This window comes from Leptodactylus fuscus, chromosome 2, assembly GCF_031893055.1.
Source record: "Leptodactylus fuscus isolate aLepFus1 chromosome 2, aLepFus1.hap2, whole genome shotgun sequence".
Classification (NCBI taxonomy): Eukaryota; Metazoa; Chordata; class Amphibia; order Anura; family Leptodactylidae; genus Leptodactylus; species Leptodactylus fuscus.
Window position 1 is genome coordinate 213,940,871 of NC_134266.1, and position 72,089 is coordinate 214,012,959.

The window sequence follows — 72,089 nt, forward strand, 5'->3', positions numbered from 1 at the left end:
CGCTCCCATTCAAATGAATGGGAGCGTGTACGGCACGCAAAGGGTCACGCGGTGTACACGTGCCACATCACACCGTGTGAACGAGCCCTTAAGGAGTTTTCTCGTCCCAGACATTATATAGAATAATCACAGGATATACTATTAATGTGTTATAGACACGAGTTCCAGTTCTGTAGCCTGCACCTATATTCAGGAAGAGGGTCAAGAACCCCAGTTCTACAAATAGAGAGGTGGCCACGCATGTACAGCTCTCCCCTTTAATCTCTTTGGCAGTTTTATAACAGTTATAAACACTTACAAGACTGCTTAGCCATGTTCCTGAGATGGGTAAAGGGGCCAAGAGGTGAAATCCGCATCTGTAAGACAGTTATTTATTTTTTGGTAGATTTTGAGCCTCTTATAGGCCTCACAGTGTACATTTTTTCCTATCAGTAGTATGTCTTTGGAGTATGGGAGGAAATCCATGCAAACACGGGGAGAACATATAAACTCCTTGCAGATGTTGTTCTTGGCAGGATTTGAACTCAGGACTCCAGCACGGCAAGGCAGCAGTGCTAGCCACTGAGCTACCGTGTTGCCCTTAGCTAATAAGACATTTATAGCATAACCTGTTGGATGTTGAAAAGGTTACAGATTCACTTTCTATGTGATTTCCGGCTCTTTAGGGACCTTTGAATGCTTATTGTCCTTAATGTAACCCTTATGTAGACTTTTTTAATGGTTGACAATATCTACAGCAATATACAAGGGTAATAAAACCTTTATACATGTTATAAAATATTTTTCTCTTTTAGGCATACTTTATATCTAAGCTTCCAGATTTGACACCTTTGTATAATTCTTTATTATACCTCAACCTTTCCTTTAATGAATTCTGGCAATTCCCTACAGAGGTAAGTTATGAATGTGTTAACTAATGTACGTTTCCTATACTAAACTGATGATACAGAAAAAGTTTATGGGGCTGAATTATCCAGACCAGTGGGCCCCGTACCCCTCTGGTCTAGTGTCATTTCATCATTGGTTATCCACACTATTTATAAAGTAGCGTGAAGGAAACAAGGATGACATATACATGAGTGTGAACCAATCTTTATTGTGTGGTTACTTGTACATAGATTGTAAGCTCTTGCGAGCAGGGCCCTCAGTTCCATTGTGTGAAATAACTTTCTTTGTAATGTATCTTTCTGTCTGTATTTGAACCCTACAAATTGTACAGCGCTGCGGAATATGTTGGAGCTATAGAAATAAAATGTATTATTATTATTATTATTATTATTATAGCAGGACTGTTATTCATATTAACATTCATTTAACTTCTGCATAAAGGAGGGAAAATCCTGCATATTGATACATTGTGGAATACACTGTGTCCTATGTACCTGATTATTTTTTAATATTAAATTGAATTATCTCTTCTATGTATTTCAGGTGTACAATCTTGAACATTTGGAATCACTTAAACTGAGAAACAACCCAATGAAGGAGATCCCATACGGCATCCACAAGATGAAGAAACTCAGAATTTTCATTGCATCATTTTGCTCGTTGTCTTCTCTTCCTGCTGGGTATGATTCTTACAACACTATAAAATGTTTCAATCACCTGTACATATTTAGAGCATGTATCGGTGGTCCATTCAGGACCTAATATTCTTTTAAGGGACCAAATGACAAGAAGCAGGAGTAGGCAGTGTCATTAATTGTAGGCCAATTTCGCCCTTAGAAGATCTCCATGATGGACATGACTAGCAATCTCTTTTTTTCAATTTACTTGAATTGGAAATACAAATATATTTTAATTTGGACAATCCTTGTTCATTAACTCAATAACATACACCCCACAGAGGAGAAGGACAGAGAATAGGGGGAAAATATACCTTTAAAGACTAAGTGCCTGTGTTTGGGGTTTTTTGCGATTGTGTCAGGGGTGTTTGTGCTCTAATGCCCTAACAATGCTAAGTTATTGCATTGCTAGTAGGAACATTACAGCCTGAAAAATTCCCACTAACAAAGCTCTAAGCTGTACAGATGTAGCATTTGCAAAAAGAGGTTTTATATTATGTAGAAAAGTGATTCTGGTGTCATACAAAAGCTCAGTTTTCATTTGCTACCAATATCAAAATGCTAGCTGTAAAAAATGAGAATATGAACTGCTGCATTTAAAGCTCAAATTCCTGAATCTGTTTTTAAAGAGGACCTTTCACCTCCTGGCAGGGGTGACATCAAGTTGACAGGACTGCAACAACCAAACAGCGTATAATGGTGTACTGCTAAGAGTGGTGCTTTCCTGCAATTGTCCCGTACACATGATGTCACCACTGCAGCCCCCCTGTATACAAACAAAGAAACAATGGTGATGGTTGCCCATCCCAGGAATGGAGGGGAGCATACAGATAAGTGTCAGTGCATGTTTATTGTATAACTCTTCACTGTTGCGTGCTTTAAAATGTATGATCTGTGGCAAACCCTTTAAATGAATAATGCCCCTTAATCAATAGTAACCCTGTATGCTCCCTTAAATCAATAATGTCCCAGCGCTCAACAGCAAAACCAGTACGTAATACCAATATTGCCCAATACCACAGGCCGTTGCCCTGTGACCTGACATCTGCGTTCCAGCGTAGGAGGTGCAATACCTTGAGACACTGATACTGTTGACCCATGTCTGGTTTTGGTTTACAAACCCTGATATATGAGTAAGGCCTAGTACTGGCATTTTTGTTGGCTAAAGACCTAAACATTCTTGTTTTACGCCACGTCACTCTCCTGTTGTAGGCTCAGAGTTTCACTTCTGTCTTTTTCACAAGCTTTATTTTTGCTTCTTCTGCAGGTTGTTTCTGCTGCCATATCTGCAGGTGCTGGATGTGTCCTACAATAACATTACTTCACTTCCAAGAGACATATCTAATCTCAGGTAATGATAAATGACTATTCTTCTGCGAATAACAACATAGCTGAGAGAAATGCTCCGACATTGTTATTTCATGGCATATGTTAGAAGTGGCGCCATATTCTAGATATCAACAATGTATATAATCTCTTTTACATATTTCACTTCACTGTGATTTCCAGTAAAGGGATATTCCAGAATTTTGATATTGATGACCTATAATATCATATTGGCAGGGTTCATGTTCCAGCGGCCCCTCCGATCAGCGGTTTCCAGGAGCCGTAGCACACAGACCCTAGCAAAGCTTTGAACCTTGTTTAATGACTGTGAATGGTACTACAAGCTCAGTCCCACTACACGGTGTACTGAGCTGTGCCACTTCTGATACATTGTGGCTTCTTCAAGCTGCTGAGCACCAGTGATGCTGTGATTCAGCCCCACTATTGATGATCATTATTAAGTATAGGCTATCAATATTAAAGTTCTCGAATACCCCATTAAGCCCAGTTGCAATTTTTTTCTAACCCTATATAGGACCATGCCATTGTCTGTATATCACATATATTTAGAGCAATGTTTTACTTGTTGTTTAACCTCTGACTACATGATTCACTTTTCTTTGGCCCAAGCCTAAGCCTGTACCTCTGGCTTTAATACTTCTAGTAGGCCGGTAATGGTTTTGCTGAACTGCACAGATAACATGCTGTGTTGCAAAATGTCAAAGCAAATAGTTTTTAGAGTAGAAAAAGAACATTGTGTGCCTGACTAATAAAGAGGTAAAAGGCAGACCGGAAACACATGGCATCTGTATCATCACTGATGCAAGTGAATTTTATGGTACCAGATGCACCAAATATTTTGTAAATCCAATGTCCAGCAAGAAGAGTCTCAAACTAGATTTCTTGCAGTAGAATTCTGCAGCAAAAACAATCCTAAATCAGTAAAATAGTTTTATTCTTTAAATCTCAGACACTGTACTAGCAATTTTTGGAAAGAATATTCTAATAAATTGGGAACCTGATGTTTACAATTTGCAAAGGAAGGAGATATCAGTACATTGGAGTCATCAAAAATCATAAGAGTCAGCAATGCTAAAGGAAAAGATGAATTGGCTATATTTCTGCAGCCCTATAAAGGGTCTATATGTGTTACCTATCCATAATATGGCAGTATTCCCTCACAGAAGCAGCATACAGTGTCACATGAAGTGACTACTATCCTAAATATTAAAGTGATTCAGTTTGGGTTGGTCCAGGGAATGTACTCAAAATGTATGGGGGAAGTCATACAATTCAGTAAGACTAATAGTCTAATGCTTGTTTCCAGCACGAAATGTAATATAATCTCCCCCCCCCCCTACACTTGTTACTCATTTGTATATATTTAATAAACTTCAGGGAAATGGCGCATCACCTGAACTATCTAATGGTATGATGGTGCTCAGCGTAACGTCCCCTACAATGCACTGAATCTGGTTTAATATTGAGTTTCCTGGTGACAGACTCCTTTAAAAAACAAAAAAAAGTCCAAAGTGTCTTATAAACAGTATAGAGACCAACGTTTTAACCTAATATGACAACGTGTTGCGGTATAATACAGTGGAATAGATATTGCAGAATCTACTTCTGTATCATTGAAATATATTGGATCATGATAAGGTAGCTAAAAAATGTTTGACCATAAATTGCTGGTTTTGTTTTTGGACCATTCTCAGCAGACCCAGATGCCTGACCATTTATCTCCAGTCACCTGACCATTTAAGGCTGGGTTCACACATCCCTAACAGATTCCTCTTCATTTTCCAACCTACCACCAAGAGATCAAGAAATAGAAGGCTCAAGTGTCTTAGACCTGGTATATGTCTGTAGAATGCAATTTACGTAACCCAATACATGTATAAGGTTATGAAGAACCCCCCCCCTCCAAAAAAAAAAAAAAGAATCTTTTGAAATAACATTTATGGAACTTGTAAGTGGAATAATGTGCATGTTTGTAGGTCGCTGGAGTTCTTGAATGTGGAAGGAAATAGCTTGCCTGCCTTACCCTGTGGCGTCCTGAAGCTGAAATTAAAATGCCTACGTGTGGGGAATAATCGGATGCACCCTCTGTTCTGGAGAGAAAACACCCACATTCAACCACAGCGTCTGCAGGACTTGGCAGCCATGTCCTTTGCCAAAAACAACATGTTTCACTATTTTACGGATATTCCTAGTGAGGTGAAACACATACTAGAGAAGTAAGTGCTTCCTTGTTCTGAGCTTAGAAATACAATTGCAATTTAGGGTATGCAAGCCTTCAATGTGTATTAACAATTAGAGATGAGCGAACAGCGTTCGATCGAGTACATGTTTGATCGGATAATCAGGCTGTTTGAGATGTTCGATTCGAGTCGAGCACCAGGTGGCAAACTCATTGAAAATTCGATTCCCCTCCCACCTTCCCTGGCGCTTTAGTTGCACCAATAACTGCACAGGTGGAGGTGGGACAGGAACTACGACAACGGAGGCATTGAAAAAAAATCGGAAAAAGTAATTGGCTGCCGAAATCAGGTGACCTCCAATTTATACGAACAGTGGATTTAATATCCGATTCATATGAGACTGTGAACTATGTGACTGTGAGACAGGGATAGATGTACAGCAGCAGGGTGAGCTAGGGATTACCTTTATTTAGGTGGGAATGTCACTCACACAGCTCTTTGGGGCCCTATCTGGTTGAGATCCCTGCACGAGCTGACTTTTTCCCATAGGAATGCATTGACCAGCGTTGATTGGCCGAATGCCATACAGAGTACAGCATTTGGCCAATCAACGCTGATTCTGCCGGAGGATCGTCTGTGAGGAGGCAGAGTCTAAGATCGGACCAGAATGGAGACTGCAGTGGACCGACCTTAGACTCCGCCAGCACTGCTACATCTTAGCATAGGAATGCATTGACCAGCGTTGATTGGCCGAATGCCCAGTGACTTGGGTATGTTAGATGCCCCCAGACATGCTTCCCCTGCTGTTCCAATTGCATTGCAGAGGTGTTGGCATCATTTCCTGGGGTGTCATAGTGGACTTGGTGACTCTCCTGAGTTGAATAGTGGTTTCCCCCTAAACGAGTATTTATTCCCCATAGACTATAATGGGGTTCGATATTCGATCAAACAGTCGAGTATTGAGCGGCTACTCGAATCGAACTTCGAACATTTCACTGTTCGCTCATCTCTATTAACTATGCTATGCGGTTAGGGTGTCACTTGCACCTACATACCTAAGCCTATTATGAGAAAATAACTCATGTAACATAAATGTTCACACATACAACCACATAATACCACGATATAGAAACAGGAAATTATTTTGCTGATCGGAGAGAAAATGAAATAATCCACTGGCAAAATAAATAAGCCTAATAAGTCCTTAAACAAGGTCTACAAATTTTCTACCTGTAAATCACTTAGCCTCTGTTCACACAACACTATTAATAATGCATCTTTATTTTACGTAAAACAAAGAGTGAATACAAAAAAAAAAAAAAAAAAAGGAAATTTTATATAAATCTGGCCATACATTAAAACAGTAGCTGCTGACTGCGTGCTTTTTCCTTGTGGCCAATCTATATGTCTATTTTTATTGAAAGAAGAGAATAGGGGTATGTTCATACTTGGGAAAATGAAGGGGAATTTGTAGTAGACATTCACCTTGGATTCCTCTTCATTTTCTGGACTTGGCTCCCCACGGACAGCGCATGGGCTTTCTGCTTATTTTTACCACATCTTGGTTCAATCTCTACCCAGTTAGTCAGAAAATTGATTTACAACTAGATAGAGCATTTTGTGGCAACAAAAATACGATGGTAAATGGGGGTCAATTAGTGGAGGCAATTTATGGTCAGCCATGCGGTGTAGCCATAGCCTGTGTCTTATATTTATACTTTCCTGCTTCTAAGATTTATTTCTGAATTTAAGTTTCTGCCCTACATGTCCGACTTTAAGTAAGTGCATCTTCACTTTTACAATGTCCAACAATATTTTCTTTTCTGTGCAGTTTGACGGTCTGTGACTGCTGTCGGAGTATCTTATCAGGAGAAGGTTTTCGCTTTATTCGACCTTGTGAGAAAATCTTTGGGATCCGCAAACTGCCATTTATGTTTCACGCCTGCTCACCTTTTTGCTACAAAAGTTTTATGTGCCAAACAGACACACTTACTCATCACCTCTATGAAAGTGAATCCATGTAAATGCAATACAATACATGTTGTATAATACAAGAGGATCATCTAGAAGTCATATAAATCATGGAGAAAGTTCTGCCCTGGAATCCACAGAATACATTAAGGATGAAAGCTGAGCAGAGGCTGCCACACGTGGCCTCTGACTATAGTCCTTCTAGACCAGAAGAGAAGTCTTAATCTAGTTACTGCAGAGGATGAGACTATCAGTTCATGTGTATTATTGCAGAAGGCCGGGAGATTCAGGCTGCTAAACCAGGCCTGTGGAGTTGGTAAGCCAAACATCTAACCATGAAGACTATTTTTCCCCACTCCAATTCCAACTCTGTGTCCTTTACAATATAATAAATTTACAGTAGTAAAGTGTAATAACTTATTTATATTACAGAATATTTTTATATTCATAATTGGGACGGAGTTGGTTTATTTTTACTCCACAGTCGTGGCCTGATCTATACTAAGCATTAAACACCAGCTCCTTCTTCACAAACAGCAGCAGAGAGAACCTCGAGTGGCTCCTTGAATGCTTCTCCTTACCCAGCTTGGATAGATTGACATTTCTTCCCTATTGTGTATAGTGAGACCTGTTAATCTAGGTAGTGATTCTTCTCCCTGGACACTACTTACATAATGCCCTGGAGGTTCCCAACACCAAACTGATTAGTTGGCAAAACGAGTTCACAATCAGCTGCCTGTTTTACACTCACAAACATGGGGAGCTAAAGAAAAAAAAAAAGTTACATTTGTGCCAGAATAAGGGGAGGTGTGCTGTGCCTATTAACAGATGCCAAGAACTGGAGTTGGTGAATGTAGTGAGAGGTCCTAACATCCTGCCCCATTCCTATTCATAGGGGCACATACTAGGGGTGTCCCCCGTTGTCTGCCTTATTTGATTTAAAAAAACAAAACTTGAGTCTTCAGTAGTTGATACCTTTTTTTAATGGCTAATAATGACGACAGATTACAAGTTTTTGGGATAACTCTGATCCCTTCCTCAGGTATAGTATAAAAACGATTTCTGAAGGATGCATATTTATGTACAAACAGGCACATACCTGAGGAAAGGATCAGTTATCCCGAAAGCTTGTAATCGGTCATTATTAGTTAGCCAAAAAAAAAAAAAAGTCAACTACTGAAGAAGACTCAACTTTTTTGTTTTTTATATTTCATACCCACTAGTTAACACGGTACAAAAACTTATTTAGTAATGAAACCTCTGGCCACATTCATTAGAAATAATCCAGAGATCAAGGAAATCATCAGATTTGAAAATGTATAAAACGAACTTGTTTGCCGATTCATTGGCAGTATATAGAGCCATACTAATGACAAGCGTAGGAGCCTTCCATGGGCTCCCGGCTGTTATGGCAACCGATTAAACATGACCGTGGCATCTAAAGCATGCAGGTGCCGTGGGCGATCGTGGTATCTAAAGTATTAACAGCTGTGATCAGTGTCTGCAGCTATCGCAGCTTTTAGCAGTGGGTGCTGGCTGTATTAAACATGGCATCCGCAGTGTATGGCTAAGGCTCAGCTTCCCCCAAAAGCCCAGTCACTAACATGTATGTGATTGTGTGTGAAGGAGTTAATGCCTCAAATGTGGTCAACCATGGCTACAACATTGAATAGTTACACAGAGGGATGGAGAAAGCTCCCACTTATCCTCTGATAAGCCCCCACGTCAGACAATAGGGTATAAGCAGATGTCATGGAGACCAAAACCAAGTGAAGGCCTGAATATCCCTCTGCGAATATTACACATTGACGCACTGAGCAATGCACAATACAGAAGTGCTACAGTGTATTGTATAGTCAGTTGATTACTCAAGTGAATTTCATGGACAAAACTAACAAAGGGTCCCATCACCATTGAGTTTTTGTTCTCTTTTAGCTGATCCTTTTGACAGATGCAAACTGCAAATCCAAACAGATTGTTATGTTTCTGCTTTACAGAGAGATCAATGTTAAAAAGAAAAAAAAACAACTTGTTTTCTTGTTTGTTTACATGTACAAGAAGCTACATTAGCCTAAATAAAATTTATTATTCTATTCTAATTTATCATATGGGTATAATAGGGACAGAGGAAACCACTGCAAATAAAAAAATAAATTATATATGAGCCGTGGGGCCTTATAACAAGGTCCTTACTTATACAGACTGTGAGCAATGAATGCAAAAGAAAACAAACAAAAACTGACAAGTGGCTCCCTCTTGTGGTGATCTAAGATACTACTTCCAACAGGTATCCAATGGCAAGGTTACCCTTCTCAGCCCTATAATATGCCATATTATGATAAGAAACCATGTAAACCGTCATACAGATGCGGCTATAAGAGTGTATTTCAGACATTGGGGTTATGCGATACCCTACCTGGTCTTTTATACTTGACTCTGCAATGATCTAAGGACATTTAAATTTTATTTAAATCTCATCCACATATTGCAGAACTGACAAGCTGCAGGAAATCAATTGGTCTGTATATTTCAAAAAGCATGTTACTTTAGCTGGGGAAAAAAAAAAAAAATTTATGTACTCTTCACCGTGGAAAAACATGGTAAAAGCAATGAATAATGCAAGTGCAGGGTATCTTTTAGGTCCACTTGTATGTATCAGAAATGTGTGTCTTAGTAATGTGAGTAACAAGCAGGTAATGAGACATTACATATTTGTTTTTTTTTGCCTTTTATTAAACAAGAATATCAATAAGTATTACATTTTATTAAAGATAAGGCTCATTTTAATACCTGAAGTGATGTAAACAGATGTAGGAACATTCCTGATAAAAAGGTTTTTGTTCAATTCACAGTAAAATTCAAGTTGTACTAGTAAAAAAAAAAAAAATAATTAAAAACACATAAAAACACAAACTCTAGAATTACAATAAAACTAATAAACTCTTTCATAACACTTTGGTAGGGGGGAAAAAAAAGTTTAAAAAAAAAAAAGTCACTTGCACAGAGCACCATATTTCTAATGTCAGTTACTAAAGTTACACAAAACACACACACACACACACCTTATGGAAGTATAAAAACAGCACTGCATTGGCACTTTTAGTAACATTTTCCCTTGCAAGTGGAGAGGCGAGCCCCTGCAGCCAGTGACCACCTCCCTAACAGAAGCCGCTGTGCCCTGCACTCTGACACAATATATACAGATATCCTTAAAAATAGTTGAATAAACCTGAAAATAAAGAAGCATTTAATAAAATACTTCTCTTAATTTTTACATTTCTTAAAAGATTGTGGGACTAAACTTTAGTCCACACCATCATAAATAGATTTTGTACACAGCAAAACAATATACAAGGTAGAATATACAGATTGTTCTATTGCACTCTATTGGCCTGTGGCGTCCACTTCAGTACTTAATAGAATTGAATCGATTATGGCTTGTCTCGCCTTGATCCTTATGCACTTGGGACAGTTCTTGTTCTTGAAACATTTCTTGTGATAGCACGATTTACAAGCTAGAAAGACACAGGGACACATTAATATTATATATATACACATATTATACACACACCTAAAGCCCCAAATACAGAGCAGAAGATTATAGGAGAATATGGTGCCATAGATTTGTAAGACAATAGAAGCCACCACAAGTATGGCCTTATGTTCATACACTGAGACTACAGTCTATATGTTACTTTAGTCTTTTACGCCAAAGTCACTTTTTTTTTTTTTTTTTTTTGCCGTCATCACACCTTTGATTTAACAAGGCGGCAAAGCATAAAGGTGTCATTTTACCCAAAAGCTAGCTATGCAAACCTTGGCATCCAAGTAGAAAAGTGGAACCTAGGTGACCCAAACACATCACTTGCTCCGTGTTACCATGGGGCTTCTTCTCTCACACCATGAGAAGGCTGCTTGGAGAACTAATAGATACTACTAAACTTTTCTGTGTCAGAGTTTTAGGCATAGTACAAGTTCCCAATAGTCTCTAAGTAGGTACCAAGTATCATAGTGGTGATAACTGGACCTGCGAGTGAGTGTGGGCTTCCTGCAGCCAACTGATTAAACCACAAAAGTGAGTGGGGACCTGGCTGCCCTGTCCTTTAGTAGACCAGCGTATGGGGGCGCTACTCCACACACCTGTGACAACTGGAATGTTCCTACTTCAATTACAGACTGAAATACAGGCTTAATAATCCCAATCAATCAATTCACATGCTGGTTATTTTACCAGGATGTGACATTTAATAGATATTCTATATTACATGTATAAACAAGTTTAATGCTTTAATCCTATTACTATATTTAGGCACTGCTATGACCCAGTGACAACATACGGCTCCTGTGACACGGCCATACTGTAAAGTCAAAACTCAGACTGATCTCTAATCTACATTATAAAGCCAGAGCAACTTGCTTAGGAGGAAATTTAAGGATCCAGTGCACCAAGAGGCTGCCAGTGCCTTCTCAATGAGTTTTTGCAACAGCTGGAGCAATACATCCACAGATGTAGTTATCATATTTCTATGAATGGTATGACTCCAGCAGTCGTAAAATGACAGCACCCAACAAGTGACTCTGTATTTACCAATAGGTTTCCAAAACAATATGCCTCAAGAAAGCATTTATACTACACCCAAATAAACCTGTAGTAGTAGTAGTAGTAGTAGTAGTAGACTATACAATGATACTCAGACAAGACCCCAGTTATATACACATACCTTCACATCTACTGCAAAGATCAGTCTGGTATGGATAAATCACATCACAATGTCTGCAAAATTCACAGATGAAACCCCTGGCTTGGCACAACTGCAAAAAAAACCCAAACATATATTTATTTTCTGTGAGATTGTTAAATGCCATTTTAAATCTTTTTATACATTGTATCACTTGCTACAGCTACCACCAGGCACAATTCATCACTAATCTTAAAGCCTCAGTACATCTACTAGAGCAGGGGTCGGCAACCCCTGGCACGCGTGCCAAGAGTGGCACGCAAGGCATATTTTGCTGGCACGGCAGCGAGCCTGCAACTTTCATACACAAAATTGAGAGAGAGAGCGTCCCTTCAGTGCTCTGGTAGAGCTGCGGTGTAGGACACGCCCCCTTCTCTCACTGCCCACCAATCAGAGGTGAGCCTCTCACTGCACAGGATAAGGGCTCCCTGGAGCTGCTGCTACACGTGAGGAGGAGCTCCTGCTGTCTGCAGCCCTGAGGAGGAGAGGAAGCAAAGTGAAAGTAAAAACACCAGGTACGTGTGTGTTACTAACTATTCTTATTAATGTCAGGCATTTGGTTTTATTAATTTAGTTTTAGTAACTCCATGTGCCTCACATTAATAGCAGTTAACCCCATCATGTCCCTCACATTAACGCCTGTGTGGCTCACATAAGGGTTACTGATGTGTGAGACATATGGGGGTACTAATGAAGGACCTTTATACTGAAGATATTCACTTATTACCTCCATATGTCTCACATATCCGTGTCAATTATATAAAGCACACAGGGGGTTAATGTGAGGGACATGATGGGGTTAACTGCTATTAATATGAGGCACATTGAGTTGTAACCTGCAATGCACATGACCAGACTCTTTATCTACAACTGTGGATAAAAGTACAGACCTATATATTTCAATTGACCCATATATACAGCCATTCTTTTTGTGGCTGTGTATCTGGGCCAAATTGAAGAGCTGAAAACTATGGAGCAGGTCCTATATGTGTCCTATACATCTCCTATATCTGTCTGCATTTGCAGCCCTGTCAATTCATTTTTAACATATAGGTCAGTGAAAACCACATGCGTGCCACTTGTATGCAGGAGTCGTAAGGCTGAGGTCCCACGTTGTAGAAACGCAGCGTTTTTGTTGCAGATTTTCATGAGGTTATTTTCAACCAAAGCTAAAAATGGCTACAGAAGGAATGGGAAATATATAGGGAGCTTCTTTTACGTTTCCCTTCTGCTCAATCCACTCCTGGTTTAGGCTCAGAAAAACACAGCAAAATATGCAACAAAAAAAAGCTGTGTTCCCTGTGCCTCAGCCTTAGGCTAAAGCCCCACGTTGCAGAAACAGCTTTTTTTCATTGCAGATTTTGCTGGGGGTTTTTTAGCCGAAGCCAGGGGTAGATTGAGCAGGAGGGAGACATATAAGAAGCTTCCTATATATTTCCCGTTCCTTTTCTAGCTATTCTTGGCTTGGACAGAAAAAAAAAAAAAAAACGCAGCTAAATCTGCAATGAAAAAAAAGCTGCATTTTTGTAATGTGGGGCCTCAGCCTTAGTGTGATTCTATTAGGTGGTGACACTGTAAGTAGATGCAATTATAGCCAAATCCAGTTCCTGGGCACCAGTGCGGCCACTTTGTTGAAAGTGTGACCCCGATTAATTCCTGGCTGGGGTTTTGCTGTTACTGCACCGCCAGGAACTAAAAGTGACTGAAATTAATCTGCGTTTCACTGAGGGAGCGTTCACACTACCGTCTGTGTCCAACAGCTAGTGTCCGCTGCTAATGTCTGTTCAAAATCTTGTGCGGATATTAGCAGCGGACAATAGCTGTGTCTGTAACATTTTGCATTGATTTAAATGGACATCGGGTGCGTTCGTTTACTGTCCATGGGTGTCCTTAAGTGTCCGTTCCCAAAGATGTCCGACTTTTCAAGCGGACAGCTATATCCGACATGCCAGGTTTTGCTGTCTGCTTGAAAAGTCGGACATCTTTGGGAACAGACAGTTAAGGACAGGCACGGAGTGTAAAATAACGCACCCGATGTCCATTTAAATCAATGCAAAATGTCACAGACACAGCTAGTGTCCGATACTAATATCCGCACAAGATACTGAACGGACATTACCAGTGGACACTACCTGTCGGACATCGACGGTAGTGTGAACGCTCCCTTACAGAAAACTGAAGTTACTAACGGCCAAGGACTGGATGGAACATACAGGTACATTGTTTGTCAGCTCTTTACAGGTATGACCTCACTCTGCTCCCAGTCACATACATTACCACTAATTGTGGGTTACGCATGTACTTACATTGCTTCTAAAGGAAAAGAACATGTGTATCCAGGCAAATAGTGGTAAGCGCATGTGGCTGGGAGCGCAGTATGACAGCACCCCTATGTTGTGGTTTGTGCTGTATGACTTTAGTGTAGGTGTCGTCAGCTTTACAATTATTGCCCGGCACTCCGAGGACCTCATCTTTGATTTTTTAATTTAAATCGGCACGCCGAACAAAAAAGGTTGCCTACCCCTGTACTAGAGGTTAAAGAAACACTCCAGTATTTTGAGTTGAAAAACAAAAAAACAACACACTATACAAAGTAGTCACAGAACTAGATTGTAAGTTTGCTATTGCTGATGCTTTCACGCATGTCCAGTATCTGCACCCACACACAAGGACAACGTCTGGAAGCAATTTGTATGTTCTTCCAGTGTTTGCAGGGTATTTTACCACACTCCAAAAAACATACGGATTGCTAATTTAGAACATGATCCCTATCCCAGTGCATTACACCACTATACAGAGGAGTAGTAGCAGAGTTACCCCAAAACTTCCAAAAATTTGTTAAACTGCTGCAGCATGATATCTTATCATAGACATTAAGTCCAATGAAGTGACATAGGAAAAACATTTTTCAATGGTTTTTCATTATTTTTTATTGTCTTATGTGATATGTCCTCATGTTGCGTAAGTGTGTGTTTAACTCTACTACATCTGTATAAAAAGCTCTGTGGAATAGTGGATTTCATTATTTTGCTGGCTTATATAGCGCCCAATCAGCAGCGAACCCAAAAATGAAGGCAACACACAGGTTAAAAATTACCCTTGGCCGTCGGTCACAGCAAACGACTCTATAAATTTAGAGCTAGGATATATGGATTGAGCGACACTTCATTAAAACTCCTCCTTCCAGCAGTCCGGGGGGGACCAAGGTGTCCCAGCGGTCTAATCCCCATGAATCTAGCATTCACCACCTATCCAGTAGATGGATAACTATGCCTCAATTTTACATAACCCTTTAAAGGATGGCACACAACCTCTTGTCAGGTTAAAACAGAAGGGCTGGCTATCATGGGGAACCCTGTATCACATTGCATGTACTGTGACTAGATCTTGCCCAGCTGTATTATGTAAGCAGTTACTGAAAATAAAACGACATCCTACAATTTACCAGTGAACGCTGCAGCCTGGGATTTAGGCAAGGGCGGGATCAACTGTATCATCTATAAAGGTTTACATTATCAAACTGAGGCGCGGCACTTAATGGACAGATTTATTGAAATTGTCTAATAGACTGTCTTAGTTGCCCATAACAACCAATCATAACTCAGGTTTTATTTTGTATTCTGCTCCTGAAAAATTAAAGCTGCCTTGCGATTGGTTGCCATTAACTGCTGATCTGTTTGTTTCATTGCCAGATATGATAATTTTGTTCTGTACTGTTAGGTTAGGATCGCTCAGCTGTCTGTTCCAGCCCAAAACTACCCCCCTAATAGTAGGAAGCCTACTAAGCATACTGGGTACTGAAACTAACAGCATCTATTGCACATGGTTGGGGCTAGTAAAAATACTCCGGCAACAACCGGGACCCCTGGGAACCACCAGTTCCAAAACAATGTGGCTGTGTAACGTGTACATGCCACAAGACGTGTTGCTCACTCACCATACAGACTGTAATGGTCAAGTGTAGTTAATGCAGCACGGTGTCATTGATGTCTGCAGGTACCTACACTTGCCACTACAATTTGTATGGTGAGTAAGCAGCGCAGCCCACGGTATGTGTATATTACAGAGAGCCATGCTGTCTTGCTTCAGGTAAAATGCAGGGGTCACACAGTGTCAGACTCCTGCACATCTAATATTGATGGTCTATCTTAAGGCTAGGTCATCAATATTAAAAATTGGATAATCACTTTGAGAGAACAGACAAGTTTCTGAAGATTGTAAAAATTAATGTGGGGGCTACTTATGACAATGGGTATCTTATTACTGGTGTATTTAAATGAACAACTTTATTGACTTTTAGAAGAGAAGTAAAATTGTCTAATATAACTTGCACCATACAACTTCCCCAATGGGACAATGCAGATAGTCATGTATGCCAAAATTCCCTCAACCACCCACAAAACCACTGATAGTTGTCATCAGTCCTGCAGATAGAATAAAGCTAAAGTGATGAATCTGCCCACTCATCAGTCCAGGGCTATAGCTAGCTCTTGGCAGAACCAACTACTTTTGGTCCCATAAATCTATAGTATAAAACAAGCTAAACAATCCACGTACCTCACAACTATCCACATGGGAAATTGTAAGTGCCAGGAGGTCATGGAGCCTTTGCAAGAGGAGATTCTGTTTGACTTGATACAAATCAGCCAACGTGAAGACATGCAACCTCTGAGTCAGATGAGAGGGAACTTCTTTAAAGGCCTTTATAACACTGTTTTGGAGAAAAAGTGCAATGCTCATTGAGAATATGTACACATCACATGACATTCTATCCTGGCACGCAGAGCTAGAGTCCAAGCGAGACCATAAAACATTATCTACATCACAACATTGTCATGTTAATACCATATCTAAAGTCCATCCTATTGATAGACACTTCCACCTCCTTTTGGAATAAAGAGACATGGGACATTCGAAGAGCCAAAATGGCCGTAAATACAGGGAAATGAAATGTGGCGGCCAGTAACCAATGGTTACAAGGGTTTTAATACTGTATACACTATTCTGGTTTATAAGAGCAAGACAAGGTTTTATATAGAACTACATTTTATTATAAAAGGGAAGCAAAACAGAAAAAGGGAAGAAACCTTTCCCTGCAGGAAATGACAAATCTGCTGACAATTCTGAATAAGTAATCCAACCCTTTAGCTCATCCCAAATTTGGAAATTGCTAGAGTTTCTACAAATTGATCTTAAGACAAAAGGTTGGTACAAGTAAATTGAGATAACTATAAATGGGTTGTCAGCTTTACTATACCATTTGTATCTCATTGAGCTGATCAATGAGATAAAGTAGCAAGTGTTTCTTACCCCCTGCACAAAATGTAATGCATTAGGGTGGGTTTGCACATTCAGGTTGCCAAATGCCATTTTTTGTAGCTAAAAAAAAGGGTGGAGTGAGGCAACTACAGCTCTAATACAGCGCCCCCTTCTTTGAGCAACAGGGGCAGAGAGCTATGCTGAAACCTCACCTGGCCCTGTGTTTTCACATTCGTACTGGTACATTTATTGGAGCAGCGGATCCACCTTTGGTGCTCTAGCCTGCTCAATTGTATATTGTGAAATAAAATTCATCTCAGCAATGAAGATGTGTTACAAGGCTAAGTTACATTTAGGTGAGCCTTGACCTATTCAACAGTGTTGGTTTAATCTGCTTCACACTGGTCATAAGACGTTGCACATAAACTGAATCTTACCTATCAGCAAAACGACAGATCATCACCAGCCTGCTGATGTAAATGAGCTGTTGCTGAACTTCCTAACAGGGGAAGAAAAAGAAATACATTTACAAAAACCTCCAACCATTTACTGCTAGTAGGGTTACATATGTTCTTCTAACACAGTCTGCAGTCAGTCACATTGCACTTCTGTAACATTACTTTCATGAGGGACAGCCAGGAATGGTTACTATGTGAGGTTTGCTGACACTGATGGGTTTTTCTGTAATGTTTAAGAACAGTAAATTACTTCAGGGAGGTTTTTAGAAGGAGATAAAATGCATGGCATTTCCTTCACATTTTCCAGGTATTTCATTACCAGGAAAATGCAGTGCAATCCACAAGCATCGTGTTACAGACATGTTCAATTCAAGAAGGCGCTCCTAGTGTTCAATCACTTGTGCCTCTGTATGGACAGTCGGAGGTAAGGCTGTCACTTATTGATGGGACGTCTCCTTGACTTCATAGTAGAGATGTGACTAAATAAATGACAAGTTTTACTGAATCTTTCCCCACAAATCTACCATATTTTTCGACTATAAGACGCACTTTTTTTCCCCCAAATTTGGGGGGAAAAGAAGGGTGCGTCTTATAGGCCGAATGTGGCGCCTGGCACCTGCCGTAATAGAGAGGCGGATGTCGGCAAGGGATAGACGCCGGGGCCTGAGACATCGCTGCGTTCCTCTGCCCTGCATGAAGCCAGCAGCGGGAGGAGTGATGCTATTCCGCTCCGCTGTCCCCCTTGCCGCTGGCTTCAGGCAGGGCAGAGGAGCACAGCGATGTCTCAGCGATGTCTATCCCTCCCCGGCATCCGCCTCTCTAGTATAGCGGATGCCGGGTCAGTATCAGCGGTCCCCACCGGCCCCGTACCTGTAAAGTTGCAGGCCGGCTCCTGCGCGGCGATATCGCAGGAGCCGACCTGTTCGGGTGACAGCCGGGAGCCTAATGAGGCTCCCAGGCCTGTCACTGCTATATTAGTATTGCGGCTGGTCTCTATGACCAGCCGTAATACTAATAGACAGAATGTCCCATAGACGGCAATACAGTTGTATTGCCGTCTATGGGACTTGCAATCAAGTGACCGCAGGTTCAAGCCCCGGGGGGGGGGGGAAATAAAATAGTAAAAAAAAAAAAAAAAAGCTTTAAAAATATGAAATAAATAAAAGTTCTAAATCACCTCCTGTCCCTAGAATATATATATATATATATATATATATATATATATATATATATATATGTAGAAAATCATATATCATAAACCACCGAGTTTTTTTTCAATACAAGGTGATCTAAGAAATAGATATTCCCCAAAATGGTATAACTAAAAAGTACATCTGGCCCCGCAAAAAAAAAAAACTCTATGCGTCCCCGTACAGCTGCAGGGTCACCTGTCAATGTGGCCTTGCAGCTGTTGCAAAACTACAACTCCCATATATTAAATATTTTACCATTTTTTGCTTCAAAAATTTTTTTCCCTATTTTCCTCCTCTAAAACCTAGGTGCGTCTTATAGTCCAGTGCGTCTTATAGTCCGAAAAATACGGTATATATCAATTTGCTCACCTCTTCCTGCTCTACAACAGAATGCCTACAGATCGCACTGTTTCCCTTTAAATGCTAGATTGTAGAAGTCAAGACTCTGCACCCCCACGTACCACCTCTTTGCAGGAGCCACTTCACCAACCCTTATAGCCTCCACGGTTTCATACGGCACAAACCCATCATATTCATAGCGCCTGTGCAACTGAACCTCAAGAGTATGAAGAGTCAGACCTGCACAGATCCGGCATTGATACGCTATCAATTGTATATTACCTGATAAAACCTCCTGTTGGCCAATATCAGGTTTCCATGGAATTTGAGAAGCAGTATCAAGTAGCCTACTACACTCTTTTACCAAGTAAGGCTTCAAACTCAAATCATTTAGTATTAGATTGGTCAGAAACCTTGACACCAGTGTGAACAGAGCCTGAGTGAAACTAAACTCTCGTAGCAAGTTTTCCACAACTACCTAAAATATGGATATAAGAGATTGGGCAGAATAAAGCAGGGCTACTATACAGTCATACCACCTCCATCAATCTCTGCAACCAGACACCAGATATACCCTGACAAAGGCATATAGCCCAAACATCGTACTGTATAATCTGGCTTCAATCACACTATATACACACACTCTTCAATATTGATGCTGGATACAACTGGTGTAATAATATAAAGCACTTTATCAGCATATCCATTTGGAGTGCCGTGATTTCTACATATATACATGTATGGATTGAAGAATCTGCTTACTGGCACCCACTGAATAAAGGGAGGTATGCCACCAAACTAGCAAATCTATTAATCCCTTATTGAAGTATGGAGAGATTCATCACAGAGCCTGATCGAACATTGCAGATTTCTCTTTTGTCAGAAAAGAAACTCCACTTTTGTATGGATGAACATGAAGTCATAGTAATTACTTATCTTTATTTCATATATTTCATTTTACAGGAGGAACAGCAGAGGGCTACTGCACCCCTTTGGCAACCTTATTATAGCTATGTCATACAGTGGAGCACTGAGGCTACATGTACACAAACAAAATTAGCTCCTTTTTTCAGGATTGTATTGCTTGAGAAATCGGTTTGTATACCCTCATATACTTGAGTTAAATCATGAAAAAATACAAGGTTCACTGCTGTTTGTTTGATACGTTAATATATTTCATTCACATTACTGACCTTGACTCGGTTTAGCTCCTTCACTTTCTTGTACACATCTGGGTTTATTTTCAGCACGTTGAATTTGTGGCGGTCCCATATTTTATCTATAATGCTCTTAGAAACATTGCTGACATAGTATTTACTGAAGTTCCATTTTAAGAGAATGCGGGAAGGAATGGAGCTCTCCGAGTACTGGTGGCAGCAATCGCAGAAATACTTGTCCAGGTAGTCACAATAGCGAAGTCTACTGGTGTAGTCTGAAATAAAGTTATAGTATGTGAATTATTTTGTGCATACACGATGTATTTACCAACATCATTCCAGACAGCATCATTATATAAGGGAGTAACTGAAGATTCAAGTGTTTATGTAACACATCGCTGCGGTGTGTCATTGATGCAATCACACAAACAATATTGGAATTCAGCAGTTCATGCCGCTGGTAAAAGAGGAAAATAAAAAAAAAAACAAAAAAAAAAAAACCAAACATCTCCTTACTGGAAGGGGCAAAGCATACTAAACTGTAGAGCAAAATCCATGTCATCCTATAGAGAAAGCATTATACCACATCACTGCAAAGAAATCAGAGGGGTGCAAGTGAACTGCCCAAAAAAACAAATACAGTATAATCTTAAGCCATCATCACCTGCACCCTAAGGCTGGATTATTATAGATTTCACCTTATTTGAAGCTCATAAAAAGATTTATAAAAAAAAAAAAAAAAAAAAAAATACTTAAAGGACAGAAAACCTTTAGCACTGGATAAGTGATAAATGCTAGATTGGAAGTGGCTGGACTTCTGGGATCTCCACCAATTGCTTGAACAAGGGACCCATGGATTCACTCCAGCCATTAGATCACAGCTAGCAGAAGTTTGCTAATTTGCAAATTTGGATGGAGTGGTAGAGGGCATTACTGAACTCATGGTCCATTCCAACTCCTCCCGGCTACGGCCTAGCGGCGGGAGGGAACAGATGACTGGGTTCTATGTTCTAGCATTCAGGGCTCCACAATCTACCATTAATCATCTACCCAGTGTACAGGTGATCATTGGAATACCCCTTAACCAATGTCCATCTAAAATTGGATTATCAAATGCCATATTAATGGAAGTTTACTGTAAGTGAATGAAATACAAAGCTTATTTTAACTACCACAGCCTCCATGTTACATTAGACTATAGTTTAAGTAGGGTCAGTCAATAACCAAACAATTCTAAATTACTTACTAGGCTCAACTTTTGTTCCGCAGCCAGCACACAAATATTTTTGTGATTCTATAATTGCATGCCTCCTGAAAGACAAAAAAAAAAAAAATATATATATATATATATATATATATATATATATATATATATATATATATATTAAACAATAATAAAGATTTTATGGTATATAGATAAACTCTGCACATTACATTCAGCTGGCTCAAAGTATCTGCACACATATAATCCCTAAATTTTCTAGTAGAAGTCAGAAAGATGTCACAACGCCCTCATAACAGGAGAAGGAAGAGAAAGATGAAGATGAAGTTGCTACGCCATTTATCCAGTCTTTGTTGGTCTGACAACAAGGAACTTGCTAATATATATTAGACTATATTATTATTAAAATTATTTAGATAGCACATATATGGAACAGGATTTTAGCCCTCTGGCAGGAGTAGAATGAAGAATAAATGTCCTGCCTGGGTTAACTATAGCAGAAACCTAGACTGTCACACCTAATAGAATTTGCCTCCATAGCAAACTGTTCAGCAACCAGAAAGGCCAGTTTGTAATGTGATCACATAATATACAATGTCAGCATGACGAAATGAATTGACAACTCATAGCACATCATTGTACTATGCACTGTTCATATGCAGTGGCTGCGTCATTCAGTTACCCACTCCCATATATCATCTACTTATCTTATCTCGTTCAGCATTCACTTTTCTAAGAAAATGTGCCCTAGCCAAGCCAAAAGTCCATGCATCACATGGAGAAGACAAAAATGTGCAAATTTTGCAGGATGTGCATGTGTATCTTATGAGTATGGTTCTTTTGTAAGGTACATGGCTTCCTGAGGAGATTTAGGTTCCTTGGGGAAAATACCTTTATAATATGGCATGTCAGAGCATTTATAGATTTTTTTGCCGAATCACAATTCGTAAGGGGGGTGGGGGAGAAACACACACGAGTTTAGAACCAGTTTACTGGTGACAAATGCCCTTTAAAGTCAGTTTTGGTGTAATTTGTGCCAAAGTGATCACATCGCAAACGTCAGTCCTAAGAACTTGCTCCACTTTCTCTGCAAGCCACTCGCTGGAGAGAGACCAATTTTTACGTTTTAAACTCGATGTACAGACAGACACCGCACTTTCCAAGTGGGTAGGGAGCAATTTAAAAATGCAGTGTCCCAAATAGTGTGCAAAACTAACTTTTTTTCTTCTTCCTCTTCCTTGAAACCAACATTCTGGAGTGCAGCAGTCAATACATCCCCAGTGTAGTGAATAAGACAATGTAGTTTATAAACTAAAGTCCTTATTCAAGCCTAACTATACTGAGGTATGACTAGATAATACATACGTGGCATATTGGTGCCGAGTTGTAATAATCTGAAACTGAGGAGGAGACCATTCTTCAGTATCCTTCATTTTGCACCTTTTTATCTCCTCGACCAGATTCACACTAGATTCAAATTCTGCTGGAACTTCAATTTTACGTGAGATCTAGAAGTAAAGAACAACATTATACCCATTAATCCTTCAATTCAGACTGGTTTTCCAGTGTCTATATGAGGAGGATGTAGCTGTCATTTCACTTGTTTTGCTATTGTGTAGGGAGGGGTTTGCTGAACATTTTTAGAAGCTATTGTACTCAAAGTTTTGAGGCGGTGGAACACGCAGATTCTTTTATTACAAATTTTGCTGCGTTTTTTTTTTTTTTTTTTTTTTTTTAGCCAAAGCCAAGAAAGGAATGGGAAATAAATAGGAAGTTCTTATACTCCTCCCTTCTGCTCAATCCACTCCTGGGTTTGGCCCAAAAAAACGCAACAAAATAAGCTGTGTTTCCGCAAAGTGGGGCCTTAGCCTAAATGGTTCAAGGAAACTTTGTCCTGTATTCGCATTATATACACATATAAGAAATGCGATGGGGCGGTGAACAGTGTGTGTGTGTGTATATATTTTTTTTTTATATTTGTGCCACTGTAAGGAAGGACTTAATAATTAGAAATGCAAGTACAGAACTCTCTGGTATCTTCAATAGTGCAATATAATGGCATTGCTGGATATCACCATATGAACACTGACCAAAAAAATAAATAAAATAAAAATTATGTCACATTCACATCCTAACAATAGTAACACAATTGGAGATGAATGAACACTATTCGGAACAGCCGTTTCGAATAGCATGCTCCCATAGAAATGAATGGAAGCGGCTGGTCGCTTAACATCCCCCCGTTTGTTTCAAATAGTGTTCGCTCATCTCTAAACACAATGCTGATAGTATCAGCCAAATATTGTCAAGTCTCCCTGTGGCTTCATATCTTATGGAAGCTAATGGAGCAAAGGTGTGACCCTGAGGATGCTAAAAACTGTGGCTTCTATTCAAAAAAAAAAAAAAATTAAAAAAAAATAATCTAGCAGTAGTCTCTTGCCAGTGGCAGTCACAGCATCATTTGGGTCATAATGCAACTCCATTACTTCAAATTAGTTCCAGGATGACACAGTGACTTTGATAACACAAAAAAAAGTCTCAGCCAAAATTGCTGTGTAGCCCTGGCCTAAGTCTGCTAGGAGTGGTCCAGTCTATGGAACAAAGCTAAAGTTGAATCAAACAGCTTCTATTATGTTAACACCTTATAGGTTTTACCTCCAGGGGCATATTCAGGCTGACAAGATGGCTAGGAAAAAGAAGTGCCACAGCAATATCCACAAAATGTTAAACTGTCTTATGGGAACATACCGTCTTGACACTGAAGGTCTTGGGAAGCTGCACACGTCCATCACCCTCCGCTGTCCACTGATGTCGAAAAGCTCTGTACAAATTCCTAGCTGTTTGTTCAGCAGAGAGCTTGGGACCAGTTCTTGAAAAACATTCACAGACACAGTTAGTCATTCCTCCCATACTACTACAGCCACAGGAAGACTACTTTATAATCTCAACTTACTTTGTAACTTCAGACTGATTTTTTGACATTTTTCCACATTTTTCCATTTCTGTAAAGTGAACATTTTGATTAGTACCACACTGCAAACATTTTATTTGCTGGTTTTTAAAACTCCATACAAGTTAACTCACAAGAAAAAAAAATAATTCCTCACCCTGATTTTTACAGAACTAAATCTTTCACCTTTATTAGAGTAACTTCCACATTGCACATGTAGGGGTCAGTTCACCAATGCCAGATGCTGAATTTACCTACTACTACGTAGTCCTCATATTCTTCTTCGGTTATACAGGTTTGGGCGCAATCGTTTTCTTCTTCTTCCTCCTTTTCTTCCTCTTTCTTCTCCTCTTCCTCCTCAACCTCCAATATGGTTTCAGTAGGTGAATTCTGCATTGCAGCTAAGCACAGACATAATAAGTCATTATACGTAAAGCCTGTAACTCCAAACTATAAAAAATAAAATTTTACTGTTCTATTATCCCACAGATTTTGAGCGCTGATATATAACATACCTCCTACAATAAAACCACACATTTTATGAATTAATATTGCACATGAATATAGGAAACTTTGTAAAACATCTTAAAGAAATAGGCTTCTTTCATCCATTAAGCTGGTGGTCAATCAGTTTGTTTACATAAGAGTTCTAACTGTATCTAGCTCATACACACAAGTCTATGGAGAAGGACGCTAACTTATTTAATTCCTCATTCTGTGAAGTAGTTGACTGTTGTCAAAGTTATAGCAGTGTCAGAAGTGTTCCTTTACCCAGAGTAGCAGGGTTTGAAAAAGGCACACTGATGTTTGCAGCACCCAGCTGCTTCCGCCTCCCACTCCCCTCTCCACAGACTAATGTGGGAAAAGTGACTGTGCTTGAGAAAAGAAGGAAACATTTCTGAAATTATATTACGTTTCTTATTCACCTATACTTTAAAAATTCATAAAATTGGTTGGTCAAGCGAGTGGCTAGTCAAGAAAGTACTCGGAAGAGAGAAGAAGGGGGGGCAAAAATCATCAGATCATTTTTATGTTAATACATATAGAGAAAAAATAAACTCAATGGAATACATACCCCCGTAGCCACTATCAACAGAAGTTCCATATTCACAGTGTGCTTTGGTTCTCTGGTAGAACCTCTCCACTGGAGTTTTTTTGGGCCTTGGCATTGGTCTTACATTCATACACTGGTTATACTGTAAACCACTCCTCGTCTTCTCAAGCAGTGACATAAAAAGGTCAGCTGCCATAAAGTGCTCATTCTCCTGCAGAAAGAAGAGTGATGTGTCACCCAACATCTTCAGAACATTGGACCCTAAATTACCTCAATATGGAGAAGAGATAGATAGATAGATAGATAGATAGATAGATAGATAGATCTCCATATATATCCACATGGCCAGTGGTACCCCTCTCAGAGGTGATGCACCCTGTGTAACTGTAGCTGCTAAGTTTAGGATTCATGTACCAAAAACTATATCTTTTAGTAGCAAACAGTTGCAATGTTGGAAGCAAGTGATTGGCCGCTGGCCATCTCCAACATAGCGTAGCTTGTAAGAACAGAAATACAGGTAGGAGGCATTACATGTTTTTCCTGGACTGGTGAAGGGGACATGGTAACATTGTATGAAGCCTGGCAAGGTTACAAAGAATATAATACGATGTAATAAGTGGGTACAACAGCCCCTGACTAGGTGTTCACCTAATGGCAAATACAATATTTTAGGATTTCAATAAAACACCAACACTTGCACCACCTGAACACTGATATTGTAATAAAAGTTGGCTATGGTATGTGAATACAAAAAGGAGAATTATTAACAGAGCTCTTACTTTCTCCAAGTTGACACTTGGTTCATACACATTTTCTGCACTTGAGGTCAGTGAATTTTCTTCAGATTCTACAACAGAAAAACAATCATGTTAATAGGAACAGAGTATGACACTTTATCAGCTGAAGTATATACGTAAACAGTATTATCTCAATGTACTTGACCTGTGTTTAACTTCTTGTCGAACAGTAAAGGATTTTAAAAGTATGGCTAAAATAAGAAAATCTGATACACATTTCATCAAGAATACCAGGGTCGGCCATTTGCTTGTTTATACGGCATGCTAGATTAAAGTGTAGACCAATGAGATTATTTTACATCTTCTTCCTTTCCCAAGAAAAGTGCCGCTGTAACCATGGGCAGTAATGTTCTAGTCTGAAACAACTTCTTTGTAGGGGTTGTCAGAGACATTAAGTGATTGGTTTATGAAAATATAGAAGGGGCCACACGGTGGCTCAATGGTTAGCACTGCAGCCTTGCAGCGCTGGAGTCCTGGTTTTCAAATCCCGCCAAGGGCATAAAACCATCTGCAAGGAGTTTGTATGTTCTCCCCGTGTTTGCATGGATTTCCATCCCATATTCCAAAAAAGACATACTGATAGGAAAAAATGTACATTGTGAGCTCTATGTGGGGCTCACAATCTACAAAAAAAAAAAAAAAATATAGAATTACTACAACTAAATAGTTTAAACTTCCCCAATGGCCCTTGTATAAGGTGTCCCATTATGGGGTTTGTCCTGCCACTAGCAGAGCATTAACTCCCCTCACCCCAACTATATCGGTGACATATTGGACACTGTGGCACGGTTCAGAGGTCTTTCTGTTGTGGAGGTCCACAAAAATTCATATTGACTTTTCATAAACAAGAAAAAATAAAAAAATAAAAAATCCCACACTGCTGTGAATATAGCAGGCATATTTTACCCTGGCAAATTCCACTTCAAGGGGAAGCCAATTCTATCCACAAACCCTGTAACAAACATGTAAACCGTCATCTAGATTGACGGCTGAAGGAAAAATAGACATAAAAAGGCTTTACAACCTACGGGTGGAGTAAGAGAAATCCAGCAATGTGAAACTAATGTGACTGCACCGGTTCTTCTGGTATTCCGAATCAGGTAGAACGTCTTAAGGTCAAACCCTTATTGTCTTTATATAACCAGCAAAATGCTTTGCGGTTTCTTAGTTCAGTTTTTATGACCACACAAATGTTTTGGTTCCAACTCTGAAGAGACTGACATGGCCCCATCCATGCTATAATGTTTTACTTTACAGGTGAATGGTAGATTATAAAACTTTACATTATAGAAGTTAAACATTTTCTGCTTGAAGGTGCAAAGATCCATGAGAGACCTGTAGTAAGTGGCCACGGTCTGTTATAAAGGTCTTGTCTAGTTCAGAAGACATTTCCAAATACTCAGGAAATTAAAAGTAAATAAGGGAGAGTCCCATCAACTATCCAGAGCGAAGGGGTGCTACAAAGTACCTCTCTCTCTCTCTGGAGGACCCAACACCTTTTACAGTCATCCCATTGGTTTAAAATGGCACCAACTAATACTTAATGGATATACCCCACCAAGAAACATGTCCCTTATCCACAGAATTGGTGGGAGTCCAACCTCTCTATTCACTTCTAAGAGGACCGTCAAAGAGAGGTCCAGAACCATCTCCAGCCGTTTGACAGAAATGAATAAAGTGGGGATGCACATTTCCAATAAATGCTCCACTTGGAATGGGAAACAAAAACAGGCCCATTGTCTTGAACAGCGGCGGTCAGACAGATCATCCCCACACTTCTAAAACTAACCCCTTAACCTGTGGTTTCTTACACGACTGCTGTAAAAGGAGTTACTGAGGCCGATGGACCCTTTAACTATAATAGAGTTTATCGGGAGACTTTCAATGTAAGGGTGCATTCACTCTGAGTATACGCTCAGCTCATTCTGAACGTAAAACACGTTCAGAATGAGCGCGTACAAAGCAGATCCCATTGATTTCTATGAGTGCTGGCATACGCGCATATCACATTGAAAGCAATAGGGGAAAAAAGCCTACCATTCATTTCAATGAGGAGCGCACATATGCCGGCTCCCATAGAAATGAATGGGATCTGCTTTGTACACGCTCATTCTGAACGTGTTTGTGAATGTTCAGAATGAGCTGAGCGTATACTCAGTGCGAATGCACCCTAAAGCTGAAATAGGCAGAGGAAAAAGTACTCTGCAGTATTTTTTTTTCATCCGCCAATTTCAGCTGAGACTCCAGTGCAGATGTGAACTTAGACCTACTATGTATCTGACTTCTTCCACTCTTGTAATGATTTTTCTGGACATTTCCCACAAGTGTGACTATTATATATAAATTATACTTCTCACATTCAATTCCCCTTTTACTAAATTCCTACATTTATTGACTTATGATCAAGAAATCTTGTGCATTTACCAGAAGAGTTTCCTCGTCATATTATTAGATGGCTGGTCTATACACCATACATGCAGGTTTTAATAGAATTTCGCCTGAAACAACAACTCTGTGTGCCATTACTCCTGAATATGTATGCAGAAAATATGTATGTTGGGTGTCAGCATCTCTCTTGTCAAAGAGGAGTGTCCTTACAGTCAGCACTCATTGCATAGTGTCAAACTATCAGAACAGGCCCCCAACTGATAAGATCCTATTAATTCTACCAGAAGCTTATGAATAAATTAACCACCAATACAAGTATACATATTCAGGAATGAGAGGAATGGCACACAAAGCCCATATTTCAGGGGAAATGCAGGGTTGTAGGAAAATATTAAATGTGCAAGGAGAGGCATTTCAGTTACTCAGAATGCACACAACCCAAGATATGTTTCTCAGTACGCTACATTCTCCACTTCCTCACCTGCACTATGTTTTATCACCACAATATTGGTGAATCATTACATTACAGAAAGCAGCTACATCCCCTGTCACCTTCATAAAGTAGATCAGAAGGCGCTCACACGTTAGGCATACCTTTAAGCAGAGATGAGTAGGATGATGAACTTTGAAGGAAAGACTTCTCTTTTGTAGTGGGAGCCTCACTGTCTGCTCCAGTCTTATTCATGTCCAAAGTAAATTGTTTTGAAGTGGGATCCTGTGGGTTCTGGGGTGCAATACTGGCTGAAGAAAAGCGTCGCTTCGTCTTTAGCAATACAGAACTAGATCTAGGTAAAGTTACTTTAACACATCTGCATTTCAAGTAAGGTGTAAAAGCCAGTTCAGGTGCACCCATTATTTTTGTGATGGGTACACTGTGTAAGGATGCAGGAGACTCCATTGCAGGGGAGTTATCCCAGACTGCAGTGTGTCTATTAAATCGGATGTCATTTTGTGCATGTGACATTAAAGCAATACCATCAGTACCACAACGTGAATACTTCTTTTTGCCATTGGCACTGCTGCCCTCCAAAGCCAGCACCTCATTGGCCGTAGGAGGTGTAGTCACAGAGGAGGATTTAGTTTTGTTTGGTATGCTTAAAGCTGAACAGAGGACTTCTTTTATTGCAGTAGCAGTATCTGGGTAAGATCCATAACATCCAACTACTTGGATAACTGGAGGTCGAGGTAGAACATCTGCAAGGGAAGAAAATATGGCAATTAAAAATATATATAAAACCACACACCATCAGAAACACAGACTCAAAACAATGCAGTATATTGTGACCTCTACTTCTTAAAAGAGCAAGACTGATATGAAAGATAACACTTAAAGAAGCAGTTCACTTTTTATATTGCCCCTCCTTTGTTCACAATGGTGGGTTCACTGGGTGTTGTAGGGATTAAAATGAATAGTTGTATTATTCCACAGGGCCACATCAAGGCACAACGGGTCGCAGTCATTCACTAAAGTGGAACTCGGACTTTCAACCTATTTCTATGAATATTCCATAGGCATTCTGTTTCAGCGAATAAGACTGACTTCCAACTTGCAAGCAAGTCTAGTTTGGTAGCAGGGGGCAATATATATGCATAATACCAAAACTAGCAAGTTTCACCCCAATGAACCACTGAGGGGAACAATTAAAGAAAAAAAAAAAAAACTGCTCCTAATATCTACTTTTTAACACCATATTTTTAGGTTTCATATTCTGGTCAGATAAATTTTTAAAATTTTATTTCGAACTACAAAATATCAGCAGCATGCTGTGAGCTCGTGGACCCTCCCTAGCGGTGCGGACAGCAGAACCGAAATTCACTAAAGGATTGCTAAAGACACAATGATAAAAATTAATACAATCAATACATCTTCTCATATAACAATTAAAATTGAGAAATAAAGAAGTCTATGCTCCCTGTGTCCACAATCCTGTATCAGGAGCCCACCACAATTAGCTCAATCAGAAGGAGGACAAAAAAAAAAAAAAAAAAAGCCCCACCCACTTGTCTAAGCCACAACTGTTAGCAGGATATTAACTACCACGCCTCCTGCAAATGAATCAGTTTAGTTATATCACTGATTTTCTTTTTTACTTTTTTCGGGGATGGGGGGGGGGGGTGTTGGCGGATTGGAGCTACAATAAAAAAAAAAAAAAAAATTATAATATATATATATATATATATATATATACATATATATATATATACATACACACATATACACACACAGTATTTTCCGGACTATAATGCGCACATAAAAACCTACGATTTCCTCAGAAATCGTAAGTGCGCCTTATAGTCCGGTGCGCCTTATATATGGATGGAAGCGGCGGCAAAGTCTGCGTGCCGCTTCCATACATATATAAAAGGCACCGTAAAAGTTATATTAAACTACCCCCCCCCGTTTTAAAATAAAACCCTGAAACAGAATGTGAAACTTACCGAACGGTGCAGGGTGGGCGGGCATTCAGGCCTCCTCTTCCTCCGATGTCCTGACCACTTCCTCCGGCGCTCGCGAACTGATAATGGCCTGGGCGCATGCGCAATATCATAATGCTTCTACTACGGCTACTGCGCATGCGCCCAGGCCATTATCAGTTCGCGAGTGCCGGAGGAGGAGGACGGAACATCGGAGGAAGAGGAGGCCTGAATGCCCGCCCACCCTGCACCGTTCGGTAAGTTTCACATTCTGTTTCAGGGTTTTATTTTAAAACGGGGGGGTAGTTTAATATAACTTTTACGGTGTGGCTCTATCAGCATGATTTTGCTGATAGAGCCCCTTTAACTCCTCGCCTGCCGAGTGCTTCCAATAGAAGCGGCTGGCACGCGGGGGGGTTAAGCGGCCGCTGGCAAAGTCTGCGTGCCGCCGCTTTCAATAACATATAAGGCGCACCGGACTGCGCCTTATAGTCCGGTGCGCCTTATATATGAACTGAGACGGACTATAAGGCGCTCATGGGCAATGCGCCTTATAGTCCAGTGCGCCTTATAGTCCGTAAAATACGGTATGTATATATATATATATATAACATTGTAAAAGCGTTCAAGGATGAATATTAGCTTCAGGGTCCATGCTGCCAGGTGGCTATCCATGCCAAGGTTAAACTCATAGATTTAATGTAGGTGACAGTATACTATTAGATGAAACACCACAGGATAATACCTTCTTCAAACAGAACTGGAGGAAATCTTAGCACCTTGGTCATTGGAAGATCCAAAGGATCCGATGGTTTGTAGTCCAAATACCGTTTATTATTTGCCACCTGAGAAAATAAAATTGCAAATATGTGAATGAAACGGTCCTGTGCATGCCATTATGTAATCCAAGATAACAGCACACAACAACAAATAGGTTTACTTTTACTAAGAAAAAAAAAAGCATAGAACCAGTAAAAATATATATAATTTTTATATTTGTATGTAGTTAATGTATTTTAGCTGTAACTTCCGTCACAACAGTAGTAATACACAGGTCCGTACAACCAAGACAAATAATAGCCATTAAGTATTGCTTAGTGATAAAGCTATTCATACCTCTGTCATCTTTGCACAACGCTGAACTCCCTCTGTATTGTAACTGGTCAAAGACAAGGCATGTATAGACTTGGCTGGAAATCCATTAACTCTGTTACCTGGAAATACAAACAGACAGAAATGAAAAAGTTAAACTAGTCATATAAAGAATAGGTAAAAATATTTTTAGATAGATAGATAGATAGATAGATAGATAGATAGATAGACACATACATACACACACTATAGCATGGACAGACAGATCTCATCATCGTCGTCGTTGGTGGTTTAATAAGTAGAATTTCCTATTTGTAGATAGTACTAAACCCTGTAAAGTAGCCATGCAGGTGGAGGATATTATAGAGGGGGTGGAATTGAAGGAATCCTTCCTGGAATAAGGGTTACTTGGTAGGAGTTTATGGATCTTTGTATTAACACTGCAAAATTAATGTGATGGATTATTTTTCAATGGTATCAATTATGCAAAGTCTTGTGTTGAGATAAGTAAAATGTAGGTTTATTCCAAGTGACGCCGTTTTCTCCCATGCTCCAAAACACAGACATAGACTAGCGGATGAGGGATTGCAGTCTGCATACAGAGCTAAACCATGTGCTGGCACTATATGAGCAAGAGAAAACAAGTAAACAAAGTGCCGACGTATACAATACCGAGTCCGGCTTTAAAACGCTTTCCTTTGCAGATTCTCAATGGCTGACAATGTGTCCAAGCACAGCGCTATTACTATACTAATTCCATAGCTTTAGAGTCAAAGAACTGGAATAAATGGTAAAATGATGTTCCTTTTTTTCTAAGTGCAAGACATCTGAAAACATTGTATGTCAGCCTCTGATAAAACCTTCAGCTTTTTTCTCTTACAGAAACCGATGACATCAGCTCACATGATACAGGGGGCCAAAACAAGTTCACAGACCTTAAAATGTAATTTTACTATAGAGCTGTAGGGAATACAGTCATATACTTCAGGTATCCTTGATAGCTAAGAACTAGAGCTGATGAAGAGCCTTCCAGTAACACTGAAAACTTAAAGGGATTTTAATAACTCAGATTTGCTTATATCCCGGGCATTTAAAAATAGAAGTTATTGAATATGCTGAATATACAGCAGTCAACAATAACATGCCAAAGTTATGACAGATGGCAAATGGTTAAATTGGTGAACTCCGATCTCAAAATTTACTCTCAAGACTAATCGACTACAGCTCCACAAAGCGCTCAATCCGCTCGGCCTTTACTTCAGATTTCAGTTATTAAAACAGAGATAAAAGCAATGTACCGGCTGTAACAAGTCAGTTAGCTTAAGTTTAAATAGAATCCTAGAGATGGGAACGGAATACCTCTTTAAAATTATTTGGCTGCATTAAAAACAAAAATAAAATAAATCCCAGACAGACTATTTGTGAAACCGGCCTTAGAGAGATTCTATCATTTAAACACTTTTTTTTCTAGTTGACATGTCGGAATAGCCTCAAGTAAAGCTATTCGTCTCCTACCTTTATAGGTCGTCTCCGGCTTGCCGTTTGGTGAAAAATATGTTTTTTCTCGGTATGCAAATGAGTTCTCTCGCAGCACTGGGGCGTCCCCAATGCTGCAAGAGAACTCTCTCCAGTGACGCCTCCAACTTCTGCAGCAACCGCCTGTTTATCTTCTTCTTCTGGCTGGGGTCAGACTTGTGCACCTGCGCAGTCAGCTCTGCCATCGAGACCCAGGCAGAGCCGAGTGCACAGGCTGGCTGGTGGCCATTTTTTTGGAGGCCGCTTACGTGCGCATGTGCAGTACGCTCCTGTAGCTCTATGGAGAACAGGAGCGTACTGTGCATGCGCGCGTAAGCGGCCTCCAAAAAAATGGCTGGCCTGTGCACTCAGCTCTGCCTGGGTCTTGATTGCAGAGCCGACTACGCAGGCGCACAAATCTGACCCCAGCCGGAAAAAGAAGATGAAGAGACGGTTGCTGCAGAAAATGGAGGCGTCACTAAAGAGAGTTCTCTCGTAGCATTGGGTACACCCCCAGTGCTGTTTGAGCACTGGGGACTGCCTCCACTACTGCGAGAGAACTCATTTGCATACCGAGGAAAAACGGATTTTTCACCAAACGGCAGGCCGGAGATGACTTATAAAGGTAGGAGACGTATAGCCTCTCAAGGTTATTCCGACATGTCAACTAGTAAAAAAGGATCTAAATGATAGAATCCCTTTAAGGCCTCATTCACATTCTTACGTTCGTTACTTTGGAACATACCACCTATCTAAACATTTTGCAAGCGAAACAGATCACTTCATGGTAATGTACTCTTTAGTAACATTCATGGCTGTACAGTGAGAAGGTCAAGCTAGTCCTTCATATATGGCCAACAGGGTTAAACAGAAGCAGTAAATATCATCTAATTCAAGAAAAACTCATTAGGTAATCAGCTAAATACACAATATCTATTATCTATTTTGCTTAGTTATAAGTGATATACATCACTTCTATTTTGCTTATATAGCTCCATCATATTCCACAATGCTAAATAAATAAACCCAGTTTTCTGAATAAAAAAAAGTTCCTGATCCAAAATGCTCTTTCTTGTGTAGAAATAGAAGACTGCCGTCATGAACTAGGATATCTGAGAAGGTAAGCAAGTACTTTCAACAGGGCAAGGGGTTCATAACCATATAGCGACCTTGTGAGCGTGGTGTTATGAAGATGAGAGCTAATCAGGAGAATGCATGAGATACACATCAAACACACCCAAGTCAATAGGATTTGTGGGATTAAAAATAAGCCAACACTAGGTACCTTTCAACAGACCGATCAGATAAACTCACCTGAAAGACCAGCAAAGAGATCTTCATAGTAACAGAAATTTGAATGGAGAGCAAATAACCGTATTATAAAAGGATAAAACATACACAGGAGACCTGCAACTGTGTAATCCAAGTGAGCAGAAACTGCTATCTGAACATTTATACTATTTTCTGTATTTATTAAAAAAGGAAGCTGATGTGGTCACTGGAGCCAGGATTTATTTTTTTATTGCAGCACAAAGGAAAACAAGGAACTTACGAGTTTCTAGAACAACAACCGTTAAACGCATCAGATGGTTGTAAAAGGGACATTCAGGCACTAGACAAAACCTGAAAGTCTCTATAAAGTTGGTCAGAGTCAATAATTTTAGAAAATTTGCACATTGATGCTTGTACGTCAGAAAATTCTTAGAAAGTTATAACACACCTGCCCCATTCAAGTAGCACCTCAAACTGTGGTAGACATTTCTTTCATCTCTATACATACAACTTGACCCAAGGACAAGAACCTGTCAAGTCTAAACTATTTACGGTACTTGTTTCCAACTTTAGGAGACAGAAGTATGCAGAAATTCCATATAAGCTCGCGCTCTAACAAAATATGCAAGCTATGCCCAAGATGGACACCTCACCACAGTACATGCAGTTGTAAAGATCATGTAGAATCCCATAAGGACCCTAACTGTCTAAAGATCATATTACAGTAAGGATAAGTCATCAATGTTTATGTACTAGAGAACCCCTTTAGTTGAGAAGTCTGGGCTCCTGGGAATGTTTGGCCAATGTCACCTCCTGGAGTGCAACATTATCACTTTTGGAGCCATGCAATGCCAGTCTTATTCTCAGCTATTTACATGGAACCTAGAAGAAATTTGTGATGCCCTGATTTTATACAGAGCTAGAGATAAAGTATAAGTTTATATAATACAATATTACTGATATGAGCTACATGGATCTATAGCATGGCCACGTACAAGAGATTTAATGGCTTTGCATATACCCTATGGACACACACAAAAAAAAAATAAAAAATTATAAAATCAATGGCACTTAACTGTTTAGTGTCACTGATGATCCATGTAGGTGTAAAGTCAACAGATTGCTAGTAGAATTTGCCTTAACCAGTTGTAGCGGAAGTCTTGTCACTTGAGCCCAACAATAATTGTAGGATTTCAGGATTCAGGACAGATCAGATTTCATGAGGGTCTGATTCCTGGGAAACTACCTATTAGTGATCAGACATGGGGGGGGGAAATTTACAGTACAATAGGTTTCTGCTTATTCTAGATTTACGTAAATAAAAAAGTAAATAATAATTATATATATATATATATATATATATATATATATATATATATATATATATATAAAATTTATATTATAGCTCAAGTCTTTACCAGCTCCTGGGTGGTTTAGATTTAACTTTACAAAAAGAAAAAAAAAAACACACAAAGTGGACTCTCTCAATGGAAAACCCAAACGCAGGTGTGAAGCTAGCGGAATATTCAAAGGTTCCCATTGTTAGAATTAATGCAAAGGATTTCAAAAGAAGTGAACAAAACCTCTGCAGATCATAAACTTTTATGATATAATATTATGCGAGGTTATCTTCAGTAATACGTTACATTTGCTGACATTTTAGAGTTTACCAGTTTTATCACGGATTTTTCTTGGTAAAACTTCCACACCTCCACTTATCTCCAGTTTCTAGTAATTCACCAGCAGGATGTACTTAGCCATCTTTTTATAGTCTTTCCTGGTATAGGCTTCCTTTATGCAAGCGTTTTGTTGGGATTGTTTAAAAGAAAAAAAAAAGGGGGGGGGGGGACAGGAAACTCCTATTTTCTTTGCAATTTGTTTTAGCCCCCCAAATCCTACCCACATGCTGCATTTAAACCCATTGTGCAAAGTGACCCAAGCTGAGGCTTTTAACCCTATAGCTGGTGAATTACATCTGCGGGTATTGCCCAATACACCACTATATTAATATATAGGTCCCCCGATTACAGTTACATACAACAAACTTGTTTCCCCCTTTCAGCATTTTATCCCTGATGAACTCCTAGCCCTTTACATGGGCACAACCTCTAACATCTGAATTTAGTTAGGAGTATTATCTTAGATTATAACATTAGAACAAAAAAAGTGTGAAAGATCTGACAGATATTGTAAGGTGAGTCACTTGCAATAAACCACTAAAGGTCATGGGTTACTATATTTGGCAGCTTTGTGAAGCAATGTTACAGACCACAAACTAGCTCAGCAGCAAGTCTGCTAACATAGGAAACCAGCTAAATTCTGCAGTTTTTCTGCAAACTTATGTAAGGCAACAAGTGTAAACTCATCCGGCAAAAAATGAAGAAAGGGATTTATTAGACCAGGCGTGGCCTGCTAGGAATTCTGGGAAATTAATATGTAAGGCTGCCTTCACACGGAGTAACGGCGGGCTCAATTTGAGCTTATTTTTACAGGCGTAGAACTCCGAGGGTTGCGTTAATGTTGCATTCACGCAGTGTTTTTTTGCTATGAGTGCATACGCGGCGTCTTTTGCTCGTGTAAACGCTCCGTTAAAAACCAGGTTTTTTAACGGAGCAAAAAACGCAGCGTATGCGCTCATAGCAAAAAAAACGCCGTGTGAATGCAACATTAACGCAACCCTCGGAGTTCTACGCCTGTAAAAATAAGCTCAAATTGAGCCCGCCGTTACTCCGTGTGAAGGCAGCCTAAATTAGCCCATCTTGGTGGAAAATGGGAACTTACTCCAAAAGAACCTGTTCCCAGGTAGCTTGGGATGCACAGAATTTTAGATCTAGATTATGTACACCTTTCCATTTTGGAACTTTCTTGCCACGATGGAGCCCATCATACCTCAATAGGGTCATCATAGCAGAAGCAACAGTACAAATGTGAACAATACCCAACACCCAGGTGAGAATAAAGAACATCAGAGTGCTTTTCTATTGTTGATATTAGTCATTTGGACTCCCTGATGGACTTGAACATATTTTTAGTAACACATGACACAACCCTGTGGTCACTGTGCTGAATTGGCTCAAATTTGCTACTGTCACTCACAATGAGGAGAAAGCTCCCGATTCAGCACTTCTGGCCTGGCTGCCATGGAGAAGTTGATAGATCAGACTCTGGATTCCTATGTAGTTTAGGGCTTCCATTTTACTGATGTTTTATCACAGGAGGCTATGCAAGCTTTCTTTACCTCCCCATATGTACCTTCACATATAGGAGCTTTCTGTACAAGGAGTTCCAAATAGATCTACAAGTTTGTTGCATCCAAATCAAAGAGTTATTGGATGGCTTTAAAACACAGAACATTATCAATGCTGAGAGTCCAGACGGACCAGGTTTACTCCTGCCAGTCACGTGGGACAACAAAAAGTGCAACCTTCAATACTGGAAGCCACCAGTACAATTAAGGGAGGGGGGGGGGGGGAGCACCATTCCCTCTAACCATAAACGCACTTCTAACAAAGAATAGGTGTGGTATTGAAACTAACATTTCTACAGAAAGGTTACATTGTATTAGTTATGTACAAAATAAGTGAAACTGTAAATAAATAATAAAAAGGCAGGGCAAGTGATGGACATCTAGTAATAAGAGTGGTTAACCTAGTAAAACCTAAGGGCCATGGTGCAGTCACTTCATCTTTATGCCGGCCTTGTATAAGGAATTGTTACTTCAACTCAAACACAAACTCCAAAGAACTCAGGAAATGGGGTAAGGAAGCTCCAAGGAGCTGCTTTCTGCTAGAAGCAATGCTTCAAGGGGCGAACAAGTCCCTAAACAGAGGGAAAGCAAAGAATCTGAGAAGAAAAAAAACAAAACAAAACAACACTACTATGAATCTATATAAGGAAAAATATATTTGTACCGTGTTAGCCAGTGGATATGAAATAAAAAATTTTTTTTGAGATAAGTCTTCAGTAGTTGATACCTTTATTAATGGCTAACTTAAAAAATGATGACTTATTGCGAGCTTTCGGGATATTAAAGCTATCCCTTCATCAGGCGGGTATAACAATATCTGAAGGCAGGCATATTTATACAGGAATAGAGTGTTATATGCAAAATAGAAGGAAAGCAGAACATTTAAATAGACAGTTCTGAACTGATATGTGTTTTTGAACTATTTGCAAGTTCTGCTTTCCCTCTATTTTACATCTAACACTCTATTCCTGTATAAATATGCCTGCCTTCAGATATTGTTATACCAGCCTGATGAAGGGATAGCTTTAATATCCCGAAAGCTCGCAATAAGTCATCATTTTTTTAAGTTAGCCATTAATAAAGGTATCAACTACTGAAGACTTCTCTCAAAAAATATTTTTATGAATCTATAGTCAAATTCAAAGCAGAGCTCTAACATAAGTTCTTACTCGTGTTAATACCACACCATGACAAAAAAAACATAAATAAATGTCAGTTTTATTGAGTGATCATTGATCCTCACCACGAGGCACAGAGTATAAAGTCTCCATATACGCACAGATCCATAACAAGGCAACTATAGAATAAGTCAATGCTTTATCTCTAGGTGCTGAGGCTATATACTAGTACACATAGGAACAAAATGAATGCAAAAATGAATACTGTATACTATGGAGCTGCTATACAGGTATCTGTATACATTCAAGTAATCAATAACTGTTATCTGTAAAATGGGTGCAGTAAGGGTTAAAGGTCGGCAGCCTCCCATACAGGGAGCCCAGAGCACATTACCATTTGAATGCAGGCCTCCCAGATGACAGGGAAAGAATGCAAACACATCCTAAAGCAGCAACACATGGGGCAGCTGCCTGGAGGACTTGCCAGCAGCAATGTGCCACCTAAATCAGGAGAGGGTCTACACTGGACAAGCCCACACTGTTCACTCACTTCATTAAACTTATCTTCATGTAGGAAGTGATGATGTCATTGATTCGTGTAGTAATGAGGGGTATGGCATCTAAATATATATATATATATAATTTTCACACACACACACATTCAGCTGACCCTCCTGATGGGCTCAAATGTGTTTGGTCTGTAAGTTTAATAAAGCAATGGAGATAAGCAGAAGGAAGAATTTATGTAGCGCCTCTTATCACCAAGAAAACATTAAACCATCCTATCACTATGTCACCTTCCTGCAGCTCCCAGGTTAGATCTGCCAGGCAACAGGTTTTGGTGGCTTCTTCCTTCCCCCTCCAAAGGGAGGAGAGAAAAAGAGGGGGGGGAGGATTTCCACGTGTAGCAGTTTTTGTTGCTAAACTGAAGAGGCATTCCAAACATGCGCATAGGATTGTTTTGGAGGCAAGCACATTGATTTCTACAAACCTCAGACAGACAAATCTAAACCTAGGAAAATGTTTGTTTCCCTGTATCCAAATATTTATATATATATATATATATATATATATATATATATATATATATATATATATATGCATGCAACCTGCAGAAAGTGTTTTTAGATATATCTGAAGAAGGAGCTCAGAGGAAGCTTCGAAACGTCATATTCTGTCATCATTATGAGTTAGCCATTAAAAAAAGGTATCACCTACTGAAGACTTGCAAGTTTTTTTGTAAATCTAAACATGTGACAATGTGCCCTGGTGTGTATGGAAACTGTAACCCACCAAAAAAATAATGAAGAGGACTGATGAGTGCAATCTTATGTATATAGGGTCATCCCATAACACCAGAAGTACAGCTAGCATTATGAGGTTTTTCCAACCGATTCCCACTGACTTTTGCTCAAAAACACTCACAGCAAAATCTGCACCAGAAAAATAAATCCAGCCTCTATGTGTGACTGCAGGGTTACTGAGTGTAGTGTAATGGGGCCCTACAGTTATACATCATTACATGACACTCAGGCATGAAGCTTGTTCCCTACATTGTGCTGGGAGATGATCTCCTACTATTATAGAGTCCTTATTACTTCCCACCATATACAGCCCTGTAGTGCAGGACAGTATATAGCAGGACTCCTAGTACTATATGTATCTATAGCAGTGTGTGCCTGGAGCTTTCATCTAGTGGTTATAAGGCTGCATGCACACACCGCCTGTACAGGTCCCTGAGAAAACGCGCAAGCTTTCCAAGGACACCAAGGTACCAGTGCAGACTCTGCAGAGCAGGCAGGGCTAGGACACAAAGGGCCAGAGGAAGGGATGGGCTCAGTGCACTAGCCGAAAAAGAAAAACGGATCAAGACTCTCCATGTGTGCATGTAGCCTAATATTATACTACAGACAATAGTGTCCGTGTGAATGCAGCCCTATACTGGAGGACTTCACCTGCTGCGGAAACTTTTCCTAGACAGACAGAAGCCGCGAGCAGGCGCCATCTAATATCGGGAGAAAGTGATAGGTTACGGCTCCTGCGCTGTATTGGAGCCCTGTCCGGCGCCACCTCAGGCCGGTCACCCCGCGCACAGCCCCTCCGTCCCGCCTCTTACCTCAGATCCCCGCGGCTGTATTCTCCTGTGTATACGGCAGAGCCGAGTAGCCGCACACGTAACGCTAATCCCTCCGTGTGCTGCAGTACCGGACGAGTGTAGATACGATGTGCTCGGCGATATGTGGCCAGGTCACCGCGCCGTGTGTATACATCTAATCTGCGACCTCCCCAATACTCAGCTGTGCCGGTGTGTCCCGCCCCTTTCCCCGCCCACTAACAATATGTAGCCCCTCCCACCGCCCCGCACATGGCCCACTAACCTCGTGTTATGTGATTGTGCCTGTGTCTATTACACACAGCTACAATAAGGCCCGGTATTCTGAAGCCTAAGCTCTGCTGCTCACTAAGTGGAGCCTGTGACATGACAGTGAGAAGGCAGAAGGGCAGATCCGTGCTGGTCTGGGGACTGAAACCCCACAAGTTATTGAAAGGGGGGATTTCCAGTCTTTAGCTGTGAGTGGCCATGCTTCACTCTCCATCAGAAAACCCACCATGTACTGTACAAATCCTTAGGCTGCGTTCACAGCCCAAAGGTAATCTGTCTTCACTTATCTCATAGACATGAGTTTATAGGGGACCCTCTAAATCAGCCCCAGAAATAGCAGATTGGTTACAACTACAGTCATATAAATAGATCCACTAAAGTCTATGAGGCTGTGTGCCGGCTATTCATACAATGGTAAGCACACGGTTGTGGAATCCTGTCTTGAGAATGAGCTTTTAGGGGCCAATCACATAAAGAATTTTGGTGAAAAATTTTGGGTGGTCTTCAGCCTTAGCCAATGGGGAGCTCTCGTATGCCGGCACCCATTCAAGTCAATAGGAGCTGGTTTTTACGCACTCATTGTGAACGACTTGTACATTCAGAATGAGCGGAGCGTATACTCCGTGTGAAGGCTCCCTAAGAAATTTCAGACAATTCATAACCACTTTGAAGCTAAAGCCCCACGTTGTGGAAAAGCTGCTTTTTTGTTGCAGATTTTGCTGTGTTTTTTTGAGGCAAAGCTATAGAGCAATAGGGAGAAATACAATGGCTTCTTTATATAGTCCATTACATTTGTAATGGACTATATAAAGGTTTGGCTCAAACCCCCCCCCCCCAAAAAAAAAAAAAAAACAAAAAAAAAACAATGCAGCAAAATTAGCAACAACAAAAGCAGCTATTCACCCCCTGAGTAATGAGAAATAACCTGGAATTAATCAGTGGGTCACTTGTTAGTGACGGCCCCTGTGACCTCAGAACTGAGTGCAGTGTGCACTTCTTAGGGCCTTTTTCAACTCTGTGGCAGCATCAGCCATCTTCTTTGGAGTGGCCTGCTGGGGGAGTAGCATACCAGGGACAGAAATAGACTTGACAGGCTGGGTAGAGGGGCCAGCTCTGTGCTGGGGAGCCCCCTGGACCCAGTGCAGGTGGTGGGTGACAGAAGGATACTGTCCGTGGTGAGCTCCATGCTGGAGAATAAATCCCACCCCATGTATGAGACCATGACAGCACTGGGCAGTACTGTCAGTGACCGACTGCTTCACCCCAATTGTGAGAAGCAGTGTTATCGGAGGTCCTTCCCCCCAACCGCGGTCAGGCTGTATAATCTACATCAGGCTAAGCGAAGATCATTCCACACAAAGAACTAAATGATCCTGTAATCTTTATTTTCTTTTTAGTTGCTATGACTCCTAGTATCTTTTTCTATCTGCTATTCTGAGCTTGTATGTGTTCTTTTTTCTTGTACTATATTACTGTACTATCCATGCTGCTGTAACTCACTGATTTTCCCAATGGTCGGACTATTAAAGGATTATTTTAAATAAAACAGTTATGAATTTTGGAAGGCGGGGGGGGGGGGATGAAGAAAGTCACCAAGCATTAATGTACAAGCTACCATGCGTTCTTAAAGGGTTAAGTACACTGAAATGTCACCACCCTGACTGACACCATAGTGTTACAGGTTACTGCAGTGCTGATAACAAGTCACAAGTAGTAATCAAATCTTTCACTATGTTAACTGAAAACAAAGGTGGTCTGGTCTGAGATAGAGCCAGTGCAAATGTCTTTACACCTACACTGCCAATGATCAGGAACAAACATACTATGAGTGCTTGTTTGTGTAAAAGACTCTTTAGAAGAAGAATATACTTAGATAACATTGATAGGATTGGTTCCTGGAGCTCATCATGATAGTTCTCAAGCAAACAAATTTCATTGCCATCACACTTCTCCTTCCAGTTTTGTCCCCACAAATCCCAAGTGTCTTACCTAATTCCCTTTACTTCTTTGTAAGTGTACATCATGTTAATTAAAACAGAAGCCATGATCCTAATGTAAACACAAGAGTAAATATAACACAATATAAACATATACAAAGCATAAAAGTTCAATAAACAGTGAAGATCTTTAGTTTTTAATGTGATTCTTCCACCATATTGTCAAACATATAAAACAAAGCAACTGGAAATGTTCCTTAGAATAAATCTTTTTTTTTTTTTTTTTAAATCACTGCTTTAAGTATATAGAACTCTAATATAATAAGGAAAATCCTCAAGTACTGCTGCCACTATGATTAATATTAGGGGCATTCTCCCACTGATAAAGATTCAGATGATTGCTACAAGAATAATTCTGCCCCTTATGGTGATTTTTGATATTTTGTAGAAATAATCTTCAGAACTGAGTAATTTCTAGAGACATCACAAGCCCCTGTATCTAGAGAACTCATTGGAATGTGAGCGGATCATTAGTATATAAGAAACTAGTAGAAGGACCCTGCTTCGCATGGGTATATTTAGTTTTTTGTGTAGTGGCCCCATAAGAATTGGCACTGGTCTATTTTGTATGTCGTTTGTATGTAGTTTAAATATGTTTCATTTTATAATAATACTGACATCCAGTATAGGTACATTGTATTTATGGAAACCTGGTAAATAAAATGTGAAGTTATATTGACTGATACATGTCATACGACTGAATATTTAAGGACCTGCGAACTGACTAATACAGGTCCTAAATATCTTGCTTGCTATGGAAACTTGGTGTAAAGCTGTGTGTATGTCAAGACTGAAGAACCTGTGAGTTTCTATTGGTCCATAAGCGTCATGTGATCATGTTGCACCTCAACTTGGATATGAGTGAAAAACCTGCAATTGGTTGTTATGGAAACCTCAAGTAAAGCTGTGTGTATGTGACCTTGTGTAAAAGTGTCATCCACATCGCCCTTCCGCTTTAAAGCTGACTTGCAGCAGTGAAGACAATTGACTGGATTGTTATGGAAACCTGGAGTAAAGCTGTGTGCATGTGGAGACTAAGCGCCTGTGAGCTTCTATTGGCTGATAAGGCACACGTGACCGTGTGTATGGCAGTTGGAATATGAGTGAAAGACTTGCAAGCTTCTATTGGCTAAAGCAGGTAATTTTATGGGAATACTGTATCTCAGATACTGACACCTTTTTATGCTGATAGCAAACGTTCTGGTCCCCTAGAGGACAGATAAGGGGATTAAAAGTAGCAATTGTAAACAGAGTAAAGATAAGGAGGACAGAGGGACAGGGAAGGAGAACGTTTGCTATCAGCGTAAAACGGTGTCAGTATACAATCAGTATGTGCATCAGTCCATTTTGAAGTGTCAAACTGAATTCAAACGGAGGGATGGCATACTGATGTGTGAACACAGCACTAGAGAGCTGAGATCCCGTCTAAAACCTTCCCGGATACATGATGTACCTCTGTGCCAAATTAGCTGAAGATCGGTTCAGTCGTTTGGTCGCGCATAAAGAAAAGACAGGCAGATGGACGGACAGACAGACAGGCAGAAACGCATTTTTAAATATATAGAGATATACAGCCACATAGTTATAGACATTTGCTTCTTACTTAAAGGCTCAAGTGTCAGATACAAATTACTTTGCAGTTAATTATAAATCACCATAATAATAAGTGGCGAAGAAAAGCAAAACAAATCTCCAAAAACATTTTATATTCATTTCAGTTCTTCATTATCATCAGTCATGTCTTTTACATTTCATATAAATGTTTGTGACTTGAAATTAGTTCACAGAGTAAATGATAGTTCAGGAAATGGAGTGAAAACCCAAATGTGTAATGAGCTCATGACATCCAAATAAAGCTTATAGAAGACTGCTGGATAACATGGCCTACAAAGCCAAACTTTCATTTGGTGATTGCTACATCCGTATTAATACATGTCAAATGGTGCACATATTAACTAGGCATAGATTATATGTAATATGGAGAATAAAGTCCCCTTATAACAGATCTCTGTATATTGAATGATAATCCATTTTTAGAGCTGTCAGTAGCTGATAAACCCAAGTCTAACGTGTATAGCCTACATGCACAGGTACGAATTATGCATGGATTTTCCATGTAGATTTACATGAAAAATCCAAAGTGTAATACAGTAGCATATAAATCATTGAGATATTCTTAATCTCATTATGTATCATTTTATGATACATTTTTATTTCTTCATCATGTCAGTTCGCTGTGTGGGTTTCATCCATTTCAACTAAAGGGGTGAAATTAATAACAAATGTTCCTAAATCCGCAACATACATTCTTCATGTGCATGTTCTATCCCCTATTTTCCTTAAGACAAGTAGCAGCAGAGGGATATCTTAACCTACTGTATATAAAAATAACATGTATGAATCAGCATGTCAGGGAAGATAGCTGCGGGGAAATAACAATTATCTCGTGTCTATGACCAAGCTTAAAATGGTTATGTGCTAACGCCTATATAGATACAGTATTCCAGATTGCTAAACACGGGAAGGAAATGGGCCAATTACATTACAGATAGATCTGACGCTCACTGAGGTATAATGTTGTGCTGAATGGGGTTGCACAATGAAAAGTGTCATACACAAATACCAATAAAGTTTGAACATAACTCTATTATTAGTAGCCCTAGTGATGTTCCATTTTATTGTCATTGAGTGCGTTCATTTTTTTTTTAAAAAAAGAAACAAAAATAATATTTTATTTGCAACAAGGAAACCCAATGTCCCTCTACCTAGATAGGGAAAAATCTAGAAATTTTAAAATCGTAAATATGTTGAGCTTAAAAGGACTTTCCCAGCTCCCTGTTTCAGCAGCTTCGCCTGCTGTCGCTTCTTCTCTTTTCCTGTATTCCTTATCCAGCAGTCAAAGCCGCCTCCCCTCTGTTTGCTGAGCCAGACACTATAAAGTATTACAATACTTATTATGATTACTTGAAATCCTACTAATATTATAATATGTTTGTGTGTTTGTTCCTCAATCAGGCAAAAATGGCGGAACAGATTTGAATGAAATTTGGCACACAGATAGATTGTAACCTCGATTAAAATATAGGCTACTTTTTATCCCGGTAAATGATATGGTTTCATGACAGTTATGAATTTAGGTTCACATACTATATTAAACAGCTCTTAGCTGCAGCCTTATCTCAGCCAGAGCTGTTATCTCTCTGTGTAAACACACACTAACCCTCAGTGTGTAGACAACTTTGCATATTATCTGATCTGCTCCAGTGCTGACAAACAAGGGCAAATACCTTTAATCCAAATTGGCAGTTATGCCAATTTTTAACATGCCTGGAAAAATAGAATCTAATTTGTCACAAACAAGGACAGCTATGAAGGTAGCCAGAAGTCACAGAGTTCTTCTCAAGCACAGCTGAGGGGGATCATCAACATCAACAACACACTCATTATATGGCGTTCCAGCGAGGTGCTGGGATGCCAAAACAATCCCAGGCACAGTGCAAGAACCAATTTCAGCGGCAGGCCAGCTTGAGAGCTGCCGAAACACCGGAGCAAGCAGATCATCAATGCCAACAACACGCTCATTAAATGGCGTCCCAGTGAGCTGCTGAGATGCCAGAACAATCACGAGTACAGCACCAGGAACAAGTTCAGCGGAAGGCAGCTTGACAGCTGCCAAAACGCCGGAGCAGGCAGATCATCAACACCAACAACACCCTCATTATATAATGTTCCAGTGAGGTGCTGAGATGCTGGAACAATCCCGGCCACAGAGCAAGAAGCAAGTTCAGCGGCAGTCCAGCTTGAGAGCTGCTGAAACACTGGAGCATGTGGATCATCAACGCCAAGAACACACTCATTAATATGGTGTCCCAGCGAGCTGCTGAGATGCCGGAACAATCACAGGAACGGTGTGAGGAACAAGTAAAACAGAAGGACAGTTTAACAGCTGCCGAAATGCCGGAGTAGGCAAACCATCAACGGCAGCAATTTGCTAAATATAGGCGGATCATTGACGCCAACAACCCGCAGACAAAGTCGCGGGCAGAGGCTAGTCTAATATAAATGCAGATCGAATAATATGAACATGCTTCTAGAGAATGGACTCAGTGTTATCTGTGTGTTCACATAGATAGATAACAGACACAATTAGCTGAACAGCAGAGTTGTAGATAACAGTGAGAGCAGTGAGTGACATCATCTGTCCTGTCTTATCACACAGGTCCAGCTCTATGGAAATGATGTATAAACAATGAGGAAAACAAAGCAGCATTGCTAAAGTAATATATTTAAGAAAACACTTGAATTTACAAAAGCTAGCAGTAGAGATATGATACTTAAGATGGCAATACTCTTTGACAAAAATAGCCAAGAAAAATAAACATAATATAATAAATACTCGAAGTAACAATTACATATACAATGCATACAGGTTGTCCTATAAATCATACATCCAGCAATATAATAATACAGCAAAATATCTCTAAAAGACCATAGATTTAGAGGTTGACAGATTTTCAGTGAAAACAACTGATGTGCTTCAGATATAATGGAATTCTAAGGCTTTATTCATATGAACAATGTGCAAAATGGCCATGAAAAATTTAAACTGTTTTGCATCCGTGGGGCACCTGTTTTTTTTTTTATGGATTCCTTATAGATTTAAATCTATAGATAGATCTATGAATATGAGCAAAAAAAAAAGGACATCAAAAAATTGGTCAAGTACAGGTACATACAGTAAAAATATAAAATAATGTGTTTTTACAATGAGAGATAATAGGTGACCTAGCACTATATACCTATTATAGAGACAAATGTTGCACCCTTCTATTAGAGGTATATTTTGGTGAATAATCCTGACATATATATATCTCTGACAGAAGGACATAGCGAGATGTGAACAGAATTTAATCTCTGTTGTGTGTTTCTTTTTTTAACAACTTCATATCTTTGTTTGAAGAATAAATGTTTGCATTTTTTTAATGTCAGCAGCTGTTCTTTCCTGACCTTCCGGATCAAAGTCTAAAGTAACAAAGAGCACATATTTTTCTCATTGATGTACATATATACCCAGCACAAGGGGTCCTGCTTTCCATACCCCGTATCTCCTTTATACTTCTCTATATCTTGACCAACAGAGGTATAATGTGAAGCTCCTTGGCCTCAATGCAAAAACTAGGACCTACACTGTGCCCTATAGAATACCCTGGGGCTCCCTCAGGGTCCATGTCTCGGTTGTGACTCCACCTCCTATAGCTATGCCCCAGCTGGCCACTACAGTATATGATGCCTGTATTGCAGTGACTGAAGACTGTGCAGATTTTTAACAAAAACATAGATGTAAGATGGAGCAGACAACAAGTTCTTAATAGGGGACTCCATATTCCTGATAGGAGTTTTGCGCTTTTAAAATACAAGTCACTATGTAACGCTGAGATAGTGTTTTTGTAATTCTGTGACTGTTTATTCCCCATACAGCTTTTTAGTATGTAGATGAAAATGCATTAGTATGTAGACATAGTATGTGCGAAGACAGTTTCCATAAAAACAATGTTTCTAGATGAGAATAATTCCGAAATCTCTGTATCCTTGATGAGCTTTAGTACTATATATTGGAATGGCAGCATAACAATCCTGGCTGCCCAGTCCATTAACATTCCATGTAAATCCTCAGTGCTCTCTGCTGTGCTTTTTCCTACATATTTGTTAACACTCAGCAAGTTGCTTTCGGATGCAAATTACATAACATTTACCAATCAATTGTTAATGAAGCTAACACTGTATAAAAAGCTTTCTGGGAACTATCCTGGAACATACAATAGGGAATGGGTGTATACTTTGCCTGTTGTGTACTGCATGACTGTTGTCACCTTTACAAATCAATGTTTTTAATATGCTTAGACCGATCACTCTAAGGGTGCATTCACACTGAGTAAACGCTAGCTTATTTTGTAGAGTAAAATTACACTTGTAAATTTTGCTATCCCATTGACTTCAATGACATTTTACAGGCGTATTTTTACAGGCGTATTTTTTACAGGCGTATTTTTTACAGGCGTATTTTTACACTTGTAAAAAAATATCATTGAAGTCAATGGGATAGCAAAATTTACAAGTGTAATTTTACTCTACAAAATAAGCTAGCGTTTACTCAGTGTGAATGCACCCTAACACATCAGAATAAAAAATGCTAATTTACAGAGATTGAATCCATTCCATTAAAATGCTCTGCCATATTTCTCCAGAGGCCCCATACACACTAGAGAAAAAATACCCAAACCCGCCATTTTTGGTAGGACTGGACAACTTATCTAACATGTATGGAGACCTTCCATTTCTTCCTAAACATCATCTCAAAGAAGAATTGGGCATGAATTTCAACACCTGATACTTAAGTTCTGCCTGGAGATAAACTTCTGTCTCAGGCCTGGAGGTGTCTTAAGAGCCTATTATGGGGCTCTAAAATCAAGTAAATGATCAGGAAGAAACAAGATGTATTAAGTGAAACCTAACCAAGCATGTGTTTGTTTGTATAGGTGGATTTGGAGGAAAAGCTGCTGACATTCCACAGATAATGAAGGTGAATGTGCACCTTAAGGCTAAACATACAACAAAACTTTTTATCTCTTGTTACAAAACAGTTTTTGATATCAATTGTCCACATTTTTTTAATCTTTAGAAAACCATGCTTTTAGGTACTGAATTAAGTCTTTCCACAGATATTTGTAGCTTTACATGAGCTGATCCTTCAGCAGTGATTGGAAAGGATGTTCATCTTTATCTAATCGTCTACTTCCTATGATCATGATCAGCATTGCTGCATGGGGATGAAAAATTAGTTCATCCCCATATGGATTGCATTTATCTGCAGCACTCTCTCTTTTGTACATGGGACAATAGTGATTTTTCTGCATATATAAAAGCTTTTATCACCCAACGATCAAGAATTTGGACCATTAGACAGGGGATAGTTGTTAGCCACTAGAGATGAGCGAGTAGTGTTCGATCGAGTAGGTGTTCGATCGAATACTACGGTATTTGAAATACTCGTATTCGATCGAACACTACTAGCTGTTCAAAGTTTAAGGTTCAATGCAGAATCAGCGTTGATTGGCAGAATGCTATACCCTCGCATGCGCAGTCGGCTCTGCCTAGGCCCCGATGCCTAGGCAGAGTGAATTCCAGCCAGAAGATGCCGCGGGGGCGCTGCGCCGAGAGAAGACTTCAAGGAGAATCCAGCCTGACCGTCACTCGTGGACTTGGTAAGTACAATTTTATCGAATTTTGCGTACCCCTGAAACGAGCATTTCCCCCCATAGACTATAATGGGGTTCGAAATCCGTTCGAACAGTCGAACAGTGTGCGGCTGTTCGAATCGGATTTCGAACCTCGGACATTGTAGTGTTCGCTCATCTCTATTAGCCACATCTAAATGTATTACTAGACAGATAGATAAATAGATAGATAGATAGATAGATAGGTAAAGAGACAAATATTTTTGCAAAATGCTGTATGAATTACCAATAAAAAGGATCTTTTACATGGGCAGATGAGTTTTTTTTAGCAATGCACTTTCCGAGTAGTGCTTGGCTTGAACATGGTAGGAAACATTCCACAGGGGTGGAAATGAATTGCTTTTTAGTCTGCAGTATCTTTCCCCATGTATACAAGAGATGCCCTTCTAACAAATCCAAACTCTAAGGCTGGTCTTACACGGCCGTAATGTAAGTTTGCAAATGGTCCGCAATTGACGGTGTTCAATTGTGGACCATTTGCAGACACATTATATTCAATGCGGCCTCTTACACCACCAGATATTTTATCCGTGGTGTGCCGGGCCACAACCGTGGTCCGCACTTTATAGAGCAGGTCCGCAAAGGACGTGAATTGACGGCACTGCACAGACTCGCTTATAGTTCACGGGCGTCTGCGGTGTCTATGCTGCTGATCAGCAACTTGCGGACCGTAAAATCATTACGGCCATGTAAGACCAGCCTAAGAGGATAAACAATCTGTTGATTGACTTCCTATGTTATTAGTTAGCACTTGTTAAAAGGTTGTGGCTGTAATAGGGTCCTGAATGCTGAAATGCTCTTATTCTGTGCCTTCTAATCTTCTGGTAATTGTACTGTGTTTGAAGTAGCAAATGGCTCTTTGCATCCACTACTTTGCATCCATTCTGTCCTTCATGTGACCTTTTGCATTCTGTGGCTTGCACTTCCTTCTGGGACTTAGTGATATGCAGTCCTATATATAGGTTTATCCACAAGTCCTTATTACATTCCAGTAATGAAAACAAAGTCAATGTAGCAGTACTAAGCAAATTTGGTAGGGAGATTACCTATAAATATATATTTTATTCTTTTTATTACAATTTATCTAATATAACATATACATTTTATTTAAGTTACAAATATTCATAAACAAATCCCCAATATTCCTCACTACTCCCAAGTAGCTCTCTTTACATGGGAAGATAGTTTGCATTTTTTAGTGGCTTCTGCTTGACACCTCCCATTACAAAGATTTACGTGACAGATACTGCATGGTGGGTCCTGCTGGAAAATCCATCATGTGAACTTGATAAATTATCTTTACAAACCTAATGTTACAAAAATCTTAGTTTTTCCACACCAAAATGATAAGAACCTTAATGGCTAGCTACTAGAGATGAGCGAACAGTGAAATATTCGATATTCGTTATTCGTTTTGAATAGCCACTCAATATTCGACTATTCGAACGAATATCGAATCCCATTAAAGTCTATGGGGAAAAATGTTTTGTTTCAGGGGAACCCACAATTCGACTCAGGAGGGTCACCAAGTCCACTATGACACCTCAGGAAATGATGCCAACTCCTCTGCAATGCAACTGGGACAGCAGGGGAAACATGGCTGGGGGCATCTAACAAGCTCAAGTCACATTTTTAACCTACCATCACAGCCTATCAACTACACACTTTCCACACTCAAAAAAAAACACTATTAGAGAGCCTTCACACGGACTAAACGTAAAAACACGTTTAGAATGAGCACGTAAAAAGCAGCTCCCATTGACTTCAATGGGAGCCGGCATACGTGCGCTCCCCATTGAAATCAATGGGAGGCTTTTTTCCCTATTGCTTTCAATGACCAGGTCGCAAACTGCCTCCTGAGGAAGCCTAGCAGTAGGCGAAACGCGTCGAGGCGCGGCCAAAGGGCTCTGTTTGTCACCAGTTCACCTTGGACAACATGACTGCAGGTAATGGGACTTCTCCATACTTATGACCACAGCTTGTATATATTTTTTCACTTGCTCCCTGTAGGTATATTGTGTCTACTTGTGTATCCTTTATTTTGAGGTAGATTTTTCTATACTAGGGGTATTTATGTACTTATTTGGACCACTTCTATGCACTCTACTTAAATAGGCTATTTTAGCCTTTCCCTTAGCATTTGCTATTTGGAATTTTTGATGTTGGTCCTTTAATAACCATCCTAAATTTGGTATTATTCCAGGTATGTTAAATCCCTCTGTAGAATAACATCTAATCATTTATTGTAGTTAGGATACTTTATCACGTTGTACTCAGCTGTTGGTGTGGTTGCTTTCCTTTTGGGTTGTGCAACTGTAATTACTCGTTCCTATTGGTTCCTGCAGTCCTTTAGTTTAGGAGTTGTATTTTTATATATATATATATATATATATATATATATATATATATATATATATATATCATCATAAGGGTACTGTTGGTGCTAGTTAGGCACCATTTATTTGAGTGATACAGATTTAAATACATTAATATCAACATTTATGCATTTTTGTACCCTTTATTACACTCTGTATAGTTCTCCTATCTATTAGTATTGTCCATGGTTGTTCATGATGCATATCTGTGTACTCACTTTTTTCCATCTTCATCTGCTGATGATTATGCTTTTTATGTATGATTAATAATAAAATATTTAATAATTTTTACATATATACAGAGTATTGGTGTTTTATATGCGGTCCTGTATATAGTTGGTGTTTGCTTGATAGGCCCGCTGTGGTGTTGAGGAAAATTTTCTATGTGATGAATTATAACAGGTCGCAAACTGTGGTGGCCTGCCTTGTCTCCCCGCCCAATATTCCTGGCAGGAGTGCTGAAACACCACCCTCCTCCTCCTCTGCCGTTAAATTGACCCCAGCTACGAGCTGGAAACGCTGCAACACTGGCGTGGGGAGACGTCAGCAGGCCGTGCCGAAGCTCTTCAGCTTGGGGGACAGACAGCACAGTGCCTCCGAGGTGCGGGATGCCATCCTGGATGATATGGCAATGTGGTTTTCACCACTGCACCTGGGCCCAGGCATTTTTTCGTGTGTGATAATGGCCGGAACCTGGTAGCGGCTCTGGAGCTTGCCAGCCTCCAACATGGTCCATGCCTGGCCCACGTTTTCAACTTATTGGTGCAATGGTTTTTAAAAATTTACATGAGCTACAGGTTAAAGTGCGGCACTTGTGCGCCCACTTTGGCAAGTCTACAGTAGCTGCTGCTAGCCTTAATACACTCCAGCAAAGCCTACATCTGCCTGAAGCACCCGCTGTTGTGCGAGATCACCACACACTGAAACCCTAGATACCATTTGTTGATCAGGGTGTGTGAGTAGCAGAGACCTTTGATGGAGTTTCCAAAACCCAAGGGTTCATCAAAGTCAGCTCCCTCAGTTTCTGCACCATGAGTTCCCATGGGTGGCAGACTTATGTAAAATCCTATCCCATCCTTTCCACTGGACACTTTACAAACTCACTAGAACCTCTATGCAAGTGGATAAATAATTTGAAAACTTCTTTCCTCTACATTAATATGGACAGAAAAATAACTTTAAATCAAAAGAAACATTAGCATGCGCTCATCACAATTCCTGATATGACAGCTGCGTTAAGCAGAGTGTAGGGTACAACGCAGACCAGGCCCGAGCACCAGGAACAGGTGTTACAATGGCTAGCGGATAATGCTTCAAGCTGCTTTTCCACCAGCCAGTCAGCCACTACCTCCAGTCGTGTTCATACCCAAGAGTCTGCCCTTCCTTCCTCCCAACATGCCCAATGTTCCCAGCAAAGTCATCCCACCCAGGATCTATTTTCGCCTTTTCCTGCCAATTTTGTGGTTGTGGACCCGCAACTGTTGTTTCTCGGCCTCAGTGATGATGAGGAGACATTGTTGTCATCAGGGCAAGCTGTGGTTATGTGGGGTTTGCAGTAAGAGGAAAGTGAGCAATTGAACAAAGAGGTAGTGGACGACGAGGCCACTGACCCGACATGGACAGGGGTGATGTCTAGGGGGGAAAGCAGTATAGATGTGGAGGCAAGCGTAGCAGCAAAAAAGGTGGCTAGAGGCAGAGGCATGTCCAGAGGCAGCAAGGCCAAAGATTTTCTGTGTACTAGCCACTCATGCAAAACTCACCCATGTTGGCAGACTTCTTCCTCCAACAGGCTAACAACTGCCATCCGGTCCATACCCACCAGGGGCACACTCTCCAAGGTCTGGGACACGTTAATGGCACCCCCTGGCCAATCTACCGCCACTGAGGGGCCTAGTGTCACCAGGAGGGACAAGTATAGGCGCATGTTGTGGGAGTACCTGGCCGACCACAGCCCTGTCCTCTCTAATCCCTCTGCGCTCTACACTTATTGGGTCTCCAAGTTGGATTTGTGGCTAGAACTTGCGCTGTATGCATTGCAGGTCCTTTCCCGCCCTGCCACCAGTGTGCTATTGGAAAGGGTCTTCAGCGCAGCCGGTGGCATCACACAGCTGACAGTGCTGACTTTCATCAAAATGAACGACCAATGGACAGACCCATCATTTACATGTCAGTTACATGACAAATTTAGTGAGGTTTGCAAACTTTGCAAGTCTAAACTGAGTAGGGACTCTGAAAAGAGCAACCTTACCACTTCTTGCATGCGCTGTCATTTGAAAGGTAAGCCCTGGACTCAGTGGCAGAGAGCAAACGCAGGACAATCGTCGCCTGGCGTTGCCGACACTGCCTCTTCCACTGTTTACAGTGCTGGTGCTGCAGTCCAGACCACCAGCCTGGACACCTCCACATCTGTCTCTGACACTTTGGGGAAAGCTTCTCTGAAAGCCTACTCCTGCGCTGCAACCTCGATCACACCTGCGACCTGTAAGTGCTTCAGCACTGGGGTGTGGAGACGTCAGTAGGTTGTGCTGAAGCTCATCAGCTTGGCCGACAGAAAAAACACTTCCCCCGAGGTTAGGGATGCCATCCTAGATGTGACAGCAATGTGGTTTTCCCCGCTGCACCTGGGCCCAGACATGTTGGCGTATGTGATAATGGCCGGAACCTGGTATCAGATCTGGAGCTTGCCAGACTCAAACAAGGTCCACACATGGCCCACGTTTTCAACTTGTTGGTGCAAAGGTTCTTTGAAACCTACACCATTGTGCCTGATATACTGGTCAAAGTGCGGACATTTTCGTAAGTGAAAAGTAGCCTCTGCTAGCCTGAAAACATTCAGAGTACACTCCTGTCATCTTCGCACCATTGGCTGGCAGAGGTAGACGAGGGGGATGAAGTGGCAGTTCATGTCACTGTCCCACATGAGGCTTGAGGGTGAAGTTCAGTGCATCCCATTGCTTCAGCATGGATGGTGTGAAGGGGAGTGGAAAATGGAGGAAATGGAGAGTGACCCTTACAGTTGGGGGCAGTGAAGTCATGCCAAGTAACACACTGGAACACATGGCTGACTTCATGTTGGGTTGCTTTTCAAGAGACAAAGGTATAGTTCACATCATGGAGAGCAAACAATACTGGATTGAACAAAAGTTGGATTGAGCTTATATAGCGTAACTGAATTGCTGTGTATCCCACTTAGCTTTTGTGGGGTACAGCATTAAAACCTGGATTGAGTTTATATAGTATGACTGAATTGCTGTGTATCACACTTGTCTTTTTTTTTTTTTTTTTTTTTTTGGGGGGGGGGGGGTAGACCCTTAAAAAATTGGATTGACTTTATATAGCCTGTCTGCATTGCTGTGTATCCCACTTAGCTTTGGGGGTACAGCATTAGAAAGCTGGATTTTGCGTATAGGGACTGACTGAATGGCTGTGTATCCCACTTAGCTTTGGGGGGTACAGCATTAAAAACAGGTTTGACAATACATGGGCTGACTGAATTGCTGTGTATAACACTTAGCTTTGGGGGGTACAGCATTAAAAAACTGGATTTCGAGTATATAGCCTGACTGAATTGCTGTTTACCCACTTAACTTTTGTGGGGTACAGCATTAAAATCTGGTCTGTGCATACATGGACTGACTGAATTGCTCTGTATCCCTGTTAGGTGTTTGGGGGGACACCCCCTGGAAAGCTGGGTTGAGCGTATCTGGCCGGAATGAATTGCTCTATATCCCTGTTATTTTTCGGGGGGACACCCCGTGGAAAGCTCAACTCCTCTCCCTGCAGTACATAGCTCTGAAAAGAGCTGTTGTTTTTCTTCAGTTTTTCCCTGCCTACTAGAAGCTAATCCTCTCTAGCCCTCAGCAGCACATCTGTCCCTACGACTACAAACCGCAAAATGACATGAAGATTGCGGCCGGTATTCTTATAAATCAGAGGTCACATGTTTTCAACATCCAATGGGTTTTTAAAAAATTTTTCAATGCCTACGTTGTCGTAGTTCCTGTCCCACCTGCCCTGCACAGTTATTGGTGCAAAAAATGTGCCAGGGAAGGTGGGAGGGGATACAAATTTTTACTGTGTTTGCTGCGTGGTATTCGATTGGAATCGAATACCTCGAACGGCCTGATATTCGATCGAATACCAATTCGATCGAACGGCGTTTGCTCATCTCTACTAGCTACCATTACTAACCTCAAAATTGAAAAAAAAAATTATTTCTGGGTTCCCTAAAACAACTTCCATCACCTTAGAGTACGATATACATCAAGTTTTGAAAACTTAATGTACAGTATATTGTCCTTACACAACTTTCCATACCATCAGGGTTTAGGGCAACTCTAGTATAATTGTGGAAGATTTGTGTTTTCTGAAGACCATTTTATACATTTAGATGTCCTCCTAAAACCCATTAATACTAATGCACAGAAGGAGCATAATGCAATCTATTCAATATTAGCCATCCTGCAGTCCTGCAATGCAAAGAAAAAATAACTCCCTATAGTTAACATTATAGCTATTACATCAAGGATATTTCTAGATGTTTGACTTCCAACCTGCTATTATGTTTAACACATGACTTGCTTCAGAGCTAAAAAGAATGGGAAAACAAGCAGAACCTATTGAAGACAGAACGGTACAAAGCATCTAACATCTTGGTTTCTTGGACATTCTTAAGGTCCATCCACACCGAGTTTTTTGGTGTGGATTTACGAGCTGAATCTGTGTCAGAATCCACGTGGAAAAAAACGCCTCCCCATAGAGTTCTATGGGTTCCACTAGCTTCCTTCAGGCGGATTCCGCCTGCAAAAACCAAAGCAGTCAATGGGAGGCAGAAAATCCATGTGGGATTGTCAAAAACCACGTGGAAAATCTGCTAGCTGTTTTTTCAAGGTACATACACTGTGCTCGAGGAAAACAAAAACATTTCCTAATTCTTGAATTGGTTTTTTTCCTTGCCAAAAAACTCGGTGTGAATGGACCCTTATAGGCCAAAAAAGTAGATAAAAAAACATTACCCAATATTCAGATATAAAGTTGTGAATATGTTATACATACAAACGTGTGCAACATTTTAATCTTTAATATCTTGTTCTCCAGTCAAAGAATGAGAAAGGCATATTTCAAGTTGAACCATTTCACATATGTTTGCATACAGGATTGCAATTGGTAGATGTCACTATGGATTGCTGCATTCTTATGCTACTTGTCTTGCTTCGGGAACTATTTACAGGTGGATTGGAATCTGTGGAATTTGAGAAATCATTTACTGTGCCTGGAATTACAAACACAATGACGTTAAATGGACTATGCTGTCTGAGGTCATTATTTGTATCTTCTAGGTAGAAAGGTGCTGTAGACTGTAAATCTGCAGTACATCAGATATAAATTGGAAATTGAAATCATTGATCTATTATATATGGTTATTGTAAAGTTCCACTTCTCCGTATATACGGTTACTGTACAGTATTACTCCTCTTGTTCTGTTCCTGTGTATATAGGCACTGCATAGTACCACTTTTCTTAGCTCGTACAGGTGACACTGCACAATACAATTTCTTTTGCCCTGTGAATATGGACCATACACAGTCCCATTTCTCTATATATATAGGGACTGTACAGCACCACTTTTCTTGTCCTGTATATATAGGCACTGCATAGTACCACTTATCTTGTACAGGTGCACACTGCACAGTACCACCTCTTTTGCCCTGTATACAATCTCAATTATAATAGTTGGGACACTGTGTAAAATAGCTGACCTCCCTTTTCTGGTTGTTTGTCTGTTCTGCTTTCTGTGTCATCTCCTATATCTAGGAAGGGTTTTGCCGTCCAGTTGTCATCTGTCACCTAGGATAGTTCATTCAGGCAAGTAGGCAGGGAGGGGCAGCTTAGGGCTCACTGTCTTGTCATGCCCCCCCCCGGAGTCACGAACAGCTACTGGGGAATTGCTCCATTAAGGACGCAGTCTAGTTTAATATTAACCTCTTGCCAACATCCACCGTAATAATATGGAAGATGTGGAAGATGTCGGATAATTAAATATGACAATAGTTGTTGAGAGGCGCCAGAGTGGCACTGGTCATGGGCATTGAGGATCCAAAATCCTCGGTCAAAGTTAACTGAGGTGCCACTTTCTCGGCAGTGCATGCTCTTTTGGGGAGGATCACTAGACCCTGGAATGACATCTGGGGTCGGTGATCTATTGACATGACAGGTGGAAGCTTAATGTATTTCAGGCTGCTTTATGCCTTCTACATGTCTTCTTTACTTCCATAGACAGAGGAGAATCTGCTCCTTACCTGTCTTTTACGCTCAGAAGCCTCAGCAGTACCATATAGGACATAACAGAAAAGTACTGACCAGTATTCTTGTGAATTAAGAATTCGGGGTAAGACAGAAGCTTACTATTTAGTTCTAGCAGTCTCTTTTTGTGCCTCTGTTATTTCACTCAGTTCATACTTAGCATACCCCTCTATTCTACACCTCCCTCCTCTCCATCAACTGCTAATTTAGGTTCCCACTAGCGTTGTGCTGTCCGTTTTTCTGGTTCATCAGATGACCAGATCAATGGATAGGTGGATATGCTAAAACTGAAAATGCATACGGAGCCCGACAGACCCTATGAACTCCAATTTTTTTAAACTGAAACGTTATTTGTATAGGACTTTTTTGTCCATTGATTTCAGGACTTTTTCATAGACTGAGCCTATTAGTTGGTGGAGCAGGAAAAGTGCCAGATATTCTCTGATAAACTACGCGGGGGTCCCATGTGGTGTAAACATCAGGGGGAAAAAATCGCAGCATTTTACAGTTGGAGCAAAGTGGATGGGATTCTAGCGAATCCCATGCCCACTTTGTGCTAAAAACCATGCTGCAGACATGCCGCGATTTTCAAAAATGGTGCAGTTTTGGAAATCGCACCATGTCACTTATACTTATGGAAACGCTGGTGGTTTCCCCGCAAACAGAAACAGAAAGTTCGCAGAGGAAACCTCTGCAAACTTTCTGTCTAAAGCGCTGCAGGAAGAACAATGTTGCGTTGCCACAGCGTTTTTTCCCCACAGTGCTTTCTTGCTGCAGGATGCTGAGTGGCGCCCCAGCCTTACAGAGTTGTTTTAGTTTTGATATATGCAAAATTTATTGAAAAAGTTAGTGACCATTTAAATATATCAGACTGAGACAGATTTATAAAAACTTTCTTAATGAAAAACTCTTAGTTGTCCATAGCAACCAATAACAGCACAACTTTCATTCTTCTATAGCACTATAAGAAATTAAAGAGAACCTTTCAAGTCCTTAAGAATGTTCAATTTTATATACTGATAGAAAGATGACAGTGCGCTGATAGATGTCTTCCCACTGTCAGAAGGGTGTTCCTCATAGCTCAGCATCATTGCTGGGCTGAGGGGAACTTCCCCCTCCCCATCAGTACTTGTCCATAGACTTGTACTGGGGGGATGTTCCTCACAGCTCAGCCTCATTGTTGGACAGTAAGGAACGCCCCCTCTAACAGTACAAGGCTATGTTAGAGGACTGTTAGAGGGGGCACCCTTACAGCCTAGCGATGATGCTGAGCTATGAGGAATGCCCTTCTGACAGTGGGGAGATATCAGTGCCAAAAGTAACAGCACTGATATCTCTACCACTGGGGCACATACTGGGCTTTCTAGTCATATATAAGACCACACGTTCATAAGGACATGAAAGAAAGGTCCTTTTTAAAGCTGTACTGTGATTGTTTGCTAAGATCAAGTAAGACAGTATTGATTTCAGCCTTAAAGAGGTATTCCACTTTCAGAAGTTGCTCATGATATAATAAATTGCATAATGAAAAGTTCATGGGGCTTTAACAGACTTTTATATTGATGACCTAGGCAGGGCCGGCGTCAGCGCACGGCATAGTCGGGCAAGTGCCGGGGCCCACAGAGCCTCTGGGGGCCCCCCGGCACTTGCCCGCCCCAGCACTTGCCTGTCAAGATTTCAGCTAATCGGCGTGCGTCCGCCGATGAGCTGAATACGTAGGCGATTAAAGCAGTAGCTGTGAGTTCAGCTCCTGCTAGCTCCGGCCCGGCTTGCGTGTGTAGGCGCGATGACGTCATCACATCGCGCTTACACACGCAAGCCGGGCCGGAGCTAAGCAGGAGCTGAACTCACAGCTCCTGCATCGCGTATGTGACTGGAGTGAGAGAGCGGAGAGAGGAGCGTCGGGAGAACGATGGAAGGTGAGTGATGGAAGGTGAGTGTAAGTGTTTGTTTTGTATTAAATATAAAGGTGTAACATAATGAAGGGGGCCCATGAAACTGGGGGGCAAATGAAGGGGAGGGGGGGGAACGGCATGACACTGGGGAAGATGAAGGGGGTGGGGAGAGAACGGCATGAAACTGGGGACAGAGATGGAGGGGGCCCAATGAAACTGGGGGCAAATGGAGGGGAGGGGGGGAACGGCATGACACTGGGGCAGATGGGGGGGTGGAACAGCATGACACTGGGACAGAGACGGGGGACATGAAACTGTGGGCAGATGAAGGGGGAGAACGTGATAAAACTGGGGACAGAGATGGAGGGGGGGACATGAAACTGGGGGCAGAGGAAGGGTGTATATGAAACTGGGGGAGAGATGGAGGGGGGGCATATAATTTACGGGTGACTAGGAGGATTGTACTGTGTGGGAGCACATGATAAATGAATGAGAATGGGTGGAATCAACAAAAGTGGGTGGAGCCAAATTTGCCACGGCGCGCAGAGCACATTTTGCACCTCTTTCTACTCTTTAAAAATTGGGAGGTATGGCGTTGGTGACGCCACACTCCTGCGTGACGTCACTCGCTTCATCTGCGACGCACAGTGTCTCGACTCCCCCGCCTCCTTTACAAGGGGGCCCACTGAGGCTCTGTCGCCCAAGGGCCCATAAAAACCTGGAGCCGGCCCTGGACCTAGGTCATTGATATCACATTGGTAGGGGTACAACTCCCAACACCCCCACTTACCAGGTGATTAAAGGGGCCACAGCAGCACCAGAAACCATTAACTTTTATGTTTAGCAGAGTGTTTAAGAGGTCAAAGAGATAACATTTTCTGCATACACAGTTTATGGCTTTAGGGACGTTTAATGTGTGTGCGAAGGTTACAGCATCAATGAGTCAGGTCATGGATTGCCATGTTATTCCAAATTTCACCTGCATGTAAATTTTCCAAGCTGCTGCAAGTAAATGTTTACCTGACCAAGGGTTTCTCTAACTGATTTAGAGAAAGCAACAGCTCCTATCTAAAAGGCATTGTCTGTTGAGAAAACACCTTGAGACCGGGGACCCACGTTGCAAAAACACAGTTTTACAGTACCTACAAAGTGGATGGGATTTTGGCTAATCCCATCCACACGTTGCAGAAAAAAATCAGCGTTTTCAAAGCTGCAAAAATCCTAGCATGTGAATTATACCTGCGGAAACGATATAATAGGGGCAGATAGTCCACAGAGGAAAACTCTTTGGCTGCAGATTTCGCAGATCTTCTGCTCAATCCATTCCTGACTTTGGTTCAGAAAATTTACTCAAAACTTGCAACAAAAAAAGCTATGTTTCCGCAACGTGGGGCCATAGCCTTAACCTGTGAAGGGCGCAGCTTAGTTTGTTTTATTTTTCTCATCATTTGTGGGCTTTTCTTTTGTGCAACAAGTTGTATTTTTAGATTACACTATTTTGGGTTACATAAGTTTTTGTTTCGCTTCTATTCATGTTTTTGGAAGGACTTGAGTGAAAATAATTCTGAAATGTCATCATTGTTTTTTGTTTAGTTTTTATGTTGTTTCTGCTGTATTAAAATTTATATGATTTAGTACCTCTGTCTCCAGCCACCTATCTTCCGTGGATTCTTCTAAACCTATGTCCCCAGACTTCTCTACAATAATGCAGAAGGAATTCAGGAGGACCGAGACCTGTTTGGGGCTGTCTGTCGTCCTGGTCTTGGGTTCCCTGGACCTATTTTTACATGTGGATGCTCCTCACGCTCAGGGCCGGTTTTAGACAAAATGGGGCCCTGGGCAAAATTAAAAGTGGGGCCCCACTTGTACATACAACATAGTTCTGTTAATTCGATGTGCTGCAGTGCCTCTCACTGGTACTTACCGGGCTTGTTCTTAAGTGGTTGTTGTTTGTTGTTTTAAGTGGTTGTTTGTAAGGTGTTTTTTTTTGCCTAGGCAAACTAGTTGCTTGTGAGCCTTATCTTTAAAGTTCAGCTGCAAAAGCAACAAGGCACATGCCCTACCCCAGACTAAAAAATATTTATATACGTACAGAGTTATCAAATAGGACCGCTATACCGGAACTAAATAATGTCACGTCACCCGCTGACCGCTATACCAGGACTAAATACTGTCACGTCACCTGCTGACCATTATACCAAGACTAAATACTGTCACGTCACCCGCTGACCGCTATACCAAGACTAAATAATGTCACGTCACCCGCTGACCGCTATACCAGAACTAAATAATGTCACGTCACCTGCTGACCGCTATACCAGGACTAAATAATGTCATGTCACCCGCTGACTGCTATACCAGGACTAAATACTGTCACGTCACCCTCTGACTGCTATACCAGGACTAAATACTGTCACGTCACCCACTGACTGCTACACCAGGACTAAATACTGTCACTTCACACACTTACCACTATACCAGGACTAAATACTGTCACGTCACCCACTGACCGCTATACCAGGACTAAATACTGTCACGTCACCCACTGGCCACTATACCAAGACTAAATACTGTCATGTCACCTGCTGACCGCTATTTTCAGTGCTAAAAAAAATGCCTCCCATTGACTTCAATGGGTATCGCTAGCTTTTTTTTCCACTAGCAGAATTTTCCGCTTTACTCTTTAGCTCCTATGGCCTCCCTTACCACTGGGGCTTCCCTTTCATCATCACGGCCATACATGATAGCCACTCGCCACCCTCTGCATTATGGCAGAATTTCAATCCTTCAGTGAAGATATGGGCCTACCTATCCCGGGTTTACACTGTATTTGGATCCCTAGATCAGTGATGCTAGCAGGGAGTGGGGTGGAGGGCCTATTGGTTCCACATCTTCTCCTCTATTATAGGGCTGCCCATTTGAGGTGCATGCTCTTTTGGATCATTTCACAGGCTTATATGAAATGGGTGGAGATAGAGAAACTGTGGGTTTCTCCTTTGCTTCCCAATGCTCTCTTATGGGCCTGGTTTCCTCCTTCCCCACTACCCCCCCCCCCCCTCTTTAGGTACGATTGGCTTTAGTAGAGGGATCTGGACCTTTCCCCTTGTTTCACGGAACCCCTCCATGATCTCCTTCCTATGAAGGAGGGACTGCCATCCTCTATGGTGTGCCCATGGTCTGGGTGTGGCCTTTTCCATATTTAAATCAACAAAACTTTATTAAAGGATCAAAGAAGGGGCATAAGACATTAAAAAAAAATAGGTGACCTCACAGGGCCCCAAATAGACGAGGTCCGCCCAATATAACACAGAAACTGATACAAAATCCAGACCCCAGTTGAGACTGATGTCAACTGTCCGTAAAGAATAGGTCTGGGCTAAAGTCCAACTGGCTACACAGAGAGAAAAACAAACAAGAGAAAGTAACAAGTAGTGGACAAAACCGGCCCAGGCAATATCCAAATTCTATGTAATCATATATGGCCTTTTCCATTTAGTCGACTTGGTGACTAGAGATGAGCGAACACTGTTCGGATCAGTTGTTCCGAACAGCACGCTCCCATAGAAATGAATGCGGCAAAGTGTACATGCCAGGTGCTTCCATTCATTTCTATGGGAGCGTGCTGTTCGGAACAACTGATCCGAACAGTGTTCGCTCATCTCTATTGGTGACCCGTTGTCCTCGGAGCTCAGGCCCTTTAATTGCTTCCCCTCTGCAATGGACATCCCTCAAGCCGAGTGGCAAAATTTCCACAAAATTGAACACTTTAGCACTGACAACACAGATGTGAATCGAGCCTCATGCAGCATGTGCTATATCATGCAATTTGATTTTCACAAGCAACTGATTCATAAACAGTTGAATCCTTTTCATATTCCTTCAACTAAGAGCCAGATAAACTCTGCTTGTTTCCAGGCCACACAAGGCCCTCTTCTCTAAATAAAGAGAGATTAGCAGTGTGGAACAGATAAAAGGACAACACAGATCAAAAGGGGAAGCCAAACTCAATAGAATGTCATTATCCCAATTAAAAGGTGAGTCAAAGAGGAGAAGAGAACAGGTACAAATAAAGGAGGAGGATATAAACAGATAATAAAAGTACCAAACAAAGTTTAAAGTGACCATAACAATACCGTACTGCGCACCTGTCTGACAATTGTTTTGGTAGTAAATCGTCTTACTTGTTAGCATGACAAGGATCCTACAGATCAGAGGGAAAGGTAACTGTGGCCCTACACCAGTACATGAAAGAGCTGCCAGATGAGCACTCCATTGCCTATCTTGCTGGACTTTCCTATACATATGTTGAGCAAATAAACAGTTAACAGCAGAAAATGTTTATTTTGGAAGCTCCAGCAAAACCTTATCAGTGTTCTGTGACCTGAGGAAATTGGATACTCTTAGAGGGTTCCCACAATGTCTACATATGGAAGCTTCAGCAGGTATAACCAGCCTTGTCTTTTTGGTTCTGCATTCTTGAGATAAATTTTGATTCTTTGTGACCCCCAAACCTTCAGTTTTATTACCTTAAGGAGCGAGCACTCATGAATTATATCTATATATTTGAAACAATCCTCTACTATTAAATGATAGGTTACCAATACCCTTAAAGCATGCTGTGGTTGCTCACTTTCATGCAAGTGCTCTATCACTGGTTTTTACATAAAATGAAGGAAGTTGAGCACTTTATCTAGACTTGTTCTTGTCTCGCTGCGCTGGTAACAGCTATTCTCAAAATTAGGAGAACACTCAGACAAATAGGAGAATGACTCAAGTGTCACCCAAATTGATTAACCCGACAATGTCAGTCGAATAGCGCAAGTATAGTGAATAAGAGAAGGGAAGAAGCCGCTGTCAGATAGGTCTTGCAGTGATTTGTCTCCCCATAGATAACGGATTAGGTAGTTGAAATCCACAATTGTTCATGGCTGGTATGTAAGGGTTGTCTTAGGGGATAATCATACACATCAGGAAGAGTGTGTGCCTACATAGGCAGTACGGAGATTTACAAGTCATTCCTGCTCCGCTAGGGATTCTGGGTAAAAAATATGCAAATCTATTCTCCAGGATGTAATTAGGAGAACAGTGCACTCTGTATGCCACCCTCTAGAGGGCAGCATCCTTAACATCATGCATCACTCAGTTAAAAAGTCTACTATCATGATGCGGATCTAATTGCCAAATTAGTATTTCTATTCCAAAAGGAACAGATTCCCAGCTATGAACAGCGCTGTTTCGGCCTTTTGCTGAGGAGGCCCATGTTTACTATAGGTTATAACAATATATGGTCCCAATGTGGCACATGATCTAAACTTGAAATTAACTACGCAATGGGGCAGATTTACTAAGACTGGAATTTTATACACCAGTCAGACCCCTGGTTCACATCAGTATTTGAATTCTGTCCGGGGGAGTCTGCATGAGGACTTCCCCCGAACGTAATACCAAACGCAAGTGCAAGCACTGGTGCAGTAAAAGCACATGGACCCCATAGACTATAATGGGGTCCGTGTGCTTACCGCCAGATCTCTGCAGGGATCTTGCGGACAGGAAAGTAGTTCACCATCTACTTTCCTGTCCGCATGATTCATGTGGGCAGCACGTGAAAAGCACAAGGACTCCATTGTAGTCTATGGGGTCCGTGAGCAAAGTGCTTGCAATTGCGTTTGTATTCCTGTTCAGGGGGTCCCCATGCTGATGTGAGCGAGGGGTTAAAGAGATTGTCCAAGCTAAATAATATTTTCTAATTAGGGGAGGTAAAAAAAAAAAAATGCAGCTGTTCCTGATGCTTTGGTCTTTTCCCAGGGTCGGCTGCCTTCTTGTTCCTGCATTTCTCACCAAGTGTGAAGTTCTGTATCCCTTCTATTAAGGCCGCTGATTGACCTTAATGGTCCTGTGATTACTGAGGCCAATAAGCGGCTAGATGATATAGCTTCTTTTTTTTTTTTTTTTTTTTTTTTTTTTCTTTTAAGAAAACCTTCAGTATAGTTTTTTCTCGCTCTTTTTTTTTTTTTAATTATTATTATTAAATTCCTGGTTTTTTATACTTAGGGGACCAGTGGGCATTTGTGATTGGCAATTTTCTGTAAAGGAAGCTTACATTAATTTTCATTAATGGTCATTACACAGCTGCATTAAATTTACAGTATGTAAATGGGGACTAATCACATGACCAATGTTTGGATGGTCTATCTTAAAAGACCTAAGCCCAGAAAGAGCAGAGATATAAATAAATAAATTACAATTTATGCTGATTATTTTCTAATAAATCTATATATCAATCTGCTCAGCTCCCTCTGCTCTATAATATGCTGTCGATTATGGCAGCTTCACACCTGCGCCCGATCTCCGTTTTCAGGTTTTTGTCTTCTGCCGACGGAAGACGGAAACCTGGCAGACAGTGTCCGGCCTTGAGCGCCCGTGAGCGTTTTGTGCTCTCCTGCATGTCCGACTTTGTGTCCAGTTTAAAAAAACGGTTTCGCCGCGGAGAGCACAAAACGCTCACAGGTGCTCACGGCCAGACACTTTATAAACCCATTCAAATGAATGGGTTTGAAAAATGACTGCAGATTTCCGTCTCCTGTCCAGGAAAAGGAAACCTGCAAAACGGAGAGCGGGGCGCAGATGTGAACCCTACGGGCAGATTCACATCTGACACATTAGACTGTATTTTCAATATAACAGGTTTACTTCTCAGGAATCTTTTAGAATGTCTGCTGAATCATGTCTCTTTGTGAAATAATGTATGCATAACGTATGCAGATTAGGCAAGTATACTCTGACAACATACAGTCATCACTAAGCTGTGTGGTCTGCAGGAAGCTGGTTGCTAAATGAAGTTCCCATAATTTGTAATCTTTAAGTAAGATGATTCCTTATTAATGACATGAACACGGGTCACTTCTCAAACCAACTCATATATATAATAAGTAGAGATGAGCGAATATCAGGCCGTTCGAGGTATTCATTCCAAATCAAATACCACACGGCATATGCAGTAAAAATTCGTATCCCCTCCCATCTTCCCTGGTGCGTTTTTTGCACCAATAACTGTGCAGGGGAGGTGGGACAGGAACTACTACAACGGAGGCAGTGAAAAAAATTGAAAAAACCATTGGCTGCCGAAAACATGTGACCTCCCATTTATAAGATTGTCCGCCGCCATATTCGCCAGATTTGCGGTCAGAGATAGGGAGAGAAACATATCTGCTGAGGGCTAGATAGACATTAGCTTCAGATATATAGAAAAGTTCAGCTCACCCGCTTGTAATTTATATATATATTCATCAAACGGGATGCACGGACACCGTAGGACTCCTTCGGCATGAATAATCCAGAAAAACTAAGAAATTCCAGCACTCTCCGGAAACGATAAAAACTTCAAACTTTTATTGCTTCATACATAAAAATTCTTGTCCATGTACATGCAGTATCTGCATCGGCAGACTCAGCGTATCGCTGGTAACAATGCTACGCGTTTTGGATTAAATCCTTCTTCATGGCATGACACAAAACAATGAACCTCAATGTAACCTCCTCCCAATTAACCCTATTGTAACCCTAAAACACCAGATACCACTGAGTCTGCCGTGCTCACATATTATGCGTTAATAAACATATATATTTGCAAACATTTAATATATATTTTGCATTATCTTATTTCTTCAATAAAATACACCCATTAGATTATAATTTGATAAAGAAAAAAACCTTTTCTACGATCTCCATTATTATTGTTTATTCCATCTCATCCACCATATACCAGAGATATATATACCAGAGATGTTAGAATAACAACTCTGTGGGGTCATTTCACTAAACAAGTAAGTGATTGGACCAAATCCCTGAATTGTTTTAGTGAAATGATTAAATAATATTGTTTAGATATGAAAAGTATTTATTTAGTAAACCGTGCATTTGTAAATGTAGTGAAGGTAATACAACAATAGTCATTCATGTAGGTAATACAACCTGTAATACAACAATAGTCATTGAAACACAAATTATTTATTCAGAACTAATTAACAAAAGAAATTGGTACTTAAAGTGATTTTTTTAGTACCTACTTCCATGATATAGTAATTTTTTCCATAACAGTCTTGTGTATGTGTACGTTGTAGTTTAAGTAGTTGCGGTTATATTTAATTTGTTCAATGACTTCTTCTATCCTTTTGTGAGTCCACAAAGGTGTTTTCTTTATCGTGCCGCTTGTTCAAAACACGTCCTGATAGTTTAATTAAACTGTTCTTCAGCTACAAATTCGGCCATAGTTTGATTAGTTTTTTTCTATATCTGAACCCATTTTTCATGTGCGTCAGGTCAGAAGCGCGGCGCACTGGCCGGCACAGACGGTGAGATAAAGGGGGAGCGGTGAGGTAAAGGGGGAGTGATAACACGCGAAACATAGAGCTGTGCGAGTCCTGACTTGTGTTATTTCATGATTTCACTAAAACAGTTCAGGGATTTGACCAAATCACTGACTTTCTTTAGGCAAATGACCCCACATAGTTGTTATTTTAATATCTTCCGGGAGTTGATCGAATCCCTAGTTTCATTATTTTCCTGCGACATATACACTGATTGAACATGGCCATGTTCTTTACAGTCTGCCCCATAAGGCTTTTTGGAAACTCAGTGGATAGCCTAGGTTGTTACCTAAGGTTATGAAGAACAAGACAACAACTAATGCTTTGCATAAAATAATTCCTACAGATAGAACCTGCAAGCATATTACTTTATATTGCTTTTGCCTATGTACTGGATTGAGATAAATATATATGGGCTACAGGATATTGTCACACAGTGTAAGAGTGCAATAAAGAGGCAACATGTTCTTCTCTTCCTCCTCATTTCATAAATAATAGTAGCATATTGTAAAGTAATGGTATCATAACCAAATACTTATTAAATAACTGTGCGATATTACTATATTAGTGCTCTGTGAAGCATCCCTAAAGCTGCTGATACAACTAAGATAAAAGTCAGTTGGAAAGGCTAATTTTGGTCATTTTGGGAGACCATTGTTTCACAATGACCATTGGTCATTACTAGAGATGAGCGAGTACTAATCGAAATTCCCGTTTCGAATAGCACGCACCCATAGGAATGAATGGATGCAGCCAGCACGCAGGGCGCTAAGCCGCCAGCAAAGTCTGCGTGCCGGCCGCTTCCATTCATTCCTATGGGTGCGTGCTATTCAAAATGGCCGTTTCGAATAGTACTTGCTCATCTCTAGTCATTACCTTTGTCTGCTAAAATGGACTATAGACTATAATGGGGTCTGTGTGGTTTCCACTAAGTTTCCTCACAAAAAATGAACGGAACGGAATCTTGGATCGCAGTTGTGAACTGAGCCTATATGATACTTCTCCCAGTTTTCTGGCATAATTGCATTAAGAAGGAGAGAGGAGTTGGTGTACTGCTGGTCAGTGCTGTGCCATATTTAACAAACCTGTGTCATCTAGTGGGCTACAGTGCATACTACACTAAAATGATAAACTCGTTTTAGCTCAGCAATACCAGTATTGGTAAATGTGCCTGATTGTGACATTAACCTATTATAGAGAATAAGATGTATATATCAATGTGTTTCCGCTTGCATATCAATATTAATACAGAATACAAGTAATATGGGACATTTGAAAACAATTTATCATCAGGTAGTCAAGAGATGACAGTCTAAAATCTAATATGTATGGCCATCTTAAGAAGACTCCCTATTGTTTGTATACTAAGAGCACATACACATTCTAAGGTCCTGTTCACCTCATAATAGTGTGGACTTTTCTCGTCCTTCACATTAATCATAAGCCAAAAGTTCTTTTCACAAAATTTCAAGGTAACTTTCAGATGTCACCCTATTTGAGATACAATAGACAAACAGAAGCTGAGCAGAGAGAGTCCTGCTTGTTTTATTCCATTCCATATTTGTCCACTTTAGACTAAGATAATCTGGGAAACCTGCATGACCGCCACTTTTTTTTTTTTTTTCACAACAAATTACTCCCATTGGAGCATGGCATTCCATGTTTTGTTGTGTTTCAGGTCTTTTTTTATGACGTGATCACAAAATGCACTTTTTTGCTGAAGTTTCCTGGATGTTGTGGGACAAATTAGGATAAGTTCACACAGGGTTTTTTTGGCCAGATTTTGACATGGAATTCGAGTCAGAATCCGACTCCGAAAAACGCCTCCCATTGACTTCAGTGGTAGCCATTCACTTCTTTTGTCCGTTAGGGGTTTTGTGCCGCTCACGGAAAAAAGAAGCGACCTGCCCATTCTTGCTGCGGATTCCGCGGCAGAATCCACCACAGCGTCCGCGGAGCGAACACTCCCTCCATTCATTTGGGCCTAATCTGGAATGGAATGCTGCATCTGGATGCTGGTGAACTGTGCCGGCACCCATCACAGTTAGCCATTTTTTGGACTGGATATAGGCTGATCGTTCCTGTGATACAAGCCGCCTGGAATAATGTACAGACATGTGTTCCATCTTCTGTGGATCAGCAGTGCTGAGACTTGTCAAGATACTTGGGAAGACCGTGTGTAATACATATAATGAAC

General features: G+C 40.6%; 1 protein-coding gene across 1 annotated transcript; it reads right to left on the reverse strand.

Moving 5' to 3' along the window:
• Positions 1-10,407: 10,407 nt before the first annotated feature.
• RUBCNL (rubicon like autophagy enhancer) lies at positions 10,408-38,055 on the reverse strand. The gene is made up of 17 exons (XM_075266413.1): positions 38,010-38,055; positions 32,151-32,248; positions 31,780-31,879; positions 29,214-29,813; positions 26,214-26,281; positions 25,421-25,645; positions 25,152-25,278; positions 24,896-24,898; positions 24,384-24,432; positions 24,179-24,299; positions 22,796-22,938; positions 21,455-21,519; positions 20,245-20,483; positions 17,499-17,560; positions 16,360-16,513; positions 11,785-11,875; positions 10,408-10,578 (listed from the first exon to the last, which is right to left on the reverse strand). Exons 1-17 carry the CDS (start codon positions 38,053-38,055, stop codon positions 10,448-10,450), a joined length of 2,322 nt encoding a protein of 773 aa, XP_075122514.1. The 3' UTR covers positions 10,408-10,447.
• Positions 38,056-72,089: the final 34,034 nt, after the last annotated feature.

What these genes read in the sequence shown, in the direction of transcription:
- RUBCNL (XM_075266413.1), bottom strand. Translation starts at nt 38,055, where the DNA reads ATGGCAGCCAGGCCAGAAGTGCTGAATCGGGAGCTTTCTCCTCATT. An exon ending in AATCAGTCTGAAGTTACAAA is followed by an intron (nt 24,300 to 24,383) that starts GTAAGTTGAGAT and finishes ATGTTTTTCAAG; the next exon opens with AACTGGTCCCAAGCTCTCTG. An exon ending in AGACCTTCAGTGTCAAGACG is followed by an intron (nt 22,939 to 24,178) that starts GTATGTTCCCAT and finishes CTTTACTTCTAG; the next exon opens with ATCTCACGTAAAATTGAAGT.